The sequence below is a fragment of the Podarcis tiliguerta genome (assembly GCF_965153285.1).
Source record: "Podarcis tiliguerta genome assembly, chromosome: 8".
Taxonomy (NCBI): domain Eukaryota; kingdom Metazoa; phylum Chordata; class Lepidosauria; order Squamata; family Lacertidae; genus Podarcis; species Podarcis tiliguerta.
This window is the reverse complement of record NC_139541.1, coordinates 2,437,294-2,507,734: the sequence shown is the minus strand read 5'-3', so window position 1 is coordinate 2,507,734 and position 70,441 is coordinate 2,437,294. Positions and strand designations below refer to the sequence as shown.

Below are 70,441 nucleotides of genomic sequence, written 5' to 3'. Positions count from 1 at the left end.
TGGCGCCTAAAGGTGTACATTGGAGATGTCAGCCTGAACCTCCCAGTCCATGGATCAAAGTCAAGTGGACTAGCAGCTGAATCTTGCTTCAACCCTGGTGACAGGACAGCATTTTCCACCACAGCAGACCAGTCCGCCTGGCACATGCCGCTCTGTCTGCCAACGCCTCCGCTCCACACCCTGCTCCGCATCCTAACAGGGACCTAACAGAAGAGCTGGCCCTGTTGGTGGACACAAGGGAGATCCTATAGGCCTGAAGTCTGCCTGCACCTGGCCTGTGGGCACTGGGAGTGACTCTCCGGGGTTCTCTTTCACCTCCCTGGTGGTCCTGATGTTCTGTTTCCTATGAGCTTCAGCCCTTCCCAGAGATGACAGAGGCAGCTGCCTTACGCAAAGGCAAACCACTGAGTCCATCTAGCAGTGCATCGTCTATAATGGCTGATAGAAGGTCCACTGGATTTTGAGGAGGCTCTGCCTGGAGAAAATGGTGCAGACTGAAATGGAGGCGTTTTCTGTACAAGGCATGGGTCTTATCCAGGGGTCAGCAACCCTTTTCAGCCGTGGGCCGGTCCACTGTCCCTCAGACCATGTGGTGGGCCAGACTATATATTTTTTTTTTGGGGGGGGGGGGAATGAACAAATTCTTATGCCCCACAAATAACCCAGAGATGCATTTTAAATAAAAACACACATTCTACTCATGTAAAACCATGCTGATTCCCAGACCGTCTGCGGGCCAGATTGAGAAGGCGATTGGGGCCCACGGGCCTTGGGTTGCCTACCCCTGGTCTTGTCCCTGGGCCTCTGCTAGGTGTGCCCTCTTACACATTTGTGTGGGGCTGGCTGTGATGGGGAGCAGCAGCCACCAGCTCCTCCTCAAACAATATTTAAAAGGTAAAGATACCCTGACCGTTAGGTCCAGTCTGGGGTTGTGCACTCATCTTGCTCTATAGACCGAGGGAGCCGATGTTTGTCCGCAGACAGTTTTTCCAGGTCATGTGGCCAGCATGACTAAGCAGCTTCTGGCGAACCAGAGCAGCGCACGGAAACACCGTTTACCTCCCTGGCGGAGCGGTACCTATTTATCTACTTGCACTTGACGTGCTTTCCAACTGCTAGGTGAGCAACAGGAGCTTACCCCGTCGCGGGGATTTGAACTGCTGACCTTCCAATCAGCAAGCCCAAGTGGCACAGTGGTTTAACCCACAGCGCCACCTGCATCCAATATTTACCTCTTTTTAAAATACATTTGTTAGGAACAGCCCAAAGATGTAGCAAAGATGCTTTCTTTTTACATTAAAGCACTGTATACAGCTGCTTGGTTTTTTATACCTGTAAGTGAAGCAGCAGCAGCACAGGGGAGAGAGAGTTTCCTGCTTCCACATCTAAAATAATCATTCTCAATAGCTTTCAGCCTTGTAAAGCGGAGCGGATGGGGGGAGGATACAGATATACAGGTATCTGACCATTTGTACATATGCTGCAGGCTACCAACAGCTTTAGGAAGGGATTATTTGGGGAAATGATGTGGTTAAAACTCTGGGCTGGCCCTCACATTAGGCAGAGTGAGGCAGCCGCTTCATGTGGTGGATGTGAGGGGTGGGAAGAGTGGCAACAAAGTGCTTGATGGCAGAATTTTTGTGTGCCACACCGGCTCCCCTGTGCCCCCTAAGCTCGCCAAATGTCCTCAGGTTTTGTGAAGGAAACGATCCTAAAACAAGGTTGAGCTGTTGCTAGTCTGATCAGCTTCACTATATGGAAGCAGGAGAGGCCTGGATATGGATCCAGTCCGAATTTGATCCCTCTCTTCGGTGTGGCTGGGGAGGTTGGTCCTGAGGCAGAAAAGCCAAGTGTCTCCCTTCCCATCACCTCCACCACCTTGCCCATTGGTAGAAATATTATTGCACTTCAAGAAAAAAAGCTTGACACCATTTCCGACCCTTTCATGGCATTTCATATCTGCCCCTGTGTGTCAGCTGCCCTGGCAGTGTCAGGCTTGGCTGACAAGCACCTACAATTGCTTATTCTGCCCAAGACGCTGGAAGTGTTTATGAGCATAACAGGAAATAATGATAAACAGGAGTTTAATAACTTTCTCCTTTAACCTAAGCTAATCCTGGGTACTTGCATAGACTGAATTGCAGCGTCAGGTGTTAGACTGCAAAGCAGGCGCGATTAACCCAGGACAGGCTGTCCTGAGACAATTTGTTTGTCAGTCACCTCTGGGACGTTGGTGTTCTCAGCTGGAGTTAACTGGCCAGTTTCAGTCTAAAGGACAGGCTAATATACTAAGATTTTCACTGGCTCCTGTCCACTTCCTGCCTCTGTGAGGTGAGTGGCTACTCAGGAGAAGAGATCGGCAAATCTGACAGTTTCAGTTTCTCTCAAATTGAGTTCTTCACATTACCATATTAGTTTGAAGGGTTGTCTTTAAAAAAACAAAACACTCATGAAAATTAATCAGCATTTTTGAATTTCTACTGCACAGATTTTTGCACACAATCTTGCCTAGTAGACACATTTTTGCAAATGAATTTTCCCAGTTATACTGCACTTTTCAGTAATTTTCACTAATGTATGCATTTTTATGCACAGTTCACCTGAGTATATACATTTTTGCACATATTACTCGGCTGGAGAATTGCATTTCAAAATTAAGAGAAGTGTGAATTTTTAAAGGAATGGTTGTGTTTCAGTTCAGGGGTTGTTTCAGAAAGTGAGAATTAGGCGCTGAATCGAATTGCTCCCAATCCTTATTAGGGAGAGGGCCTTTCTCATCAGTGACACTCCAGGTACACGGGAGAGGCTCACCTGGCACCTTCAGTGCCAGCTGAAGACCTCTTTGTTCTCCCAAGATTTTAAAATCTGAATTTCTATCACACTGATTGTATATTTAAAAAGTGCTGCAATTGTTCTTATAGTTCCTTTCATATTGAAATTTATAGTTTTATCTTTGTGAGCCACTCAAATAATTATGTTATTGGTCAGCCTCTATAAATTCCTTAATAATTATTGTAATTGAAAGTACACTATATATTTTTCTATATCCCTGACTAACACAGCTCTCTAAAACACCTGCTCTGACTGAGTAGAACAAAGCCCTATCTTGTATGCCAATCTGGGTAATTTCTGAGAAGCTTGCAAGGAGGGCATGAAGACAACACCTATCCCCTCTTTCTTGTCTCAACACTTGGGACCCAGAGATACAGTGCTTCTGAACAGGGAGGTTCCACTTAGCTATCATGTTTAATAGCTTTCTTGTGAAAAAGTATATCCTGAATCTGTTGCCTGCCTGTCAACTTCAGTGGGTGACCCCATGCTCTGGAAGGAGAAAGGGACAGACCTTTAATTCCAGTCTGCCTTTTCACAGGAGGCATCATTTTTAAAAGCCTCTTCCATTGGCACAAAGGGGGGGACATGTGCAAGGCCTCTGTGAGCCAACAGCACCTGTGTTTTGGATGCTGTCAACATTTAAATTGTAAGTTGTTTGGGGCAAGGGCTTGGCATTCTTGCTAATATTACTTTGCCTCCCACCACATGCAGTACTGGAGTACGGAAGAGTATAAACTGTCTGAATTAGGTCAAATCTCTGCAGGGCATACTTGCCCTTTCTGCTTCCAATTACTCTTGCATGGCTTGAAGTTGAAGCAAATGAAGGATTAGAAAATATCTCAGATCAAGAGAGAATAAACAGAAAAACAATTATCTATTCATACTACTCCAGAAAGCATGCAGATCTGAAGGAAGATGGTCACACTAGCAACTGGGCCCAAATATAGATAAGATCTTAAGGATCTGTGGTGTTCCCACTGCCCATTTCAAAATATTGTCCTGATTTGCTGTTTTTCCCTCACTTAACTCTGTTTCTTTGCCACAATCCCACATATTTTCAGGATTTATTCTTGGCCTCCTGTTCTTGAATCCCAGATTACTTAATCCATAAAAGATCTGGCTCCCTGGTTCTTTAATTGCAGTTGCTAACACAATCTGGAATCTCTGTTCTAGACTCTCACCATGCATTGAGAAAGTGGAAACTAATTCCTCCCTTTGCTGTTTTGATTATGTGGGCAGGAGTTTGGGTGAGGCTGGAAAGAAATGCTACTTTTCTCAAGAGAACTGAAAGAGGGATCACCATTGCTATATGCATGTACACACTCACCCAGGTTTCACCACCGGCACCCAGGCTTTGCAGGGTTCCAGGTGGTATAAGAAACCTGCTGGATAGGTTGTGCAACCAGAAGTGGCAGTGGAACAAAATAAGTAGGTGTGCACACTATGGATACCTCTTTCTCATTCTTTTTTCAGTTCCCTTTACCTGCCTCCAGCCTGCTGCAAATTTATGCTGTTGCTCATCTGTGCTAACTAAAGGATTATTTTCAGAGGCACCACCACTCCCCGAACCAATGGCTTGGGAGCCCCCAAGAATGCAGGTCTCTTTGATTCCATGCCTTACCTCCACTCTCTGTGCTGGGTGTCCCAGCCAGAGCTCTCGGTGGTATCCCATCCGTGGCCCCATCTGCAGCTTGCAGCAATGTTGACATACTCCCAAAGGTGCAAAGACAGGTCCCTGTGTTCAAGCCCCACCGCTTGGAAGCAGAACCACGATGCCTCCTACTCCACAAAATCTCTCTGGCCGGCAGAGCCTGATGCGTCTGTTTTGCTGTGCTGATGGGAGGTGAGCATGGAAGAGGCCGTCCAGGCTAAGGAATCCCTTCCCAACTGGCTCTTTGAAATCAAAATCCTTACTGGTTGTGAACCTCTATCCAGGGATCTCCTTCATGGAGCCCCATTAGCTATATTCTAAAGGCTTAGTTTTCCTCCACCAGGACCACCTTAAGGTCTGACTCTTCCCTCCACCAAAGAGGTTTGCAACTTCTTAGGGGCTATTTTGCTCCCAGGGCGCTGCTGTTTTTCAACCAACCTCCCCTCTCTCACATGTTTATTTCTCTTTCCCAGGGCTGGCGTGTTCTTTAGCGCGGCAGGAAGGGTGTGTGTGTGTGTGTGTGTGTGTGTGTGTCAAATATCAGGGACAGCTGAGTGCAATCTAACCAGGTGCCAATCAGGCATGGTCTCCACAGCGGGCTGGGGAAGCTGGATGTGGGGATGGATGAGAAGATGGCAGCTGGGGAGGCCAGTGTTTTGTTCAGCTTGTGCTCATTGGAGGAGGAGACGCTGAATGTGCACCATTTCGGCACCAGTTGTCTCTCTGTTTACATTTCCCATTTGGAGTTTCATTCATCCTTGTGGCTTGCCTCTGACACCACTTAATGGGAGAACAGAAGAACTGTCCTGTGAGAGGAGATCAAAGGTCCATCGAGCCCAGGATTGTGTTTCCAACAGGGAGCAGTCAGCTGGCTCAGAATATAGGGATGGGGGAAAGGCATTCAGTTTGGTTCACATTTTTAATGCAAACTGACTTAGTTTAAGGATGGGAGAGAAATTCCGTTCAGTTTGTGTTGAAAGGCACTTTTTCAAAATGCTATGCAAACTGAAATGCAGCTATCCTTCAAAATTTTCACTTGTATAATTTCTGCAATGAAGAAATTCTCCAAGGGAAAAAAATGTGTACAAAAATTAGGGGAAAGTGTGCATAAGAATGCATGTATCAGTGAAAACATATAAAACTGCATTATATAATGAGATGCGGGTGGCGCTGTGATCTAAGCCACTGAGCCTCTTGGGCTTGCCGACCAGAAGGCCGGTGGTTCAAATCCACGCAACAGGGTGAGCTCCTGTTGCTCTGTCCCAGCTTCTGCCAACCTATCAGTTTGAAGCACACCAGTACAAGTAGGTAAATAGGTAAACAGTGTTTGTGGGCACTCTGGCTTTCATCACGGCTTCCGCCAGAAGCGGTTTAGTCATGCTGGCCACATGACCCAGAAAGCTGTCTGTGGACAAATGCTGGCTCCCTTGGCCTGAAAAGCAAGATGAGCACTGCACCCCATAGTCATCTTTGATTGGACTTAACCGTCTAGGAGTCCTTTACCTTTACCTTTTACACCTTTATATTACGAGAAATATACTGTATTGCAAAAATGTGTATAATAAGTAACGTTGCAAGAAAGGTATGAATTTGGATAAATATGCAGTAACATGCTATCAAATTTTCAAGAGGACCTAAAAAGAATATTTTGAAATGAAGTTCCATGGTCTCCCTCTCATTTGTCCTCAGACTTTGACACACAGAGATATAGTATCTCTAGGCACAGGAATTCCATTTAACTATTGTCACAAAAAAATGGTTCAACGTGGATGGTTTCTGTTCACTACATTCCATTCCCCATCCCCATTTCCCTCCTTCCAACCTCCTGAATAGTTAGTTAGCATTCGGTGCTCACGGAGTATGCTCAGTCTTCATTGGCCTATTTTGGAATTGCCCCTCCTGCATTTCTTTTTATTCTTTTTTTGGGGGGGGCATTTGGAGGGTGAGTGGGCCCACTTGTGCCCAACTGAAGCTACATAAATTCTTTGATTTTGCCATTGATGCTTATAGGCAGCTCCCACTTCTGTCGCAGAAGGCCCTTTAAAATAGCTTCTGTGAATTGGGAAGTTACCTAGCCAGACAATGATACTGTTCTTTCTACTTTTAAATATAGCTATGTGTCTCCTACCCCAACCCCCCAGCTCTTTCCATCCATTCCATTCAATTGCTGGACTTCATCACTCAGCATCCCAAACCATTGGCTATGTTGACTGAGGCTGATGGGAGCTGTAATCCAACAACATTGGGAGGGCTTCAGGTTCTCTGTCCCTGGCCTAAAGCATGGGTTCTGTGATACAACAACACCTTACGTTGCATTGTGCACTGCAGTGGAGTCAAGAATGGGAACCATGTAGGCCAAAGATGCTGGTGAGAGTAGAAGCTAAGTGGTTATTAGTTCTCTTCCAAACCATCAGGCAGATCTCCCCATGCCACCAGCTAACATGGAGGTGGGCAAGCAGGTAGCCTGGAAAGACTGTCTCTTTTGTCCAGGCTGGGCATCCTCTGCAAGGCTGACACAGGAGACGTATAAGATGCTGCCCCTACAGCATCTTATACGTCTCCTGAGTTGTGGTGTATCTTCGTCCATTCTAAGCATCTCCTTTCCAGACTTCCTAGGGCTCTAGCAAGGGTCTGTAGGAGATAATTGGCACTATCTTATCGGGAAAGCAGTTTTTGGAGAGTGTTGAAGGTGGCACAAGAGAGGAGGGGTCATATGCTCCTACCACCATTGTCTGTTAACAGCCTTTGTAGGGTTTTGTAGAGCTTTAAAACTCAGCAACAGCTTGTTTGACCAGAGATGATAGGGAGAGAAAGAACAAATGGGTACAACAACATGGGAAAGGATGCTTTAACCATACTACATATGATCCTGCCTTATTCTCATGCAGTAGTAGACTACTGGTCTACAGCTGAATATTCTTGACTGGCAGTGATCAAAGAGTTCAGGCACAGGCTTTCTCCAGCCATGGATGCCACCTGAGATCCTTTTGGCTGGAGATGCCAGCAATTTAACCTGGTTTCTTTATAAAGACAAAGCTCAGACTGGGAATCTTGGGGTCTCTGTGCAGATGCCCCATGCGGTAAACTGCAGAACTGTACACTGTAGCATCTGTCACCGTGTCCTTCCATTTTCTCCAAATTCCCAGTGCATTAAAAACATGCTGCCCCACTGGCTCTGAACAGCCTCAGCAGCTTCTCATCACACATCCTTCCTTCTTTTTCCTCCCAACAGCTGTGCTAAGCCAGAATTTGACAGACTGGAATCCATCGGCAGCTGTGACAGCTGAAAGGCCAGCCTGCTAGGAAACGTTTCACCCCTTGGCAAAAATGGCTCCAGCTCTGAAGTTTAAGAGAGGGGTTCTCTCCACCCATGTTCTGTATGAAGACAAGATGCAAAGGGAATCCTCTGCATGCAAGACTGGTGACCCATCTGCCAGTGCCCCCATACTGACTTCAAGAACCTTGGGGTGGGATACATGGTTCTAAGAACACAGGAAGAGCCAACTGGATCAGTCCAATCGCCCATCTAGTCCAGCATCCTTTTCTCTCAATGGCCATCGAGATGCAATGTTGGAAACTCAGATATATAACCAAATGGCACCTTAAATCTAGGGGGTTGGACTAGATGACCCTCAGGGTCTCTTCCATCACTACGATTATACGATTCTGTGACTACATTGCTTGACTATAGCCTGTTGTTACAACAATTAACTTGTCCCAGTATGCAAGAAGGAGAAACACACACAGTGGAAATGGAAATGGTATTAACTATGGACTAAGGCAGAGGTTTTTAAACTGTGGTTTGTGAGTTCCATTTGGGTGGCCTGTGGAGAGGCTGCAGCACAGTCAAATAGATCTGTATTCAGCCCTGCACTTACTTTCCTTGATGTGATGATGGAGGACTGCGCCCAAGTCAGTTGCCAATCTGGCGCCTGGAAATCTCCACATAGTCGCAACTGGACCCGCACCAGTAGCAAAACACACCTGGCACCTGGGGAATTTCGAACACTGTCTAGATGCCTATGAGAAACTCACAAGCAGGACACGAGCCCGCTCTCTCCAGCAAGTGGTATTCAGAGGCATTCAGGAGTGACTGATAGTTTTAGCTGCTTCTCCTTATTTTATTCTCACAACAGCCCTATGAGGTTGGTTAGGCTGAATGTGACAGAGTCCAAGATCACTCAACTCCTTTCATGGCAGATCAGGAATCTGAAGTTAGCTCTCCCTGGTCAAAGCCCACTACATGCTCGATCCAATACACCACCTGTGCACATTATTCTGGACAAGGCCAAGGTCAAAGGAGTGTGTCTATACAATTTTAGGGCCATTTTTGTCCTTTTTTCCACTTCTGGGTTTGGGCTGATGTGCGTATGTGTGGTTGTGCACATATTGAACACGTGTAAATGAGTTCCGTGTATATGCATTTTAGCCACATTCCCCTAATATATACATCTTTGTTCACATTATTCGGCTGGAGAATTGCATCACAAAATTCTGAGAATTGTGAATTTTCTGGATCACATATTTTTCTAGAAAGTGCAATTAAGGTAGGCTTGCCTTTCTTTCCCATCTGCTGGGACAGCAGCAGCAGCAGCAGCCTCTGAGTGTCAAGAGATTTGGGTCAACAATACAAAACAGTTAATAATAAAAAAGAAAGCCCTTCTTCATATAATACCTCTGGCAAAGGCTTGTTGATGACAGAGCCATCCCTCCTGTTAGGCCAACTTGTTTCTGGGCTCCACTGATTCAGACTGTGGGGAGAGATCTCACATGAGGGGATGCTCCTCAATATAAACAAAACAAAATAAAATATCCACCTGTGTCAGAAGTTAGTATGTCAGGGAGGGACTGACATGCTCAGTTTCTGTCTGTGAAAGTCCCACTCCATTCTGGCCATTGGTGGTGCTCACCTGATCTCTAAAGGGAACTCCTTTTCCAAAATGGGAGCCACCACAGAAATGCAGACTAAAGGGGAAAAGGTTACGAGCCACGATGGCTGTGGTTGGAGGCAATAATGCTTCTGAGTGCTAGGTGCTAGAAACCACCCGAGAGGCGATTGCTCTGGTGCTCAGGTCACGCTTGTGAGCTTCCCACAGGCCACTGTCAGAACAGGTTACAGGATTAGATCCAGCAGGACTTTTCTTATATTCTTATATCTTGGAGATAACCTTGTCTCAAGCTGTTTGGGGCTTCTTAAGGTCAAAACCAGCACTTTAAAACTTGGCCCGGTAGTGAATTGAAACGGAGCAGCCCAGAAGTCCCTTTAGGGTCCCCTCAGGGAGAACCTTGCGCTCCGTGTGCTCAAAGGGTGAGGGAAGGCAGAGAGCCCTGCGGGGCTTTTGCGCCTTCCTGCCCCTCTGCCCTCTTCCCACCTTTCAAGGCCCTCGCCTCTCTCCTCCTTTGGTCCTGAAACTCAAGCATGACAACCATTTTAATGGAGGGCTATTTGGAGCCAGACTGGGCTCCCTGCCACCCTGACCTTCTGGACAGGCTAAATTTGCTCTTCTGCAAACAAGTCACTTTATTTATAGCTGCGATGACAGGTCTTTGGGGCAGCAAGTGTCTCTTGCCCAGTGGACATGTGCTCTTCGTCCCGCCCCAGAGGATGAGGGGCGCTGATTGGGCCCCAAGGTAATGAACTATGATGGACAGTAATCCTAGCTAAGGAGGCCGGGATTAGCTGGCTGTCATTGCTGGGAGACCCTCGTAACTCAAGCCAGCCGCCAGCTTGATTTATGAGGGGAGCTGGAATTGCTGAATCCCCTGCGCTGCTTGGCCCAGCGGGGGGCCAGAGCCTTGGCCTCTGCATAAATAAACCTGTAAAAGGTTATTCAAGCGGCCCTTGATATTGCCCCGCTGCAGGCAGTAAATATACCAGCTGCTGTCGTGTTACAGCTTCCTTGCATGCCGTGGGCACCGCGTCCCCCCACGCGCCCCCGACTGGGATGTCCTCCCAAAGAAGGCGGCCAGCTGGGACGAAGGGGTACCTGGGTTAGACTCCGCTTGGCCTCCCAGGGTGGGAGGAGAGGGTCTTGTGGAAATGGTAGCCTGGGGAAGCAAAGCGTTGGTTGCAGTGGGGTTTTGGGGGGAAGGAGGTGAAGTTGGAGGTCCAATTCAGTCCAGGCCAGAGCAAGACAGAGGAGGAAATGTGCCATTCCTTGTCTTTTTTATTTATTTGAAAGATGCACCTATGACTTATCCCTGCCCAGTTAGGCAGCCCTGTTGTGAGGTGAGGCATAATTTTAATACGTAACTTGTTTCTTTATGGATGTGACCAGCATATTGTTTTCCTGAATGTGTCTGGTGTCAAATTGACAGACGTGCTATCCTTAGGAATGTGAAAAGCAGGCATCTGTCAGCCCTTGAAGAACAGCGTTGCAACAACAGGCATAGGGGTCAAATCGGGTTAATAGTTAATAAGTTAATAGGCAAGTGATTGGCCACTGTGAGAAAAAGATCCTGGGCTGGATGGACCACTAGCAGAGCTCTTCTTAGGTTCTCAACACATCCATCTTCGGAAATGAGCCTTTTCTTAGCCCTCAAACCACAACTCTCATTGGCCAGGGAAATGCCAATAGTTGCCGACTGCCTGTTTAGACATCCATTCCTCTTCACCAAAGTCAAGGTGAAAAGGTTCTCCAAGTCAGTTCGGGGGTGTGTGTGTGAAAACCACTCCCATGTTCAAGTGTAACAAGAGTGTCGCTTGTTCACATTGCAAATACCTCTAGTGACACAAAATCCATCATAAACAAGTCGGGGTGAAGGTGGTGGAATGGAGCAAAAAGGGATAAATTCTAGAAATGCAATGTGTCGGCTGTCACGTCTTGGGGCCCACAGATGAGCGAGACGTTAACGTAAAAAGGCTCATGTGGACAGAGCATGATGGCTGCTTGCAGGTCTTTCTTTAATAATATATTCTTTATTGAGTTTCAATATTTATACAGTTAATCCATACATTTTTCAATACATAATAAGCTACAGACCATGAAATCAAAATAATTCAGCATCAGATAATACTGCTACACTAAGTCTTAAACTGTTTAGTGACGACTTCCCTCCACCTCATTGCGGCTCCTTACTGCTTCCTTATCTTTTTTACTGTGTCCTTTTTTCCTTTTAATTCGTTGATCTTTCATAATATACTATATCTATCTATTGTTTACTTTGTGAAAATTAGTCAAGGCATATCAAGGGTTTTGTTGGGGGAAAATGTTTTTCCAAATACACTCTGTAACAATCCCACTCATTTTTGAATTTTTGGTTTGGTTGGTTCCTTATTGTCTGTCATTTTTGCTAGTTCTAGGTATTCACATAATTTAATTTGCCATTCTTCCTTTGTGGGGGCTTTCTCTCCTTTCTTACTGCTGCTGCAGCATATAAGAAAACCCTCCTCTTATTATTTGGTACATCAGATGTCAGAATGCCTAGAAGAAAGGCTTCCGGCTTTTTCGCAAGTATTGTCATAGACAATTTCCACCTCCCAAATTATTTTTTTCACAACGCCACCACATGTGGTACATTGTTCCCTCCATTTGCTTACACCTCCTGCATACATTTGAGTTTGTTTTATATATTTTGTCCAATTTGCTGGGGGTCATGTACCATCCGTAGAGCAAGTGTGTAGCAAGCCGTAAATTTTAAATCTCTTTTCCATAATTTCCCCCAATCGTCCATCTGAATGGAGTATCCAAAATTCTTTGCCCATTTAATCATTACAACCTTTACTTCTTCCTCCTTAACCTCCCAATCCAGTAGTAATCTGTACAATTTAGATAGTGTTTTCTTTTTGTTCTGTAAGATGTCTTTTTCCAACCTCGGTATCTCTGTTGCAAATCCATTTTTTCGATCTAATTTGAAAACATCATTTAGCTGATGATATTGTAGCCAATCCATAAGATGATTTTTGATTTCTTCAAATTTTCTCAATTTGAGCTGGTTTTGGTCTTCTTCTAAGACAGGGGTAGGCAACCTAAGGCCCAGGGGCCGGATCCAGCCCAATTGCCAAATCTGGCCTGCGGACGGTCCAGGAATCAGCATGTTTATTTGTAGGTTGTCCAATTTCCCCCCATGTTTTTCCTCTTTACTGAGATGGCCTCTACGGGGATAACCTCCAGGGTGTTTTGGGTTCCAGTAAATTTCTGTACCTATCCCACACCGTGTATAATGATTTCTGTATTATATGATTTAGAAAAACCCTGTGTACTTTTACTTTTCCATCACCCAAATAGACGTGCCAACCAAATCTGTTGTCCCATCCTTCCAGATCCAATAAATCAGTGTTCTGCAAGATCACCCACTCTTTCAGCCAGCAGAGGCAGGACATTTCAAAATAGAGCCTCAGGTCTGGTAACGCAAAGACCCCTCTATCTTTAATATCAATTGGTAATTTGTGTTTAATTTGGGGTTTCTTCCTTTGCCAAATGAATTTCAATAACTCCTCTGCCAATCCCTAAAGCATCCAGTCCCACCTACAATTGGAATAATCTGGAACAGAAACATCATTTTTGGAAGGAAATTCATTTTGATTGTTGAAACTCTCCCCCAAAACAAGAGGTTCTGCCTATTCCATATTTCCAAATTTTTTTTATCTCTTTCCAGGTCCTGCTATAATTACGTATCATTAAATAAATTGATGTTTTTTTGCTGCAATCCAAATTCCCAGGTCTTTAGCTTTTTTAGTTATTGTCAGACCAGATTTTTGTTTTTGTTTTTCTTGGTCTCTCATATTCTTTACCAACAATTTTGTTTTATCTTTGTTCAACTTAAATCCTGCCACCTGACCAAACTCCCTGCAGATCTTTCTTAGCATCCTGCTGGAGAAAAGCTGCAACATTTGAAGTCAGCTCACACTGTTCTTGCTAAGCTTAGTTTTCAGTGGCTCAGAGAATCTTGATGTCACAATCTTTCTATGCAACAATTGTGATGCCATCAAGGAGATCTCTCTTTCTAGATCAGCAACTCTTTTTCTTCAGTGCTTTTCAACAAGTTTCACTCTAGTAATATCAGGAAATATACACCAGGCACTTTAAGGCTGTGGCTATGTACTTTTTGGGTCCAGGGGTGCTTTTGGAATTTTGAGAAGGTGACAAGGGCACCACTCACAAAATGGCTGCCACCAGGGGCGTGGCCTGACCCAAAATGGCTGCAATCCCCAATAGAATAGAAATAGGAAAGAGAGAAGGAACGCAACATGCATCCCATGAAGAAAAAGCTATTCAATGATTATCGTTATTTTGTAACAAAAAATGTTCTAAAAAGTGTTCTTCTTTTCCAGATACTATCACATCGTGGTTGTTATCAAGGGGGCCCCTTGCCGTTTCACTGCATGATGCAAAGTGCAACGGGTCACTCCAGCGGTGTGGGCGGCAAGGGCAGGGGTGCTGCAGTGGGCTCTTGCACTCTCTGCACCCTGTCCCTGGGTGCGCCCACCTTCCCGACATGTGCACACACACACACCCCCCCGCGCTCGTGCCCGCCCTGGGTGCTGAGAACTCACGCTCCGCAGCTGGGAGGAAAGGTTGAAATCAGCACACAGAAACCCATTTGCAACAATTGGAAAAGGTGATCATAATGACAATGAAAATGCCTCTGCAATGTCCCCAACAACAACTCTGGAACACCCAGGAAAAGAGTAATCATTATGATTGCCATCCTCATTTTGATCCCTCTGCACTGGACTCCCCCAACCCAAACAACTAGGCAGAGCCGTCTTTCCCATAGGGCTTAGTGGTGCATCGCACCAGGGTGCCGGCCTCTCAGGGGCGCCCTAGCGAGTGGGGGAGCTGCGCAGCTTTGCCGGCGGCCTCCCCTTTCCCTGCCCACCCGCCAGCTCTGCCCCGCCAACTATATGGCTGGCGGGCGTGCAGCTTCCTTCCCAAGCCTCCGCAGTAGAGCGATCCCCACAGAAGCTTAGGATGGAAGCTACACGCAGCTTCCCTTCCCAGCCTCTGCTAAAAACGGCCCTGCTCCCGGTCGTTGTGCTCCTCCTGCTTCCTGACAAAAGGCGGCGTGCAACCTTCCCGGCCTGCCTTTTCGGGCGCCCTGACACCGGAGAGCATGTCCGCCAGCACGTTTTCCTGCTTGATCGCCGCCACCACGCCAGGGATCGGGGTGGTGGGGGAGGCAGAGGACATTTTCTACAGCCCCCTCCCTTGTTTTGGAGTTGCCGGGGGGATCTTTGCACCACGGTGCCGGATATGCTTAAGACGGCCCTGCAACTAGGAATAAACCTTGCTGTTAGGCATACAGCAGAAACAAGAAAGGCTCGCCATATCCCACCCACCCCAATATTCCTCTGAGGCCCCTTTCAAGCAGCTGCTGGCTCCATCTGCCTACAGGCAGCAAAGCAAACGGAGCATTAATTGGAGGATTCCACACCCACATTTTCAAAACGTTTCTCAAGCAACAGCCTGCTGGCTGTGCCATGTGGGTAGCTGGCAGCAAAACGAGTAATGGGCAATTCCCACACTTCTTGCCCTCCTCCATCACGTACATTTCAAAACTTCTCTCAAGGCTCATCCACAATTCCCTTTCCTCTACATTTCTAGACACAGCTCCAGGCTTCCCAGGTCATGTCTAAGCATTTTAATTTTCCCCCATTGCTTTCCCCGTGAAAACCTGCTCTTTACTGCTAAATCAGAGCAAATGGCAGTCCGTTGAAAACACAATTTATCATTAGTAGTAAAGATTGAGTTTTTCTGGAGAAAGCAGTGGGGCAAAAAAGGGGGGAAGCACTTGGACAGGGACCGGGAAAGCGCAGACCTGTGCCTGGAAAGTGTGGGGCAAACAGTTAGTCCTCAGTTAGCTACCTCCGTATGGCTGGCAGGCAGCAAAACAAAATAAATAGAACAACAGGTGGATCAAATGACAAGAAAATAAGGCAGAATGCAGGAAACGAGCAGTGCAGGGGAGAGGGAAACAGCAGCTCCTTAGGACCCCAGGGATTTCTATTGCCTGCTGCCCAGACACGGTGCCTAGCAGTCACAGCTCAATCTTCATACATTGTCCAGAAATACCGACAGGATGGGAGCAGCCCAGCCGGCTCATTGCAAATGTAAATTTTTATTAAGTTTCCAAAATTTCTCAAATTAGATAATTACATAACAACTTTGTTTCATAGATTAACTTCCTACCCACATGTCCACAGTGTTTTTCTTCAAACCCTTTTCTACTACATTATATGGCAAACTCTTATCTATTACAAAAAAAAAAACACCTTTAATACAATTGTTTTATCATTGTTCTTCCACCGCTCCTAGGTTTTTCAAATAGTCCAAAAAAAAAGCCTCCAGTCTACTCTAAAAAGTTCATCATTTTGGTCTCTTAATTTTCCTGTCTGCTTTGCCATTTCCACATAGTCCATTACTTCAAGACCATTTATCAAATCCTTCTTAAATAGCTTGTTTACTTGATGATACTGGTTGGCTCATTTCAACTAAATTGCTTAGAAGAGCATTTTCTAACAGTGATTCTTGGAGGACTAGAGACTTATTTATTAAAACAACAACTCAGAGGCACCAATGAGGGCCTTCACAGGTAGCATGGCATCACAGTCACAAGGTTGGTGACCCCACTTCAAGGGCATTGGGAGCAGAGTGTGTCTCTTCTGAACAGTATTGTTCAGCCGCGCTTCCAGACTGCAGCTATTTGTGGGGCATGATTCAATCTAGTTTCCAGTTCATAAGTTTCCTGTTCTAACTGTGACTCAGTTACATACAGGCAAATACAGGCTGTGCGCTTAAAGGTGGTCCGGAGCTCTTGAACAACAGCCAACCAGCTAAAGAAAAAGAGTCTGCATTTGACATCTTGTGGTTGGGCAAACTTTATTCATTTAATTAATTTATGAATTGCTTCCTATGCAGAAGGGATTTCACAATATAACAAAGACATGTCTAAAGCATTTGCATATACAGTATACAAATCATTAAAAACCATTACAGTGGTGCCCCGCAAGACGAAATTAATTCGTTCTGCGAGTTTTTTCGTTCTACGAGTTTTTCGTCTTGCGAAGCACCAATGTGTATTGGCGGTTTCCCATAAGAATGCATTGGCGGTTTAAAAAAAAAAGGCGCAAGATGTTTCGTCTTGCAAAGCAAGCCCATAGGGAAATCCGTCTTGCGAAGCAACTCAGAAAATGGAAAACTCTTTCGTCTTGCGAGTTTTTCGTCTTCCGAGGCATTCGTCTTGCGGGGCACCACTGTACCTATATAAAAACAGTGTATGTGAATATATACTAGATATTCAGTGTTGTTGAATGAGGAAAGTCTCCAACAGATGCTGAGAAGACCCTAGAGACGGTGTCTCTTCGATATGTAACAGAAGGGGTTCCAAAAAGTAGTCTCTGCCATACCAAAGGCACTATTCCAACAATGAGCAGAACAGACCTCCCAATAAAACAGTGTCTGCAGGGTGCCGTCTCCTGCAGAGAGCAGCGATCAGTTAGGTGTACAGTGGTACCTCAGGTTACATACACTTCAGGTTACATACGCTTCAGGTTACAGACTCCGCCTAACCCAGAAATAGTGCTTCAGGTTAAGAACTTTGCTTCAGGATGAGAACAGAAATTGTGCTCCAGCGGCGCGGCGGCAGCAAGAGGCCCCATTAGCTAAAGTGGTGCTTCAGGTTAAGAACAGTTTCAGGTTAAGAACGGACCTCCGGAATAAATTAAGTACTTAACCCGAGGTACCACTGTATAAGGGAAGAGACTATCTTTTTGGTATTCTGGTCCCATGCTGGTCCCCTGGTCCCAGGGCTTTTTACATCAGTAGCTACCTTTGCATATCCATCATAATAAAAACTGAATTAGAAGATGGCACTTGCTGCAACAGAACAGTGTCTGCTGGATATCTCTTAGAATAATACTACCTGATAAAGCACTGGTGGAAAATTCTGGCAAAAATAAAAAATCAAATAGAAATTGCTGCAGTTCACATGCTCATCTCTGGACAGGGGAAAGATTTATATGATCTGAGGTGAAACCAGAGCATCTCTGGTCAGAGCATCTCTGGTCAGGGACACAAACAAGTAAGCAAATCCTTTTTGTATTTGTTCCCATCATTGTTCTTGTTTTTCAAGTTTGCAAAAGAGGCATAATTAATGGATTTTTAAAAACCTTCTTTTGCTCTTTCCTTCATACTGAAATGACATACTATTTAGCAGAAACCAAACACGGGTCAGAATGGAGGTTGCTGCCTCATTGCATCCCTAACTCACATCAGCCCAGCCAGCCAGGGTGGCTCCTCTTGACTGCCAATAGCTCTCTGGGGTCTTAGGCAGAGGAGACAGGTCTTTCCCACTGAAGGTGAGAAGCATAACTCTATGACTGAGCTAGAATGTAGCCTGGCCTGGAATAAGGCAGCTTCACATCTAGCTCAGTGTTGTCTATTATTCTAACTCAGGGTTGCCATATTTAATAAAGTAAAAACCAGGACACCCCAAAATTATTGAGCTTCTTTTAAGGAAACCACCAAAATTGCTGAGCCCAATGTTGTTTCGATTGACTTGCCTAAGATCCAGGAGAAAGCGCTGCCTTTCGGAAATCCCCCCCGGAAGTCAATTCCGCCCTTGAAATCCCAGTTACATCCGGGAAGACCTATGGCAGCCCTGCCCTAACTGGCAGCAGCAGTCCAGGGCCTTCTGCTGAGGGCCTTTGTGCAACCTCTTACCTGATCCTTTTTTAAGCAGGAGATGCCAGAGACTGACCCTGGAACCCTTGCCTGGGCTCTGCTGCTGAGCTCTCAACCCTTCAGCTGTGGTCCCTCTGCTGCAGCTTGGTACATGCCTTTGGGCCTATCCCCCAGAGGCAGAGATGGCCATAGCTGTCAACGTTTCCCTTTTCTTGCAAAGAATCCTGTTTGGAATAAGGGAATTTCCCTTAAGAAAGGGAAACGTTGACAGCTATGGAGATGGCACAGAGATGGCCATACCAGCTGGGGCAGATAGGAGTTGTAGTCCAAAACAGGTGAAGGCCACCAGGCTGGCCTAAACTCTCACTGGTGCCTTCTCTTCTTGCCAGAGGTGAGCAGGAGCAGTCCTGGTGGCCAAGGGACCCATGCAGAGCAGTGCAAGGGAAGCTCCTTTTAAGGGCAGCTGTGACTGCTGGGGCAGATGTGACTTCACAGTCAGCCAAGTAATAATGGGGGTGAGCTACCAGTGCAGCAGGCGGCAGCCAACAGGGCTGCACAAAGGCAGCGGGAGAGCTGGGGAAGGCCCAGGCTTTAAAGAACAAGAGTGACTTGAGTATGTTGTGCTGTGCCTGCAGAGAGGAGGAGAGGCATGGAGCAGCCCTGGCTTAAGATGCTCTGCCCCTTTAAGAGCTGTGCGCCTCCAGAGGTAGGAATGGAAGTGATGGAGAGGGGTGGGATTGGCCTATCTTGACAGGCAGCTGGAGGCAAGCTACAAGGGTGGGCGGATGTGTAGAAACCTCTGGTGTTTGTGTAGCTGCAAGGCAGTCCGCTGTGCAAACGGGGTAAGAGCCACAACCATTGCTCCTTCCACTTTCGGTCTCTCCTGCCCAACCTACCAGCTGGCGTGCAGCCCCTGGACTGTTTACTACAGGCAGCTTTCTTCAACAAGAATCAAGATACATTATATAAAAAAGACAAATCCCACATTCAACACAGCTGTTAATGATAAAATCCTACACAATTAAGCAGCAAATCTCTAAAAACTAAAATAAAAACAAAAGTGAATTATTTGCAAAATGAAAATATATCAGAATGCAGCAGATAGATAGATAGATAGATAGATAGATAGATAGATATATGGACCACATGACTATTACAAAAAAGCGCCCCCAGATGTAATATTGCAAATCAGGAATTAAGTGCCACCCTCACTCCTCCGACAATTACACTCCCCTTGCTTCCATCACATAGTACCACCCACTCAATTCTCACTTTGGCAAAACACTCAAAACATTCAACAACCCATCATCATGTCCAAATCCAGGTGAAAAGACAAAAAAACCAACATCTCTCACTTGGGATAACACAAACACCTTTTCCCCATCTGTTATCAAGGGAGATTAAACCCTTCCCCACCAAGAGACCCTCACCCTGCCACCAACGCCCTTGAGTCTTGACCCTCACAGAACAATAATGGCAGAAGAACAATAAACTGAAAAGGACAAATCTTAGCAGGGATAGGAATGGCTAGCCCCTTATTAGATAGCAGTTACAGTGAGAACTTGGATGCACCACTGAGTTGGTTGGCTTTAAAACAGGACTGGACAAATTCATGGAGGAGAAGGTCACAGGGGCCACTAGCCAGGATGCCTCTGCTCTGCCTCCATGGCTGGAAGCAGAAATGCTGGAAACAGGAAGGGGAAATGCTCTTGTGCTCACGTCTGGCTGTGAAGGTTTCTCACAGGCAACTGACTGGCCACTATGAGAACGGGATGCTGGACTGAACCAGGCTCTTCTTGTGCCCTTAACTTGCTCTTTTACTTCTTTTGCTGACTTTCACCATTGCTATCACCAGTGCTTTTTTTCTGGGGGGATGCCAGGGCACGCATATCCCTAAGCATTTTGTGAATCTAAGTTTGGCCTCATTGAGCGGCAGTTTTTCAATATGAGTGGGAAAATGAGAGTACCCCTAAACATTTTTTTAAAGAAAAAAAGCACTGGCTGCCACGGGCAAAAAGGACAATGGGAAAGCTACCTATTGCCACATTCTGAGCTGATTGACATGTGTTCTGGTATTGTTTGGGGGGGGGCTGCTTGGCTCAGTGGTGGTCTGCTGGCTGAGCCCCTTTGGCTCACACCTCTGTGCAATCAGTTCTCAGGTAATAAGTACCCGAAGGGTGGGAAGAGCAGAAACATCCCAGATGTTTCCTATCCAGCTCCACCCCACCAACCCCAGTTCCTTCCCACTCCCCACAGTTACCAATACCAGGAGGGGAAAATGTACAAAATGGTAATCACTTAGCAAATAAGCTATGTTTACAATTTAATTGATATGATTTATACTGATTGCAGGATTCAGTCTTTTCTCCAGGGCAGAATTCATGCAGCCTTGCTGAGAAATCTTCCTTGTCAATAGTTTGGATCCTTGTCTCTCTCATGTTTTTCTCCAGGGACATCTGCTTTAGAGATGGCCTTGGGCCCCCTCATCTTCCTGGCTGTGCTAGCTCTAGTTCATCACCCTCTGATGGTCAGTGACCACACAGACTCGGCCACACTGGACCGGCTCCAGGAGCATGAAAAGCTGATGAAATCAGAAATGGGACGCCTGCAGACAGAATTTGACCAGAAGGGCTGGAGCTGGGACCCAAGGCAGAGCCAGGAGGATTGGGTGACAACCGATCCGGCAGCAGAGGATGGAACCTGGGATGGGTGGCACTACGTAGGGCTGGTCATTCTCATCCTGTTTGGGTGCTGCAGACACACCATTGAGAAGGAACCCAGTTATGACTCCAGCACAGACAGCTCCAGCACCACCACCAATGAAGAAGACTATGACGACACTGACATGGAACCCGAATGCGACGAATCCAAGCAAAAAATGCTGGAGACCTTCTATGACCAGCACGTTGACCTGGAAACCAGTGATCTGACCAGCATGTGTGCTTTTGTAGAGACCTTTGTGAATGACTTGCTGGAGGCTTGTCGCGGAGCCCTGCCCTACCAGAACACCCTCCCAGTGCTGGAGAATTGCATCGGGGTGGACAGTGCCTTTGAAGGATGGCACACACAGAAGCCTTCCAAAGCTTTCCGCGTTCTTGTGCCCGTACTGCCACCCAAGGGGCACTCTTTCCACATTGAAACTAGTGAATCTGAGGGTGCCCCAAGCACACATGGACACATCTTGGTGGAGACAGAATGTGTGTGCAAGAGAGAGAGGCTCCTGGGGGACGTGGTGTGTTTCCTTCACCATCCAGAGCAAGAACTGAGCAGTGACAAGCAAGGAATCTTCCTTACCCACGTTTTGTGTACCAGCTTCCACTTGGATGTGGAGAAAACCATCCACTGGTTCCAAGGCCTGGTGGGCAAGGCCTGGCCCAGTATCCAGCCCAAGTACAACCTTGACCTTGTGCCTCAGCCTTCTACTTCAACATGTCGACTGAAATTGGCATTCCGGTCAGGCAGGTCGATCTCTGTTGACATCATACTCGGGGTGCAGCAAGGAGACTCCTTGGTCTTCCTGGTCACCCAACCTGCCGAGATGGATCGTTTGACTGGCACTGTCTGGCAGAAGTCCTTTGCTGTCCAGGAGTTGCTCTTTTTTAAGTGGGTGAGCCAGCGAGTCCCAGAGGAGAGCTGCCACCTGAAATGTCTCCAGATCATAATCTATTTCAAAGAGTCCAGCCCTTCAGAGGGGAAGAACATGGTGCTCACCAACTATCACTACAAGACTTGCCTGATGCATCTCTTGCTCTTTCAGCCCCCGTTGGACTGGGGCCCTGAGAGCTCTGCACGAAGACTTCAGGACATCCTCTTGTATATGCACACTGCCCTGCAGGAGATATATCTTCAGCATTTCCTTATTGGTAACATCTCCTTGCCTATCCAGATCCCCATGCCGAAGGCCCTCCGGAGTGCGACACCCGTAAATCTTTTCAGGCACTTGGCAGAGGACCCAAACCTTCATGCCAAGGCAATGAAGGAGTTTGCAGAGGTTGTACAACCAGTGAGGGCTCTGCTGACAGGGTACCGACAATAGCAAAAGTCAGCTCTGTTAGAAAGACCAGCCTTTTGTGGCTCTTCATAGACCCACATACCCTAACAGGGTTGGAAAGGCAGAGGGCTGTGGCTAGCAATGAAACAAAGCTGACTTAGATGTGTAGGAGCATCACTGATCCTGGGATGGTGCCATGTGGGTATCGTCACAATGTTCCCATGCTCCACATTGATCTGGTAAAAGGCAGGTGAGGCTGCAAAAGGACCCATCAAAGCATGCTGGTTTACATTCTTAGTGCCAACTACTCTTCTGTATTTTTATATGCTCCAGTTCCAAAAGAATTTGCTATATTAAACTTGAAATAAAGGTTCCAACAAACTGTGTTCTTAAATGCCTGCCAGGCCTCCAATGAAGCCACTGTATTTCACTGCTTCTCTAGGTCTACTTTTAGAAAACCCATAAACCAACCACAGGCATCTGATGGCCACAGGGCTGCATTTGCAACTTCCCCAGCTGTTTCTTCAATGGAACATGAGATGGAAGGAGGGGTCACTAATCTGTCTTGGTCTGAAAACAAAAGAAGTGTGTCAATCCCTAACTGTGGCAGCACTGTCATACTGTGTGCAGGGACCGTATGCAACACACCTGGTGCCCGTGGCAGAAAATCCAAAGAAATTGATTAACATGGGGCACAGCACACCGTTTGAACAGGGGTGGGTAGCTTCTGACCATCGATATACTGCTGGGCTCCCATCAGCCCCAACCAGCATGGCCAAGGGCTGATGGGAATTGTAGTCCAGCTGCACCTGGGGGACCACAGGCTTCCTACCACTGAGTTAGAAAGCAGTCCTGCACATGCCTCGTTCAAATGAATGGGAACCACCAGAGCATTTTTTATTCTCTTCAAAATAAGAACTGCACAATGTATCCCTGCAAAGGTTTCTAAGGACAGCAGTCTACCATGGATTCAAGGCTGGTTATGCATGCAATTTTTGAACAGCAGCCACACAATGCCCTCTTCAGAATGCCATCTCATATTATTTTCCCTTTTAGTTTCTGTGGAAAATCTAGCAAAAAACAAAGAGCTGTGGAAATGGTAGATGTGGATTAAATTGGGGGTGTGGTGGATACGAGGTGGCATTTGGGTGAGGATGTGTAGAGGCAGTGAAAAGCTTGCATGCATGCAGGGATTCCTAAATAAACTGTGCAGGAGCATCCAGGCACTTGTCCAGGCTTCATGTTTCCTTCAGAATGAGGCACAGCCAGTGCTTTTTTCTGGGGGGACGCAGGGATATGCATACCCCCAAACATTTTGTGAAGCTAAGTATGGCTTCCTTGCGGGGCAGTATTTCAATATGAGTAGCCCAAAAAAATTATAGAAAAAAAGCACTGGGCCCAGCAAAGGCTGAGGTGTCTTTAGGATTTATGGTTTATTTACAAATATATACCACCTAAGCCTACAAGGTGGCACTGTGGGTAAAACCTCAGTGCCTAGGACTTGCCGATCGTATGGTTGGCGGTTCAAATCCCCGCGGCGGGGTGAGCTCCCGTCTTTCGGTCCCAGCTCCTGCCCACCTAGCAGTTCGAAAGCACCCCTAAGTGCAAGTAGATAAATAGGTACCGCTTTATAGCGGGAAGGTAAACGGCGTTTCCATGTGCTGCACGGGTGCTGGCTCGCCAGAGCAGCTTCATCACGCTGGCCACGTGACCTAGAAGTGTCTCCGGACAGCGCTGGCCCCCAGCCTCTTAAGAGTCGGACACGACTGGCCCGTACGGGCAGGGGTACCTTTACCTTTTTTAAGCCTACAATGGAGGAGTTCACAGCATTAGCACTCCAAGAGACCTTGCTTCTCCCATAGTTGCAATCTTCAAACAGAAATCAAGCATCGCTCTGTCTCTCTGGCTTCCCAGCCTGCCCCTTCCACTTCCAGCTTCTACCTCACATCACTCTACTTCACTCTCTGCTCTTGCCTTTGCCTTTCTAAGTACCAGCGAGTTTGAGGGAGGCCAAACTCATTTTCTGTCTGATCCACTTCCTTTGTTCCTTTGATGGCCCATTACCTAGGACAGAGTTTCAAAGGGTGTGGCAGGAGAGGATGTCAAGTGTGGTGGGAAGATTGAAGGACAACCAAAGAAACATTTACACATTTCAGTATGGATTAGTATAGTATAGTATAGTATAGTATCAAAATATATGCTTTTATTTGCAGAATATGGATAAATATCTTCTCTAAATGAGACCAAAAGCATCAAGTGTGTGCGAATGACTCATGTTTTTATGTAGCTGCTTTGTTTTATACTTGATGGATGTCACTTGATCATATTATAAAGTAGTTGTATTCTATTTTAGAAACCAAACACAGCTAGGAAAGGTTTCTTTTTGTTTTGCAATGTATTTCTTATCAATAAAAAATTCAGTGTGGTGCTAGCAAATTTTTATTCTCAAACTATGCCCCAGAGGAAGACTTAGGCTGTCATCTCACCAGGAAGCTAGTCTGGCTATTTGAAACCTCACTTATATTTTATAAGGGTTAGAAGGGTTTCGGCGCACATCCTACTCCCGTCCCCCCAAGTTATAACAATCTCAATAGGTGCAGAGGCCTTGCAAGCAGTTTGAGGGTGGGCTACCTAAGCCAGCCAAGAATTGTGGAGCCCTGTCTTTTTGTAAACTGCTTTGAGATTTATTATTATTATTATTTACAACCAAGCAGTGGATGTATTTTATGAAATAGATAAAAATACGTTAAAAGCGGCAACTCCATTTCAGATTAAAAGTGCAGCAGATTAAAAACAACACAATCCAAAACAAATTACTGTTAATTCTTTCCTTGTTATGAATGCACACAAGAAGGAATGCTACACATCCATCACCTTTCTGCTTCAGAACTATTGCGTCACTCAGATATGCCAAATTACCGTATTTATGCATTTATGTCCCATCTTTCCTCCAAGGAGCCGAAGGCGCTGCACCAAGTTCTCCCAACAAACCTGTCAGGGAGGTTATTAAGGCAGAGCCGTCTTTCCCATAGGGTTTAGTGGTTCGTAGCGCCAGGGCGCCGGCCTCTCAGGGGTGCCCCAGCGAGTGGGGGAGCTGCATGGATTTGCCGGCGGCCTCCCCTTTCCCTGCAAGTCTGCCAGCTACACCCTGCCAACCATATGGCTGCCGGACGTGCAGCTTCCCTCCCAAGCCTCTGTGGGGATTGCTCTCCCGCAGCGGCAAGGGGGAGAGTTGCGCCCCCTCCCCCAACAGCTGGCAGTGCACAGCTTTGCCCCCCCATCCGTGGTAATTTTGGGGTGCTGGGTGGATTTTTGGACCCCGGCGCCACATCTGCTAAAGACGGCCCTGACTCTGGCTTAACTGATTCATTAATGTCTTAATTGGCTATGACCCTAGAAGTGCAAAGAGCAAAAAGCATAGGGTAAGAAAAAGGAAATAATTTTTGATTCATTGTTTTTTCAACTACTCCCAACCTTTATCAAGGAAATCTACAATTTAAAAATATTTATAATTACAAAATGGAATATATTGTTGTTATAAGAATTCTAAGGTCTCAAATATAAATGTAATGTTCTTAAATGTACAAGGCAAACACATACATAAGTATATAAACCACGTCTCTGAAATAGTACGGGAGAGCAATCCTGAAACCATTTTGGCTCTCCCAAATTGACCTCTAATATTTCTCTGCAAGGAGGAAGGAAATGGGAAAGCCTCCCCACTGTCTTGCTTACCTGTCTTTTGGGCGTATTTGTGCATGAACAGGGTGAGCCTGTGACCTTGATTCAGGAACTAAAGTATTAACCATCACAAAAGAACGTCCAGGCTGCCCAGGTAATGCAATGTGACCACTGTCAGGCATCCTGGTAGGCGGGAGTTCTGCTGCAGACCGCCTCCTTCTGCGAAGCATGTATGATGTTTTAGGTGGGTGGTCTTGGGGGTGGGCCATTTCAAAAGTCTATTTAAGGGCTTGCGCACCATTGTCCAGGGTTCTCCTCCCTCCTGCGTGAGCACCCTGTTGCAACCGTTTAATAAAGATCAGGCTTACTAGCTGCTTTGCTTCTCAATATTCTCTGGTTGGCCTCTGTTATCTTCTCCTATCGATAGGGAATCCACCTAAGGACTCTACACGGGCTCTTGGAGACCCCAATAGGGAAAGGGAGCGGTTTTTTCTTATAACATTGTATAAAGCATTTACTCATAAACGATATATAAAAATCAGCTCTTATATATTATTATCATGAAAACAGGTATATACAACAACAACTATAGGTTGCTTATTCAGTTATCTCTTTAAAACTATGCATTAACAAATATTTGTTAAGATACCCCTGCTGGTACACTCTCTCTCTTCCCCATCCCAACATATTTTCCAACTTTTACCATCTTTCTGGTGCTATGCATTTTAATACGAATTTTTTGCTGGTGACTTCTCCTAAGAATCCTGGAAATTGTAGCTTTTTGGTCTCTGTGAGGGGTAAACTACAATTCCCATGATTTTTTGGGGAAAGTCAAATATTTAGATATTTGATGCGTATGCAGCCTACCTATTTGTTACACTTTTGCTATTTTTAATTATCTACAATGTATTTCATTTATCAAAAAAGGAATACCTACTGTAATCTGCATTTACTGTATTAAGAACAGTCCCATTTTTAAAATCACAATTGAGAGAAGTACGTATGAAACCCGGAAATTCCAGGAATAGACTCTCTATCCTTTTCATAACTCTGTTCTCTCTCGCTCCTCACACGTGGTACGCGCTTAGCCTCGCGTCGCCCGTTCACTGCGCGCTGACGTCACGCCCGCGCCGCGCCTGCGCACTGTGTCGGCGCGGGTAAATTAAAAGCGGTGAAGCGGCGCTTGTGAGGGGGAAATGGTTGCCGGCTGGGAAGTGTGAGTCGGTGGCTGACTCCGCGCGGCGGGGGGAAGGTGAGTTAAGGGCAGCTAGGCGGGTAATTAAAGGTCGGCGTAAGGCAAAGCAGGCCGCGGGCGCCTCAAGCCTTGCCCCACTTTCGGAGGCGCCTTCGCGGGGGGGGGGGCGGCGGGCGGGAAAGAGGCTCTGTAAGAAGCTGGTCGCTGATTGGCCGACACTGGAAAGGCTTGGCCAATAGGGAGCGGAGAAGTGCGCGACGGAGGACTTTTGAAAGGAGCGACGTTGATTGGCGGCGCAAGCGGCGCCCGAAGGCCGCTCATTGGTCGCCCCGCCGCGGGAGCGAGAGCCGGAGCGCGGGAGAAGAGATTCCCGGAGGCGCGGAGCTGCGCCTTCGTTGGCGGGGACGCGCACGGGCCTCGCGCAGGCGGAATCGTGGCTGCTGGGCGCGCAATGAAGGGAGGCTGCCTGCTGCCCGTCTTCGTGATTTAATGCTCTGACCTCGGCAGCTTCCAAGCAGCCTCTCTCCAACTTGGGTCTCCAAACGTTGCCGGGCTAGAACTCCCATCACCCCTTACCACTGGTCCTGGGAGTGATGGGAGTTGTAGTCCACCAACAGCCCGGACCCAAGTTTGAGAGAGGCTAGCTTGTGGTCACCTTTGTCTAGGGAAAATTGGGGGAGCGACTGGGAGCTCCCAGGTACTCCTGCTGATGGATGGAGCACATAGATAGAGGTGAGCGGTCGGAAGAGTGCACTTGGGCTTTTGAAAAAGCTTTTGGCAAAGTGCCAAAACCAAAGGCTGCTGAGAAATCTTGGTAGTCACAGAATAAGAGAGGTCCTGTTGTGGATCAGGAATTGGTTAAGTGCTGGAAGCAAATAGTCGGAATACATAGGCTGTTCTCCAAATAGAGGGATGTAGAAAGCGGAGATCCCCAAGGCTTGGTGCTGGGACCTGTGCTTCTTTACTTCATAAATGATGTAGAGTTTGGACTGATCAGTGAGGAGGCCAAGTTTCCTGATGACACTAAATTGTTTAGAGAGGTTAAATCAAAGAGATTGTAAAGACTTCCTGAAACGACCTCTAAGCTGAGGGCAGTAAAAATAGGAAATGCAGTTCATTATAAAAAAACACAAGCTGCTGCATGTTGAAGCAAAAAATTAATTTCATGTGCATGCTCATAGAGTCTGAAATGGAGGTGATGGACCAGGACTGAGACCTTCCATTGAGCTATCCACCATGACCCCAAGACGCTGGCCAGTGTGCAGCAGCAGTAGAAAAGGCAAATTCCATTATTTACATATTAAATTTGTCAGTCACTTTATCTTGCCTACAGAAACCTAAAGTAACCAAATAAAGATACAGTAATTCCCACATAGATACATTAAAACATTGCAACTGCCTGGCAGGCAAAAAGAGAAGAGTGTCTTCTTTTTTACGCCATCTGGTGAAAAGTCGGGGAGGGGGCTAAATTGGCTGTGCCAGGCAAGGAGTTCTAAGCCTGGGTGCAGCCAGGGAGGGACCCCCCCCCCAATTCCTACCAGCTATACCTCAAGTGCAGAACATGGAAAAGACCCTTTTCCCTGAATCTAATTCAGTTGTACTTTGGAAGTTGAACAAATCCGTTCTGGAAGTCAGTTCGACTTCCAAGATGTTTGAAGCCCCATCACACGTTCAGCTTCCAAAAATAGTTTGACAACCGGAACAGTCACTGGGTTTGTGGCATTCAGAAGCCAAAACGTTCGAGAACTAAGCTGTTCAAAAACCAAGGTACAACTGTATGTGATCCAAGTTTCATACTGGAGAAGATGGTATTTCAGGTATCCTGGCCCTAAAGTGTGAAAAAGAACCCTTTTCTTGCCCACATCATAGGCTCCAATGAGTTCCTTTAGGGAACCTATTTCAGCCCAAGGACTCCTTTCTCTCAAGGGCAGCCTTCCAGTGATGGGCACAGGTGGGAGTCAAGAAGTAGGTGAGTCCAGAGAGGGGAAAGTGAGTGTAGCAATGTGACTATATCCTGTGCAGTAGGCTACACTCCAGCTACATAAAATCCAGAGGTTTGCGCAGAAACACATTTCTAGGCAGGCAAAACCACTCAAAGAGGGCATAAAGCAGGAGTGCTGAGGCATGAAAGACATTAAACCAGTACTTTTAATTGTGGTAAGAAATGAACTGGAAGCCAATGCAACTGTTGTTACCAAGGAATTGTAGATCTCATTAGCTGTTGTTTCCCTCCTAGCAACAATGAGTGCCTCAACGCCGCAGTCTGCTGGCTCTAAAGGAAATGCCTCTTTCGACAGTGTGTTTGTGTCCCCTGGCACTAGGCGGCAGCCTCTTAGTGCCTCAGGCACCCCTGTGCTGGAAAACTGCCCTGGGAATGATGATGAGCGAGAGAGGAAGCAGCGCCGGCGCTCCAGGGTGGTTGACTTGCAGTTTAGCACCGAGTCGCCTCTGTTTATAAAGTCCCCGTCCAACAAGTAAGTGTGGTTTGCGCAAGCATTGATATTGTGTGTGTGTGTGTGTGTGTGTGTGAGAGAGAGAGAGAGAGAGAGAGAGATTTATTGCTATACTACACTGCTTTGCTTATTGCTTTGTTTTAGACAAGCAGAAACATCATTGCCAGCAATTCCACAACTGTCAAATGCCCAAATTGCAGATCATTATTCCACATGCATCAAACTTTCAACAGAAAATGTAAGTAAGTCTAGCATCTGTTCATTAACTTCAAAGATACACCCTTATCAAGAGCTGCTCTGGCTACTACAGGCACAGCTGCTTGCATTCCATGATTTCATATAAATGTAAAATGCCTCTGAATCTAGACTTATACCTTCAGAATACTGACCATCTTTCCTCCTGCATAGCTTATTGTACTTATACATGTTAACTAGAAGGACAATTAATGATACAAATAAAGCAAGTTTTCATAAATTTCGTATCATTCAAGTGGATTGTAGAATTAGACCTTTCTTGGCACAGGATTTAGATGAACTTGTTGCAGATTCTAAGATTATTGTTTACTGTAGATTCCAGGATGAAGAATGTAGCTGTCAGTAATGTCAACTTGCTGTTCCCTCTTCCAGAAAATCACCACGAAGAATGTATTTGGTTTGCACCTTATCGACTACATGACAGAAATACTCAGACAAAAGGACTCTGAACCCACCAACTTTAAGGTTAGAGGCCCTCCTCAGGTGTTTCCTGTGACAGAGAATGTGCACAGAAAAGGTTGGGCTTGATCTGCATATCCACTTCTGGTAACTTTTGGAGAGTCCTGGGTTTCTTCCTACACTCTGCTTCTTTGAGGGTCACGTGTGAATGTATATGTTGAAATACTGCTATTCTTCCTAGTGTGGTCCATGCAGCAAATTTTAAAAATGCCCCCTCTGGAAAAGCTGGCTTACTGATCTACTGCAGAAAGTGAAAACTGTCTGCCACCACATTCTACCTAGCAGTACCACACATTCATTTATGGAGGACTCGGGTTGGGTTTGCCAGACTTTGAAAGGCTATTTCCAGGTTGCCAAAAGCCATTGTGAGGGAAGATTGTTTTGACTGAGGAACAACCAGGCTGGAAAGGAATAGTTGCGTATATTTAAATAATGGCTACTATTCCTGACAATTGGGCTAATCTAACCAACCTTAGTTTGTCTTCGTACCCTTTTCAGCCTGAGACAGAAGCTCAGAGTAGGAGGAGGGCAGGTGGAAAGTCTGGGAAGCAAGGCAAAGAAAAGGAAGGCTTTTCTTATCTTGTTGACAAGTAGTCTGTAGGTTCATAGTAGCCCACTCAAAGCTTAGTTCCACTCTCTTAACTTCTTTCTTAACATTCCCCCTTACAGGTAGCAGCTGGTACCCTGGATGCCAGTGCAAAGATCTATGCAGCAAAAGTTGATGCTGTCCATGCAGATGTTTACAGAGTTCTTGGAGGGCTGGGAAAACAGTCTGCTACGGCAGAGCCTGTGGATGGTCAGGATACAGGTGTGTTGCTTAACACGATGAGCTGAGCATGGGATTTGGAATAGCACGTGTGGGGAAGGCCCATAGCACAGCTGTAGGCAGTGATGTGGGGTGGGAAAAAATCTGTTTCATTAGTACCTATGAATGGATGTCAAACAAGATAAGGCAAGCTTGGAAGTTGCAAGTTCTAATTAATATATTTCAGATGATTATGAGTCAACATATGCAAAGTTATTTGGGTAACTGAAATCTGTTACTAGTTTTTAGTGTTTAAAGACAAAGAATAGTATGCGCTGTCTTAATGCTGTTTACCTGAAACAGTATTAAGGCAGTACATACTATTTCCTGTCTTTGGACAGGATTATACATAATAAAATGTTAAAACACATTAAGTGTGCTTTAATTTCTCCCCTCAAATATATCTGGTCTAATACTTGTGCTGTGTTGAGACTAAAACATACCATTTTTTGTTGTTGCTTTACTAAAAAGAAGTAAACTAAACATGCTAAATTAGATTATACTAACTGGGGCATCAGAAACTCTTACAATGGAAGCTAAAAATAGAATATTCTCTGAGAAAATTTCAATTTAAAATTTCCCAGATCCACATCACTATTTGTGAGACACACAGTCCCAGATCAGTTCTCAGCATCTCTAGTTTTTGTTTTTAAACGAGTGGGATTTGTCTTCAACCACACAAATGTCAACCTTTTATTGGTATCCACCATATAAACTGACATTCACCCTGGATAATTAATTTGTATCCCTTATGGTGTCTCCTTCCTGGGAATGCCTTCACAGCCTTGTGTCTCCAATACATCGCCTCTGGTTTTTTGTTTTATTTTGAATGGGAGGTTGAATAACATCCAACCCACCAAAGACTTTGTATTTGCAAGCAGCTCAACTTACCTGTGTCAGAAAATCCTTTCATACTTGTGTTCTCTTCCCTGCATTTGTCAGTAGGTACAGGTATAAATCTGACGTCATGAAAGTGACTTGCAATATTTTTTTGAGAAAGTCAAAGCATAATTGAAGAGATGGGAAGATCCATTTGTGTAAAGGAACAGGAGAGATTATTTCTTTCTCACCTGTAAATGATGCAAGATAGCAGAACAGTTGGACTTTGTAACTGAGTAGCACTGGAAAGTACTTGCACCTGGATGATGATGATGATGATGATGATGATTACCTTGAGTTGTGACCATTCTTGTAGGTGGAGGGGTTGTGGATTCTGAGAGTTCCAAAACACGTCTGAGCAAGAGGAAGCACCAGTACAAAACTATTGAACGGAATCTGAATAACATTAATATCTCCGATGAAGATCATAGGTGTGAGGTGAGAGAACCTGCTCCGAAGGACATTTCTCAAACACCCCCTTCCTAAAGTAGTTGGTTGACTATCTGCCTACAGCATCTGCTGGGAGAATAGTTGGAGACATTAGAGCAGAAATCTGGGTGGTGGAGGAACAGCATTTTCATCTTTGTTGGTCAGTTCATTACAACTATACTGTGTTCCTGTTGGGATCCATCCTTTTCATAGAATCATAGAACTGTAGAGTTGGAAGGGGCCTAGAGGGTCATCTAGTCCAACCCCCTGCAATGCAGGAATTTTCGCCCCTTTAGGGAGTGAAATGTTGTTCCACTGTTCTAAGTCTGGCATACAGCTGCACACAATGTGTAGAGTATCTGACAGAGTGAGAAGTTAGTGCTTTCTTGTCCATGGGCAGAGCAAGTTCACAGTCTGGAGAGTGGAACTGGGTTGGTATCAAGGACCAGTAGCTTAAGCTCCCTTGACACACAGAAAGGAGCTGTGGGGCCAATGTCCGTGCATGAAGTCTGGATGTATGCAGGGGAAAGCCTGCCTATGGATATCTAAGCGCATAGACTTTCCACAGGAGCTGGAATCCTGCACCATTAGGTTCCAGCTAGTGTGGAAAGCATATAGAGTTTTATGTGTTCCCATGCAGCCTGTGATCTTAAGGTGACCGCAGACCATTTTCTACATGGGATGTGAAGGCTAGCATAACATGGTCAGCGGTGCCAACTTGAATAAAATATTTGGGGGGGGGGGGGCAAGGAAGCCCTGCCCTGTATAATGGATCACATTACATGGTGCGTGGACACCATTTGAATCACAGTGCCTGTCAAATTTGGGGTGTTCCGGCCCCCTCAGATATTTTATTGGGGGGTGAAGACTGCTCAGCTCCTAGGAGTTGGATCCTATGAATGTGGTTTTATGCTTTGTAAATTGTTGTAAACTGCCCTAAGACCTTAGGATGAAGGGCAAGTACCAAATTATTATTATTATTATTATTATTATTATTATTATTATTATTATCAATTAATTACCAATTGAAGCTATAGATGAGAAATCTATAGTTAAGGTGAGAAATCAGTTGAGTCCATTTTTAATGAGGCAAATCTTAATTTTTAGGGCTCAGCAAAGGATGCTTTTGTTTGTCCTTTGTTGTACTAGGAAGATAAAATATTTGAAGACCTAGTAAAGCATAGGGCCTTTTTGTCTATAATGGTAGGTTCTTGCACTTCCTATAATATTTCAAAATGTGTTGCTGCATATTGAGATATATATTTTTGATCACTTAGGCAGTCAGTTGTATTGCTTAATCACTGAAGAGGCTTGATGTAAAAAATATCTTATGAGTAAAACCATGTGCCTTTTTGCTGTGGTGGGTGGAAGAGGGATGAGAAGTGAGAAGGGAATATTTGGTGGCTTCTGTTTCCTTCCCTTGATGTGTTTAGCTTTACATGACATACTCCTGGGAACATGTTTGGGGACAGAGCCTGGAGCCTTTGCCACTGGTCCAAACAGTGAATGTTAAGCAGCATCTGCAAAGTTTCATTGAACTTGATATTTGAACCTGAGCTCCTGTTATTTCCCCCCACCTCCACCCAACCAGGTTGATCCCATGTTCCAGAGAACAGCAGCCTCCTTTGATGAGTGCAGTACGGCTGGTGTTTTCCTCACTATGCTTCATGTACACAACTTTCTCAGTGAAGTTCTGTTTGATTCCATGGTCATCCCCCTGCCTTCTTCTACGACTGCAGAGCTGCCGACATCTTCTCATGTGAAAGTGACAGGCTTAAAGTGTAGGTGCTAACAGTTGCTAACTCTCCATCTTCTTCTAGGTGCAGTAATGTTTCATTTTGAGTAGGCTGAGAACCAAGCCAGGGTAGGATAGGTGGGATCACACATACATTGAGACCTTTCCACTTTACAGTGATAGAGGAGTCATGCTGCTTTGCCTCTGGAGGCAGAGCCAGTCTGAGTGTTCACAGGAGCTAAGCTTTATAAAGAAAGAGATGCCTGCAGGCTTGATACCACCTCTTCTTTCTGCTTTGGTTTGGTAGGGAGTGGGGAATGTTTGCTTCACTTAATGCCCTGGAGAAGAGCTACCATGGGCCAGGCTCCAAAAATGAGCCTCAACAGAAGGCTCTCTTTTGTCCATCCCTTTGCAAGTATCAAAGAAGGAGCAGCTGTGGGTACAGCAGGCGCCTGTGTCCTTGAAGTCTGCAGGGAGTAGAAACTGAAGGAGTGGAGGGTTGGGGAGACATGGTACCAAGCCCCCTGACACCAGGGCCTCAGCCCAAGTTACCAGTAATCAAGGGTATAAATTACTATTAGTAGTCCAAGGATTAGGGGCCTATCAAGATCACTCATGAGTTCTCTTTGTCCAGAGTTCTCATCTATGGGGGAGCATGGTAGCATAAGGGGGGGTGGTGGTTATGGCTTGGAATCTCCAACTCCTCTCTTCTTGCCTTCCTTTCTAGCCATCCTTCTGCAGTGTGCTGAAAAGCGCCCCATCTGCCCTTCATTGGCTGGCTTCTTATTTACCCAGTGGGACAGTGAAACCCATAATGAGGTATGTCAAGCTGGCTGTGAATTAAGTGAACTGGTCACACAATGGGGGGATTCAAAGCTATTTCAGTTTCTAGCCCATAATTGCCTGCATTTCATGGTGGTTGTGTTTTTTTTAAAAAAATGTTTCTGAAGCTTCATTGCCAGCCACTTGATCTTGCAGACAGAGGTACCTAGTTTCACATTGCTATTACATTGAATAGGTGACATCTGGAATCTGATATTTACAGGATACCCTGAAAACATATATGTTTGGGTGCTTAGTATAAAAGCACCATATTTTAAAGTGTTCTTCATATCTTCATGTTCACCATGTGGGCATGGTAGCTTTATGAATGCGATTAGTCATTTGCCTTATCTATATAGCTGGCCTACATATCTATACAGGTCAACTAACTTTTGTGTCAAATTGTGACAAATTCCTAGGCCACTGTGGAAGATCTTTTGGAGACTGAAGCGAGTTTTGTTTCTATTTCAGATTGATGTATAGGCATCATTTTGGGTGGATGAGATGTATATTGTATTTTAGTAATCTTATTTTTGTTGCCTATTCTTGTTTGTGGGATTAAAATGCATTTTGTTCTTGTATACATTTTAGCAGCTATTCATATATTCCCCCCTTTCTCTGTTGAAGTCACACAAATTATACACTAATTCTGTTGTCAGTTTTCTCTCTGCCTCCAAAAGGATTTTCCTTTTACATTTTCTTTTCAGTCAGTGGCTGCTTTGTTGGATAAATTTAAGAAGAGTGACCAGGCATTTGACGTCAATGCAGAGATTGATAGTGACCCTGGAGACTATTCTGAGGACCCAGCAGAGAACGATTTTGATGCTGACATCCCGGCCGAGGCGGTTGAGAAGGACCTTAGCGAGTTCTCCGAAAAGTTGGAGTTATGTAGACAAACACCAGGAATGTTGAGGTATGTTGAGGAAGGTTTGTGTAGGAATCAGGCCTTTCGTGTGGTGGTGCCTACCCTCTGGAACCCCCCTAAAATAGACATGGTCACTATTGTGTTTTAGCACCTGTTGAAGATCTCGTTCTTTCAACAAACCTTCTAAATCCCCTTGAGTATTAGAATTGGATTTGAAGCTTTGGAGAATTGTTTTATAATCCATACCACTGCTCCTTCAATAAAATAATTCCCAGATTTATGCCTCCAGTATATGTCCTCTGCTTTACTGGATGGAACATTTCAGAAATCTCAACTTATCCAGTGAGGTTGAGAATGTCTCCCATTACCTGTTAAGTGATCCCTTATACAAGGCACACAAGTCTTGTAGCCTCCAATCTCTGTCAGGCAGACCCATTGTGATCCATGTATTGCTTGCAGGCAAAGATGTAGTCATTGCCATCCAAATAGCCAGATTTACTCTGGCAACAAAGAAAATGAGCCAGGTTCCAAAAATGGGGGGGGGGCAGGGAGTGGGATTTGCTTTTGTCTTATTATATTTTAACACTTTTATAGTTCATTGTAGAGGGGTAATGTGGAATTTACATTGGGTGTGTGTTGTTCTGTTGTATATATCTGTCTGCTGAACTGAAATGCCTGTTTTGTTTGTATTGTGTTGGCCTATGGCTTTCTTGTTTACATTCAGTTAAGAGCGGATTTCAAAGGTTTATAAAACTATGTATTATATGTTTTACTCTGAATGTTTTTCTTCATTGTGAAATCACTTCAGGATGCTTCACAGGCAACAATTCATAAAAATAATTAAAATGGTGGGGAGAATTTTTTAAAAAAACCTTTGAGGAAGCTTTACAAATAGAATAAAATCCTGGTGAGAATGAATAAAACTGGTGACTTTTATAACCAGGCGTGTGTATGTACTTCTTCCAGAAAAGAAGTGGTTCCCCTGGGGGAAGGAGATGTCAGGTCCATGTCGCTTCATTTGTCCCTGAAGCCCAGCGAATATTCTTACTTCAGCCCCCGAACCATGTCCATGTGGGCAGGCCCAGAGCACTGGCGGTTCAAGCCTCACCATAAAGGTAAGGCTGGGAAGGGAGTCGTGGGAGTTCATTCCCTGGCTTTCTGCTTGCATATTGACCTACAGCTTTATAGGTCCTGTGTAGAATTTGGAAATGCGAGTCTTCCCAGAACATGAAATCCACAGTTCATGCCTCTTCGGATGTGACTCAGTCAAAGCAAAGCATTGTCAAAGCTTATCCTGACCCTCGCATTAGGTTTGAGAGTTCCAAGGCGAGGTGGTATGTAGTAGAGATTGCCGAAAGACAACTGAGGCGATATTCAACATTTTAGGAAGTGCACTCTGAAACAAGCAGCAGCACCAAATAATAAACTCTTGTTAACCTTCTGTAGCAGATCCAGCAACATCTTCCACTCAGTTGCTTCTACTCTTCACAGGTGATGCCAACCCTGAGAAGGCAAACAAAAGAAAGGCTGCAAAAAAAGTATTTGAGATAAACTTTGAAGATGAGATTGATTTTGAGCCTTACTTCTGCAAAACAAGGGTATGTTTTTAACTCTTGATAGGGGCGTATATGTGGGTGGTTGTTACACAAGATATTACTAGCTTTAAAAACAGTTTTAAAAATATTTTATACAATAAAGGATAGGTCTTGTCAACTGCTGTTACCCATTACAACTTTGGAGAAGTCCCATGTTAGGAGAAGACAAGCCTTTGAATACAACATGTTGAGGACAGTCAGCAGTAGGAGACGGCAACTAGAGCAATGTTGGTGGAAAACTATATATGAGTCTGACAGAACACGGGATAGAACCTCTTTGAAGACCTACTCTGTGGCAGTGCAGGCAGTGAAAAAGTATTTTTCTCTCTCTTCCTCCATTGCATCAGCAAGGAACTGTTCAGTGGAGCTGTTTCAAGTGGTCAGGGGTCTTTTACAAAGGCCCATGTCATAATTTAGACCACTTGACAGCTCTCTGTGAGCAAGTTGCTCAGCACTTTGCTGACTAAATCGCTCAAATCTGTTCTGACTTGGACACTATAGTTGATACAGGTCCAGTGGGTGTAACTTTGGCCTCTGCTTATCCAGTGTTAATGGATACTTTTCAGTTTATGTAGCCTGAGGATGTAGACAAGGATCCTTGAAAATGTGAGAGCTACTGCATCTATTCTGGATTCTTGCCCTTCCTGACTCATCAAAAGGGCCAGTGGGGGACTGTGGCTGGAAGGTTAGAAGGAGTGGCCAATGCCTCCAAGGCTGCGTTCCAGCACACCTAAAGGAGACAGTTATAAGACCTCTGTTGAAAAAGCTCTCCCTGAATCCCACCGTATTGGATAATCATTGGCCAGTCTCCAAAATACCATTTAATACCATTTGGGGGGAAAGGTACTGAAGTGTCTGATGGCTTCTCAGCTCTAGGGGTTTCTGGGAAAGACTATCTAGATCCATTTTAGTTTGGGTTCAGGCCTGGTTATGGGACAGAGACTGCTTTGGTCTCCTTGGTGACTGCTTTATGCCAGGAACTGGACCGGAGGAGTTCTGGACCTCTTGGTAGTTCTTGTACCATCAACCATGATATCCTTCTGGACCACCTTGCTGGGATAGAACTTGCAGGCACTGTTTTACAGTGACTCTGTTCCTTCCTGGAGGGGGTGAACCCAGAAGGTGTGCTGGGGAACTTCTGCTTGACACCTTGGCCATTGCCCTGTAGAGCCCCTGAGAATCCTGTTCTGTCCTCTGTGCTATTTAACACTTGGGTGAAACCTCTGGGAAAGTTTGTCCAGAGTTTTGGGGTTTGGTGCTGAAGTGTGTATTGACAAACGAAAGCATATTCAAATCAGATTTGATTCCAGTGAAGTATAAACTTCAGGTTTAGAAAGGTGATATTTGGAGGGGAGTGCTTGATTTTTCTGTGGGCTTCTGCTTTTCTCAAACAGGCAGCTACTACTCTGTCCAAGTCAACCCTTGAAAGTCAAAACAAGAAAAGCAAAACTCTTCCTGCAGATTTCCGCTATGATCCAGACAACCTCACCCGCCTCTTCCTCAAGCCAGCCAATAGGGTAAGCTTTCTCAGTTCCATGCAGCACTCCTGCCTTGCCTCCCTGTGTCATTACAGTGGTACCTCTGGTTACGTACTTAATTCGTTCCGGAGGTCCGTTCTTAACCTGAAACTGTTCTTAACCTGAAGCACCACTTTAGCAAATGGGGCCTCCAGCTGCTGCCGTGCTGCTGCTGCACGATTTCTGTTCTCATCCTGAAGCAAAGTTCTTAATCTGAGGTAATATTTCTGGGTTAACGGAGTCTGTAATTTGAAGCGTATGTAACCTGAAGCGTATGTAACTCGAGGTACCACTGTACTGCAGTTTCAGCTTGGTTTGGTTATCAGTCGGCTGCTCTGGGCAGAAGGCCGTGCTGAAGCAATTTCTGGAGTGAGTGTGTTTTAGTTTAATGATCTTTCCCATTAGTGACTGATGTCCTAAGTCACCCAAGTCTTTGGTTTCTGCAGCTGTCGAAGGTGCCACTGCAGGGTGACTTGTCCAGTCACGACAGTGAGGTTGAAGAGTATGATTACAACAACCCCAATGACACCTCCAATTTCTGTCCTGCATTGCAGGTAAGTGCAAAGATCAGAGAAACACTACTGTGGGTTGCATCCTTTCTTATGTGAAGGTTTTTGGTGAGTCTTATAGAAGCTGGCTGCCAATCTGGGCAGAGAGGTTTGGCAGCCTTCCTATTGGTTAACAACCTCGGTGGCTTTTGTCAGTTCTGCCTCAGTGCAACATTATCTGAAGGACCTCAGAAGGCGCTCTAACAACTGAGGGACCCTAACTAGAATAAGGAATAATCCCACATTGTCTGGATCTCAGAAGGAGGATAATATTTTGCAACCATGGCACAGGCAGCTTCTCTAAGAGGTGTGCAAAAAAGAAGCAACAACAGACAACTTAAATATTAAAAAAATACACAGCTACATAAAAATGTTACATTAAACATTTACCCCCCCCCCCCAATATCATTTTTCTTCTGACACACCCTCCCTCTCAGCCTCTGGGTTCTCTCCCAGGGTCCAAACAAACTCTCAGCTCACTCACAAAAGTCTTAAACAAAAGAAATTCCTGGAAACCGTGGTCATTACCTTACTTTGAACAGCCTTGGCTTCCCCCAATAATCCTGGGGACTTCAGCTTAAGTGTGTTGAGAGTTATTAGCAGACCCTGTTCGCCTCACAGAGATACAATTTCTAGATTGGTTTAACAATTAGTCCCTTTTCCCAGGAAACTTTGGGAATTGTAGCTCTCTGAGGGGACTATGGGTGTTCTATCAGTTCCTGGTACCTTTAAACTACAGTTCCCAGTATTCTTTGGGAGAAGCCATAACTATTAAAGTGATATAAGATTTTATTTAACTAAATCGAACTCGAAGGGACGTGGGTGGTGCTGTGGTCTAAACCACAGATCCTAGGGCTTGCCGATCAGAAGGTCGGCAGTTCGAATCCCTGTGACAGGGTGAGCTTCTGTTGTCCGGTCACAGCCCCTGCCCATCTAGCAGTTCGAAAGCACGTCAAGTGCAAGTAGATAAATAGGTACGGCTCTGGTGGGAAGGTGAACGGTGTTTCCGTGCACTGCTCTGGTTCACCAGAAGCGGCTTAGTCATGCTGGCCACATGACCCAGAAGCTGTCGGCGGACAAAGTCGGTTCCCTCGACCTATAGAGCAAGATGAGCGCTGCAACCCCAGAGTCGTCCATGACTGGACCTAATGGTCAGAGATACCTTTACCTTTTAAAATCCAACTCAGAGTAGACACATGGAGATGAACAGGCTGGAATTAGTCGTTGTCATGAACTTCAGTGAGTCTGCTCTGAGTTGGACTAGGATTGAAATTGAATACCATCTCTTGTGCTTTAAATGTTTGGGGTTGTGTTAAACTGACTTAGGTCTATTAATTTCACTGGGCAAATGTTACTAGAATACAATTAGTAACTGTATTCTGTATGTGACCTGAATGGCATAACTAATAATATTGTATGTGAAGACTTACAGCATCACTGAAACAATGGATGAAGAAGAGGGAAATATAGAAACATGAGTAAATCTGGATGCTATTATTGTTATGGTCATACGTAGTTTGGCTTACAGTGCAATCTAACCATTTTTACTTGGAAGTACGTACTTTGGGATTCACTGGGGATTTCTCCTGGGTAAGTGGGGTTAGGATTGCAGCCAATGAAATTTGGCTCTGTGGACTACTTATTTTGGGAAATTCATTCCCCAATCGGTATTCCCTGTGCAACTTACAAAAGAGTAAAAACCACAAATCTGACTAAAAGAACAGCACACGATAAAATGCCAACCAAAAACATAACACCAGCTTAAGAGTTTAAAACTTCAGATATCTGAAAGCCTGGGATGGTGATGGGCACTTTGCTATAATTTGGGTACTAGGCAAAATGGGTGCCTTCCTGGGGAGGGCATTGCACAGGTGCAGCACCACCATTTACGAAGGCTGTCTCCTGGGTACACTTACTACTGAGAAAAGCCTCATATGTACATCTTAGCATGGGCCAGGGGGGGGGGGAGCTCCAATAGATACTTGGCTCCAAAGACATGGCTTTAAAACATGAATTAAAGTAATTTGAATTGAGCCTGGAAGCAAACAGGAAGCCAATGAAGCTGGGACTAAAACGGGAGAGATCCTACCTTCTGGTCTCCGTTAGCTCAGAGTGCAGACAGATGCTAGACAGTTAACAGAAGCTTTTTAGCTATCCTTGGCCTCACATAGAGCAGCAACACAACCTTGACATTATCAGAGCATGGGTAATGGAGGCTAAGCTATCTGTCTGGAAGAGCCTATGAGCCTGGATTGTCTAAAGGCACTCTGCCCCCTGAATCCACTTGAGTCTCCAGTGACAATGATGGGGCTATAAACCTTCCCCAATCTGTGTGCCTGACTATTGTGGCAGAGTCCAACCCCTTCCACAACAGGCTGAACACTATCCTCCTGAACAGATGAACCACCCACCAACAGCACCTCTGCCCTGTTTGAACTGAGCTTCATTAGCTGTCATTCAGTCCATTAGTGCCTCCAGGCACCAGTCCAGAACCACCTCCACTTCACCTGGATGAGATGTAAAAGAGAGAAAGCTGAGCATTGTCAACATATTGATGACTCCTCACTGCAGTCCCCTGGATGACCTCATTCAGATCTCACTGGAGGGCTTTGCAAGAGCTCAGTAGAATATGTCAGTGGTTAAGCTTGCTTAAGGATTATTCCATTAGCTGGCTGTGGAGTCTTTAGCAAGTGGAATGGATGACCTCATTTGTGTTCATCCACGGGAAACCTTAGAAGGCCCTTATGGAGTTGCAAACCAATATGTCTCAAGTGGCTAAAATCTTGAGGCAGCAAAACCATCCCTTTTATGTAGTTTTATCTCTAGTTTACACAGTTATTGCTGCCTTGTAGCTGATGCATTGTCTCTGGTGGAGGAGGATACAGGAGAACTTATGGGACCTTTTGGGACATCTAACTCTCCAGTGTCTGAAGGCGTTTGGAAATCTTCCTGCCTTCCAAAAGCTTTCATATCCTCAATATCCACTTGGCTCGATCCAAGAGTTCCTTTTATGCCTTAGCATAAAGATGAAATCCTTGAAGATAGATTAGTTTTAGAGAGGGGTGGGGAATCTGAGTTCAGAAAGTTGGAGCAACTCTGCAGGAAAAGTTGGGGAGAGAGGGAATGTTGCTTGAATGTGTGGGTGAGGGGCGTTGCGTGTTTCCTGGCTCTCTGACCCTGTTTGGCTTCCCTCCCTGTCCTTTTTTTCTACTCAGGATGGTGACAGCGATGATGACGATGACGTTCCTGTGGACTTCATGGGCCAGAATGGGATGTTTGAAATGACAGCCTATCCTGCAGGAGAGGCAGGCCAGGAGAGAGAGCTCAATGGAGGCATCAATGGGAACAACATCACCACCTACGGGGAATTGAACCTGGTGGCTGAGCCACAGAAGGCAAGTACTGGTGTGGGATGCATGGCCTGCAAAGCAGCTCCTTTCTTTAAGGCTTATGTCTGTTGTGCGCTACCAGGGGGGCTGGTGCACATTTCACAGGTGGCACTGGAACCTGTGGCTCATGCTATGCTACAGTTCCATTCTTCTGCTCCAGGCTTTTGTCACACTTGCTGTGTAGGCCAAGGCAGCTCTCTTTCTCTGCCACCCATTGCATAAGGCAGGGCTGGGGAGCCTCATGCTTGGGACCTGGCTGCAGCCCTCCAGGGATCTAGCTGGCCCTCAGGACTCTTCCCAGGCCACAGCCCTCGCAGGGCTTGCTTTACACCCACCTTGGTTGTCTTTGCCCGCCTGGAATGTGTCCTTGACCTGTGATAATCCTTCTTGTCTGCCTGGTTGGAGGATAGAGGGTGTGTGGACGTGGGTGGGTGGTTGTTTAGAAATTAGGCTACTGCCCAAAGATAAAACTTACATTCATTGCTCCACCATCTTTTACTCTGCCTACACCTACCACCAAATGTGGCCTCTGGAAGGGAGTGTGGCCCTCTGGATTGAAACACCTCCCCACCCCTGGCATATAAGGTAGTCTTGTGCCCAGATGGATCTGTCTTCTGCACGGTTCAGAGTCCTTGTGTTATGGTGGGGGTGAGGGTATATGCTTGCCAATTCCTGGTGAAACTAGGAGGATGGAAATTTAGTTCTTTCTCCTATTGGCTGGGCTAAGAGGTAGTTGGTATTTTCGGTGCCAAGAAGATCTACGTGTTTATTCAAAATAAAAATGACGGTCACTAGCTTCCTCTGCTTCTGTGCTTTTTCTTATTGAACTCTTGGGTTTATTTAGTTTAAATAGCAAGCCCAAGGGCATAGGGAGTAGCTTGTGCCTTGATGCCATAAGGGGCAGGGTTGAAGATTTGTCTTTCTGTTTACTGATGCCTTCTAACTGGATGGTCTTTGTCTAGCTCTGTTTCCCTTTCTCTGCTCTTCTAGGTGAACAAGATTGATATTCAGTATGCAAAGACTGCCAAAAAGATGGACATGAAGAGGCTAAAGCAGGGCATGTGGCTGCTCCTGACTGATGCCCAGACAAATCAAACTGAGCAAGAGGTATGCAGCCCCAGGAAACCCAGAATGCCTCTGGTGTTCATACCCAGTGATGCCTTGGCCCACTCACCATCCCAGACAGACAGGCTCTCATTCTGTTTTTACCTCAACCAGCTTTGGTGGCACTCTTAATGTCACCTGGAGCCATTTGCTTCCTTGGTTCAGCAGTACCAGCAGAAAACTGGAATTCAGGGCTGTGTGAACTCTGGACTTAAAGGCTGAATTCTGTAATCTATTTTAAAAATATCTAATTGGCTTCGCTAATCACAGGGAGGACCACAGTACTATGCAGGGTACTAGAAATCTTACTCACCCCTCCTCCCACCCCCTAGTTCTGGCTCAGGCATGTCTTTGTAAACATAAGGATTAGAGACTTGCTGTTTTACAAAGCCAAAATTCTCATAAAGCTGAATTCTGAACTGTATGTAACTGCAGTACACCCAGGATTGCACACCTATGGCTGTATTTCATTTAATGCTGCTTTCTGCCTTTGCATTTTCCTGCAGTTGGCACACACCCTGATTTTAGGCAGAGAATCTGTCATAGCAGTACTATAATGCTTAATATTTACATAGTACTTGCAGATGTTCAAGTTGTAATCCTTCAAGCAACCTTCTGAGGTAGGTAATATTAAAAGCACTGGACACATGGTACAGAAGTTTAAAACATGACAGGATCTGCTTCGCAGGCTTTCAGTTTGTTTCCTAGGTGACCTTTTAAGATTTCAAACTTACTTACACAGAATGAAGTCATGGAGAAAGATGCTAACTCTTCAGTCGTATCTGGTCAGAAGGTCTTCAGCAGCGTTATCAAGGATCTGTGTCACAGGTACTTCAGGTCCCCAGGACTTTGTCTAGGATGCCAGGAAAAGAGACACATTTACACCCCAATCCTTTGGCTGAAGCATTGGAGCCACCCACCACAGGGGTCCATTTAAAGTGTGCTTCATATGTTGGCATTGGCCCCCAGGTTGCTGAATGTTTCTTCAATTAGTCATCAAATTTTCCTGTTTGCTAAAATAAAATAAAAATCAACCTTGAGTCACTGACATGATTGTGCTCTGCAAGTGGAATGTTGGTTGTAGAATCTAAAATCTTTTTAGAACCATGCTGTACATTCTTGCTGTGTAGCTGAGAGGATGAATTCAAAAGAAGGCATAGACTGGGATGCAGCAGGTCTTCCTGTTTTATCCCATTGCAAAATAACCCAGCTGTGAGTAGCTGTCTTGCTGACAACCTGCTAAGGTAGTCAAGTCATAACTAGTACTGACCTAGCCTTCCACCAGAACACTAGAAGTGCAAAATACTCTTAAGAGTATGCATGTTTACCAGTTGTATTCCTAGAAGGTATGTTTAAGATTGCAGCCCAAGGCTGGAGTTGGATAATAGTTCATAAGAGAACAAAAGTGGCAAGCTTGTCTGGGTGCCAAGCTTTTGTTTCCAGGGGTGCACACATTTCTTTTGCTCCACTGTTGCTACTGGTCAAACAGGTTTGGTAGGTTTCTGAACAAATAGCTGCCAGATCGGTTTAGTAGGGGGAAAGTGAGTTTGTGCAATGTAAGATGTGAGCTCTCTTATTAACAAAAGCCACATTCACTCAACCCTATAAGTCATAAACCACGGTTTACTGTAAATGTTTTGGATGTGCTCCTAATTTGTTCCTATTTTGATCCTCAGGCCACAGCCTGAGCATCAGTTTACATGTCATGCTTAGCCAAGGCTCATGGTTTGTTGCTGCTGGCCTGACAAAGAGGGAAAAGCAGGGAGTGTTATTTAGCAGCATGTAATGCTTGTTCAATGGTAGTCCATGGCTTGTGGCTTAATGTGATCATGCCCAAAGTATTTGATCTACTTCTCAGCTTGATTTTTGTCTTTCACAGACTGCCTTCCACGATGGCAAAGAACTTGTCTGCGCCACTGGCATTTGCTTGCCTCCTGCATCTGGCGAATGAAAAGGTACGTGATAAAGGCAGGAACTTGAATAACATCAAGGACGGGTTGGAGAGAAGGGGCTCTTTCTCGCCTACACAGGCAATGCAGTGATACACATCTTGGCCTTGGCAAACAAGTCCATGACATCTTCTTTTCCGCGCTGGCTGCATATGTGGAAATTTCAAAGCTTGATATGTATTTTGATCCCTGTTTCCCCTTTGTCTCCAGAACCTGAAGCTAGAAGGTGTGGAAGACTTGTCTGAAGTCTTAGTGCTGCAAGGAGATTAATGTGTGCCACTGGGGCAGAATAAGAAAATCTTGGATAACCTAGGATGGAATTTATCTAACACACACACACACAATCCTCATAGACTGAGGAGGCCAAAAGCAGCATCAGTACATGTTCTTGATTAAACAGTTTGTGATTCCAAGACTTGAAACCATGGGAAGTCAGGAAAAGAGTGCCATTAGTGTTTTAATTCTCTTCTGAATTCTGCAAATTCCCTCTCCCACTGTCTGATTGTGATCACAGCTAAGAATTGCTAGATGTATTCAGTTTGCTTTATTTTAACATGAGTATTTAATTCCTGTACATATAAAAACTCTCCTGTATGTCTTTTTGCTCTCTTCTTATAACCTCCTGTATCATTGAATATGAATGTACTGACATATTTGTACAAATGTGTGTTTTTTGTAAGTAATAAACAATGTGACTCTCCACATCATTTTGGAATTTTATTTGTGTGTGAGAAAACTGTGTAACTGGTGAACAGGCTAACACGAGTATCTGGACTCAATAGCACCAGGCCTATGCAGGAAAGTAAAAGTACATTCTCCACAATGGTCTATTGATGTTTGTTGTTAATTTCTTTTTTCTTCTAACTTGTTTTTAAAATCTTTTTCATAATAATAATAACAATAACAACAACAATAACATTTTGTTTATACCAGGGCAGCTAACACCAATAAAAATTACAATAAAACATAATGGGAGGGGGACAAACAAAAAACCAGTTTATTAAAATACGGGTTAAAATACAATTTAAAATGCAGCCTCATTTTAATAGTAGTCCATAAATCAAAACCACAAGGCGAGGGAAACAAAAGGGTCAGACTGAGTCCAAACCAAAGGCCAGGCAGAACAGCTCCGTCTTGCAGGCCCTACAGAAAGAAGTCAAGTCCCGCAGGGTCCTAGTCTCTTGTGACAGAGCGTTCCACCAAGTCGGGGCCAGTGCTGAAAAGGCCCTGGCCCTAGTTGAGACCAATCTAACCACCTTGCAACTTGGGACCTCCAAAGTGTTGTCATTTGTGGACCTTAAGGTCCTTCGTGGGGCATACCAGAACAGGCGGTCCACCTATACACATTGCAGTGAATCTCAAGCATTATCTGGTTCTTTTGAAGAACTTGGCAAGACCTTATTTCATCCGTGACTCGTCTTGGCAAATTGCTAACATAGCTATGCCTTATCCTTTTAACCCTTTGAGAATTTGTCGAGGGAGGGCAGATATCCAAGTTTTCTTCTACGTTAACTATTTTAGCAAGAATTTCATTCAGTCTTTGGAGAACTAAGACCATAGTTTCTGCTGACATCATGCAAATTTCTTGGTAAGGGTGCATGTTTGGAATCTGCTGACCATAAGCTCTTTTACTGTCTTGTTCCAAAGACATGGGGGGGGGTCAGCGTTTGGAATAGGGGAAGCCCCTCCTGCTCCTGTCCTCTGGGTCAGATCATCTCCTTCACTCCTTGAGAGGAGTCAGGTCTTCTCCTTCCTTTTGTGAAGGGGGGGGGGGTTTCTCCCGACATCATTACTCACAATTTGCTCTCTTTTCGAGCTAGGAGTGGTGGTATTAGCTTTCCACCGCTTCTCTGGTTTAGAGGATTTATGAGTCCCAATTATGCTGTTTTGGCTCTTCTTACCTCATTTTTTCCCTTCTGATAGGCATTCTGATAACTTAGCAGAGTTCTATCAAGCCAAAACCAGATCTTTTTAGCCAGTAGATGAAGCAATGGACTACAATCAATCTTCACTGGGCGTTCATTGTTACACTAAGTCCAATAGAGCCAATAAAACAGTACCCATAAACTAAAAACAAAGGAAGACAAAAAGATAAGGCAACTATAAGGCAGCTAATAAAACAATTAAAATGTGAACTTAGGATCAAAAGGTGACTAAAAACAACTTAAAAGCTTAATGGAAGGCGGGAGGCTCTGACTAGGCTGCTACCTCCGCTGCTGTTTTGGAAAGTTTTGTTTTTAACCTTTTATGGTGTTATTGATTGGCTTTGTTTTTCTATCATTGTAAACCATTGCGATCTATTTCTTTGATAGAGTGGTATATAACTATTTTTATAACTCAATAGATAAATGGACTTCTCTGTTTCACTAGGACCTTATTTTTCTAGTGTGCAGTTTCACTTTTGCTCTGGCTAATGCCCTTCTGTTTCACAGGAATGCCTATCTAATCCCATTATGCCTGTTCACACACTCTTGCTTCGTTACCCAATCGGCAAAGCACGCTTCTGCTTTATCTGGATGTTTCATGTTATGTCAACGTGGTTTGTGCCGGCCTCTATATATGTAGAAACAAGGGCGGAAATGGACCAAAGCATGTGAGTTTAAGGAAATTTTCCACTCATCTTGGCACCAGGCTACATTTCTAATGCAATACTGAGAACTGAGAAGGTTCATGTGATCATAGTTCATGTGATTGTTCTACTGTCCCCATAGATCTCAATGATCTCATTTTAATGGCTTTCTCATTATTGCTCTATTTAACTTGGCACGGCACCTTATAAACTTTTTACAATCTTGGATGACTCATGTTGCTTCAGAGTTGGAAGCATGCATGGCAAATTCCACTGACTTCCAAAACGCATTACTGTGATTACCACAATCACTGCATTTATTAGGCAGGGAAATTTAAGTGGCAACAGAAGGTGAGGGGAGATTTCTTTTAAATAAAGGTGCACATATTCTTTGGAGAGTATGGGACCATCAACCCTTTGCATTTTATGCTCTTAAGTAAAATTGCTGCCTGTGAAGAATGTTATGCTGTTGGGTTTTTCCAGATTCCTCCTTGCCCTTGGGTACCCAAGATGGTGAAACCAAATATGTCCCTTTCCCACTAATTACATTCTTTACTGTTCTGACTGTATTTTAGTGTGCTGTAACCTGTGCTGGGATGATCCGTTTTATGAAGGGAGGGAGGGAGGGACAGAAGTGAAATAAATGGGGCCCAATCTCCAGGCTGGTTTATTGTGAGCCAATCCCACTAAAATGAATAGAAGATATGCAAGAGCTTATTAGCATATCTCCAGTTAATTTCAGTGGGGCTGGCTCACAAAAACATACCCTTGGCACCAAATGAGTCTGTGTTCTCAAAGCCCCTAGCTGACCCTCAAAGTAGAGCTTTCTGGATTTGGCCAGAAGATCCTCAACCCAACCAACATGCCTTGTGAATGGGCTAATGAGGAGGCCTTGTTTATTCCAATTTAATCTTATTCCTCACAGTCTGGCTTGCTTTGCTCAGGCTTTTTGTGTGTTCAAGTTTATGTAAGTGTTATGAAATGTCCACTTCCTGTTTTGTGACTACAGCTGCCTGCCAAGCATTATGCCAGTTTATGGTTCCACACCCTTTCACCCAGTTGCTTTGATGAAAAGCCTCCCACTTCTCTTCCCAACCCCCTCCCAAGACTATAATCAGGATGGGTTTAATGGACAACCCAACAGGAGGTGATACTTGGTGTAAGTGTAATGCCCCCAACAGTCCCTTATTTTATATAGGTGCCAGTGTCACCTGGCATGCCTAGAGTGCTTGAGACAGATTGCAGGTGAAGTAGAACTGGCCCTGTCAGCACTGTGTTGTAAATTCAGTGGTGGAAATAACCAGAGGAGGGGGCTGAAAGCCTAACAGGAACAGAACAATAAACTCTGTGGGTGGCAGCATTTTGAAACAATTGCATGGAGCTTTTCTCTGCCTTCTCAAAAAGGTTTGGGTAGGTCAGGGGTCTGCAACCTTTAAGACAAAAAGAGCCACTTGGACCCGTTTCCGAAGAAAAAAAAACTGGGAGCCGCAAAACTCGTCATTATAAAAATAACTTTTTTGTCACTTTTTTTTATTATTTCTTTGTTTGACCCCTCAGAATTACTCCTCCTCATAGAGATAAATGTTAAATTAACAAGTTACCTTTGTGTGTGTGTTCTTCACTCCCCTTCAAAACAGTGACCAGCGTACATGCCCCTTACAATGTACCGGGCGGGCGGGAAGGTGACGTCGGGACGGTGCGTGACTAACGCACGCACCGCCCCCATGCGACGTCACAGCCAGTACAGCGCCCGCCACAGTGGGGAGTGTCGGGGCGCACAATGCGCCTCCTCCCCTCGCTAGTATCCGCCCCGGAGCCGCGGCAAAGGTGTAAAAGAGCCACATGCGGCTCCGGAGCCGTGGGTTGCAGACCCCTGGGGTAGGTGATGCTGAAAAGGGCAGCTCAAATGTTGGAGATTTTCCTATTAGGGAAAACTAATGGATTTATGGGGGGGGACAAGATGGGGGTGGTGGTAGTAACAACAACAACAACAACAACATGCTGCCCATCTGAGAGGTTTGCCTCAGCCACTCTAGGCAGCTTCCAACAATTAAAACACAGAGAAAGGGGGTGTGGATTAATACCCCCCCCCTCTCACACATACACACACTTCTCTGGTTCACTTAACATTGATGAACAGGATGTTAAGCCAGTTACTACATTCTTTCCACAAGGCGTAAGTTAATTACTACAAATGTGTCTTTATGCCCAGCTTAGGGGCTTCCCCAAAACCTCTGGGCATAAGTGGAAAAGAATGCTGGATGACAGGGACCTTTTGCTTGTGTTGCAGGAGACTCTTCTTTCTGTTAGTCTCTTTAAATCAGTACAGTACAGAATGTATTTTTGAATTGGATTGGCACAAAACCCCTGTGCCTATAAATATGAGACTATTCCCCACACAGTTGAACCAACCTACAACAAAAGAAATGCACATAATTTTATAGAAAATGTTTTTATTATATAAAGGAAAATAGTTTACAAAGGCATAGAAAAATATATAAAAACAAATACATAAATTGGAATGATGAAAACCAGTAGTACCTGCGGAATAATAGCAGCTAACAGATGCAGATAGCCCTGGATGTGAAGCACTTCTTGTATTTTCAGACAGGTAATCAAGCATTGTTCGTTATTGTCTGATACCTGCATGATCACTCAAACTGCCTCACTGGAGTGTGTTACCTTTCCCTGCTTTGCAGGCTTCACAGCCTCACCGTTGGCCAACAAAGTATTCTCTCTTCAGCCTCTCGGGACTCTCCCCTCCACCACTCCCATCTAGCCTGATGAAGAGTTCCTGTGCAAGCTTCTGGGTTTTCAGGATTTAGTGACCTTTCGGTTGGCCTAATGTATTGTCTCAAGGACAGAGTTGGATGACAAAACTAATAGTTTAAAAAGATGGCACCTTGGCTTGTCACTGAACGTAAGGCTTAAAACAACAAGAAAGAACAAGGTGGTGAGGTGACTTTGTTCTATACCTGTCTATAAAAGTAGTAAAGGTAAAGGGACCCCTGACCATTAGGTCCAGTCGTGACCGACTCTGGGGTTGCGGTGCTCATCTCGCTTTACTGGCGGAGGGAGCCGGCGTACAGCATGACTACAGCATGTGGCCAGCATGACTAAGCCACTTCTGGTGAACTAGAGCAGTGCACGGAAACACCGTTTACCTTCCCGCCGGAGCGGTACCTATTTATCTACTTGCACTTGATGTACTTTCCAACTGCTAGGTGAGCAACAGGAGCTCACCCCGTCGCGGGGATTCGAACCGCCGACCTTCTGATCAGCAAGCCCTAGGCTTAGTGGTTTAGACCACAGTGCCACCCGTGTCCCCGCCTATAAAAGTAGGCTGACAGAAATTTAGCAAATAATAATAATATAATAATAATTTTTATTTATATCCCGCCCTCCCCAGCCGAAGCTGGGCTCAGGGCGGCTAACAACAATAAACGTTTGGCCCATCATTTCTTTTATCAATAAGAAAAAGCTTAACCTGCTGGTTTTCTGCATTTCAAACATGTTAAAGGCACAAGAGCAGAAAAAACCTGGAAACCTGTAGCCACAGTCATTGTCCACGTGGTTCTCTCATCCCTGCTCCTCTCGACAAGGTGAATTAACCTTGCTATTTCCATGGTCTCTCCTGGGGCAAAATGGGTAGACTAATCTCAAATGAACAAAGCACAACCGAATCACCCCTGTCTTTCCTACTCGGATGATGAGGTCTTGGGCCTCTTTCTGGAAAGGGAATTTCCCATTCCACGAAACAGCAGGAAAGACAGCAGGCTTCTCAGGCCTCCTGGGGAATTCAGGGCTTCCTGTTCCTCTGCTGATATAATGGATTCTGCAAGGCATCTCCAACCTGGTGCCCTCTACAGCCCTCACCTGCCCCAGCCACCCCTTGGCTTGATGGGCATTGCACTACAAAACACCTGGAGGGCAGAAGGCTGCTTTATGCTCCTCCTACTGCCCATGTGACCCTGCCCCTTGTGGAATCTCCTAACCAGCTTCCCAACACTTTTGACTCCTATCATTTGTTCAGTTCATGACAGAGCTGTGTTTCTCCTTGAAGACTCCATCCATTTTGCCCTGTTTGGAGAGTCTCTCTCTCCATGGACATAAACTTTGCACCTGCCTTGGCTTACCTGCCATCTGCTTGTTCCTCTCTAACAGCCTAAAAGACAAACACTTTTTGCATGGCCGTGAGATAAGATTAAGGTCTGCATGAAAAGCAGTTTACAATGGCTTTGGTTAAACTGTAACACTGATACTGCTTGGGAGAGAAAATTACTGCTGAAATGGGTGGTTAATAAAGGGTATTCTTCACTTTGCTCCCAGCGCAGTCTTCACTCCCCGCTTGGATATTTTCAACATCTGCTTGATCCCTCACTTTCTCCTTAACATGTTTCAGTCCTACTGTTGAATTTAGATGTCACTGTTCTAAATCTAGCACCATGGTTCTCTGCTTTTTAAAGTGTCTTATTACGGAGTCCTTTTTATACACCTCCCTCTCAGGCCATGGAGAGAGTGAGAAAGATCTCAGCAGCCCATCTTTTCTGCCACAGTGATCTCTTCGTTGTGCATCTCTCTTTAAAGTCAGCCTTTGTCTTCTCCACCTCAGCGGGTTCCCATCAAGATTTGAAACATTTCAGGAGCTTTGATAGTACATACTTTTGTCACCACAGGGGCTGGCTATTCTTTGCTTATTCCGGCCAGGCTTCTGGGCTCTCTCCTTCTGCCAAAACAGAGATGGGAATAATTTTCTTCACTTCCTGCCGGCACAATGGGCAGCGACTGGTGGTATGGAAAATTTTCAGTGAGCAGTGGGAGCAGAAGTTGGCATGAGAGCAAGGAAGCATCATCGTGTTGGCTTTTTGCCCGAAGCATACAGCACATTCCTCAGGAAAGGCATGGAAATCCCCACAGGTGGACTCTGGAGATGCACAAATATTTCATACAAGAGACACGGAATAAGAAACATAGAAATACTTCTTCAGCACTCTCTTCTTCCTACTTACGCTATTTAACCACAAGGGTGAGCAGGCTTTAATATGGACAAGTCTGTCAATTTTGGTTTCGCAAGCTTAGCTTCAGTTTGACATGTTTCCACATCAGTTTGCAATGTTTTAAAAAAAACAATGAGTCCCGAGAACTCACCAACTTTTCTCTCTGTACTAGATGAGCAACAGCAGGGGGTGATCAGAATGACAGCAGCCAGAAATGAGCAGAAGAACAAGCTCTGCCTGAACCTCGGCTCTCCCGCCACTGACTACCCAATGGGGGAGGTAATGGCACTCTGCACATGTCCATGGGAGCCTCTTTTTGTGCACAAGAAGCCTAGCCACAAACAAAACCCTTCCCGGCTTAATAACTAACAGTTCCTTAGTTTTACACAGAGGGCTTGAGAAATGCAAGAAAATAGCAAAGTAGCTTGATGGTTTGTGTTCCTGGATGCGTGTGGGCTCTGTAAGGAGGGATTCAAAAATAACCCTGAAAGTGAGGAGTGTCTTCTGTGTTTCCCTGTCCTGCTACCCCCAACATCCCGCCCCCCTCTTCTTCTCCACATCCCCCCCCAGCCAACCCCCCTGATCTTTAACAGTCACCCAGCTTTATGGGGACAGGGAGAATGTGTCAGGGAAGGACCATGTCTGCATGTGTGTTATTCCTTCCCTGCAATAACATAGTATTTCTACTTCAGATTTTAATCTCATTTTCCCATCTCCACTCGGCCCCCCCCCCATCATGTGCACGTTGATTTGGGGAAAGGCAGGCTGCGGCTGCCATATGGAGTGCGTCAGCTTGGCCCTGCGGAGCAGTGCGCTCCCACTTACAAGGACGACAAAGAGGGTGCTGACAAGGGGCAGGGCGGAATGGGCAAATTCCCACTTATGCACACCCTGTAACGGAACCCCCGTGTAAGCGGCTTCCACAGCAGAGCCACAGAAAGAATGTGGTTGGTTAAGGGAGCCGTGGACTCAAAAAGGTTGAGAACCACTGTGATAGGGAATTCTAAAGGTGGCCTCTGCAAGGTCTGTGCCCTTGTGAGAAAAAACCAAAAATGTATGGTGTCTTTTTGTAGTATCTATTTTGTCAGTTAGATGTTTATTATGGTCAATGGACCAATAAGACAAAATACAAAGTATAAAATACAAAATCACAGCTCCATTGAAGCCAATTTTTTTCAAAACAAAAAAACAAAACAAGAAAAGTGAAATTTGCACTGGGCAGCAAAGTGCCCTGGGATGATTTCCTGGGCTAAAAGAAAATAATGAGAGGAAATTGAGGGCAACTCACAGCTTTTCCAGATACTCACCACTCTGTTGAAGAAGGCTGAGCCCATCAGCATTTGTTGGTAGACTGGAGGGATCTGAAAGGGAACGAGAGGGACTTTAGGATGCTGCATCTCAAGTGCAGCCTTCACCCATCAACAGCCCAGGCCTTCTTGCCAGGCCACACCACACACCCTGCTCAAGGGCTTTCCCCAGCTGGAAAACATATTTCAACAGCGATAATGTACCTGGGTGGAGAGAAGGGTGGGTAGAGAAATCTTGATCTTTTGTATGGCTGAGATGTAGGCTGCTGCACGGAAACAGTCACAACTATTACCCCACCCACTCTTTGCTTCTGGTCCAACTCATTAGCAGCCTGTGGTCCCCAGAAGGCTGCCTATGAGGGAATGTGGCCCTCATGCTGAACAAGATTCCCCCACGACTGAGTTTAGATGCTTCAGTTGCTTACCCAAAAGCTGGACTGCCTTGGTCCTTCCATAGATGTCCACAACAGCCCAGAGAGGCCTTGTGACCAAGACGCCATCGACCACCAGGAAACCTTCTGACTTCTCATTGGTGCTGCAGAAAACAGAACCTTGGTTGTCCACCCAGAAGCTGACAATGGTGCCTTCCGCTTCATATTCTTCCGGTAAGACAGCAGCACGACACTTCCCTTGCTTTACCAGGTCTGGGCAAGAATACGGAGGCAGCACACTGGGCTCAACGAGGGACGGATCCTCCCAAGTGAAGCCCACCCTTAGGCCTCCACACCACCTGCTCTCTTCCTTTAAGATTTTCAAAGTCACCTTCTCATAAAGTTCAATCGGCCGGCTGGAGAAGACAATGCCGTTGCAGAACGAGGCTGCTCTGCTCGCTATGCAGTGGGACTCGTCCATAGTGACCTGGGAGCCTTTGAGGTAAGGGTGGAAAAAGAGGGGATCACTGGGAGGCTGGCTTGCGACATCTGGACCTGTGGGAGACATAAGTGTTATGTACTGAAGTTCTCACCCTGGGTCAGCAGGGGGATACTGTAGATAGTTCAGGTCCACATATGCAAATAAGGGATTGAAAATGACGTTCAGTGATTGGATAGTTACAGAAAATGGTTACTGTTGCATTCTAGTGGAGCTCTATATAAGCAGGCTGGCTGAACCCTTCAGTTCTGTTCTGGCCTGTGAATAAACAAGAGCTGTTTGAAGAATCGCTGTGTCGTCTGATTTGTTCACCCACAACTTAACAATAAGAGACCCCATGATTATAATTAATAAAATTATAAGGGTGCATGCTACAGTTTAGCATGCACTTTCCTTGCAAAAGGTCTCATGGCGTCATTAACAGGAATTCTGAGAAGCGCCACTCATCTCCGCAGTCATCATGGCAGGATTCTCAGGAAGCGGAATTCTGTGCCTACTGCTACGTAGACACTGTGCTTTTAATAATGACATCCATGTTCTGCTCGGACTTTCTCTACTGCAAAGAAGCACGCTTAGCATGTTGCTCAAGATCCCGCAAAATATGAGACCACCACTAGCAGGACAAGATGTGCTGAGGCCACAAACAGATCCTGGTTGGGTTTGCTTTCCATTTATCATACGGTAGTAACATCTCCTGCATAGGAAACTGAAACCCCTCAGGCTACAAGAGGCAACAGTTCTTCTAATGACTGAACCATATGCAGGTTTGTGGTTTTTTGTTTAAGCAACTAGAAATATCATTTGCAAAAATAACTTCCCTATAGACGCTGATGTTTTACATCAGGTATATATAGAACATAAATATTCCAGTTTATTAAACTGGATTCAGCTATGCCAAAATATATCAAGTACAAAAAGTTGATCAATTATATGCTACTATAGGACAACTGGACTCCAAATGTTTCAGGTTAATGTTAATGCATTTAATTCACAGGCATTGGTAAACTGTGTGCAGTGGCGCAGCTGGGGGGCGGTGGCCCTGGGTGCAAAACCCCCACAACTGGCTCCCAGCTGAACTTCTGCCGCCTATCGTGGTACAGAAATATTTTGTATAGATAAATAAGCTCCAAGCTTAGATATCAACTTTGTCAGTGCTATTTTTTTTTTAAGAAAAAGAGGTGCTGGAACTCACTATGAACACCTCCCTTGTTCCCTTATAATGGCAATGGCGCCCACCTGAGAGGTGCCGAAACTGAGTTCTGGCACGTTCCGGCTGAAAAAAGCCCCTGAACTTTGTATACCCCTAAAATCACGTAGGCATAAATTTCATGATCATCTAGCCTCATCTGATGAGCCTGTGCTTGCCTCCTCACACATAAAACCCATCCAACCAATTTAGAGTGAAGTTTCATTGGTCCTGCGCCACTATTGCTCTGCCTAACCACCTTCATGAGGGTGGTTTGCTTTTGAGCTAAACTGTATGTGAAAATGGGCTATAGTTTATGAAGAAAACAGCTTCTTTTTCATTCCCTGACCCCGGATGTCATTTGAGCAGTTGGCGGTTACTGTTATCAGAACATCATCGCCACAATCCTTTATTGTTCTGATAGGGGTAGGGTCACTGGGTGCACTGAAATGCACCCAGTTATGTTTTATTGACATGTGCGGTAAATTCACTTGTTATCATCTTGGAGAGCCAGAGTGGATCTGGTAAAAATATTTCTTTAAAAGAAAACTAAAAGTTGAGCAGGGTTCAAATTCCCGCTTAATCATGAAGCAAGCTGCATGAATGTGGCTCAGGCACTATCTCTCAGGCCAGTCCGCCTCATGGAGTGTTCGGAGGGCGAGTGTGAGCCACCTTGGGCTCTCTGAGGAAATGCTGCGTGTATGTCACTCTGTCTATGCTTTGTGATTTGGAAAAGATTTCTGGGGCGTTACTTTGTCTGGGTGAAAATGTAAAAGTTTGAGACCTTGTGCTATTACTGGGTTGCAGGCCTGTTTCACAGGTGGGGAGAGGAGATTATTGCTTTTTTAATATTTATAGGAGACTGGGTTAAGAAAATTCATCTTTATTGGTCTGTGAAACAATAGACTCTGCTTGGCTGCCAGTTGGAAATGTCAGTTGGGAGTTAACTGTTGGGAGACCACAGAAAACTGGGGTGAAAATCGATAGATGAGACCTGAGTATTAAGCAAATTCATCCTTAGTGGTGAAGATCAGAAGGGAGCCAGTGGCTCCCTATCGAAGGAGGGCTTGCCAGAACAGCCTGTGCAAGCAGGTTTCTAAAATCAACTCAACTGTCCAAGCAGCCAGAAGTATAACCCGAGGAGCTTTGGGAGTCAGAGGCAGATTAGACCCAGGAGTTGGGCTGGGTTGTGAGTGAATTTGGCTGAGGTGGACACTTAGCGACTTTGGCCAGAGGTTAAAGATTCTTAGAGGCTGCTGTCAGCTATGGTGTCTCTTGCAACCTCAGAAATTGACAGCAAGCACATATAAAAGCCCAAAGTAGATATCAGTATCCTCTTCATGTACAAAACATCCCTTTACCAACAATCTTAAACAACAGCTCATTCTGTATCCAACTCATGCATAAAATCTCTCATATAGCACACTACCAGGAGGTTTTTAAAGCCCAAAGCACCCATTTATTCATCTTTTCCTTAAATCACCGTGCCCCGTAAAAATTAGCAAAGTCAACACTACAATTAGTTAACCAAAACGAACCATAAATTGGTGGTGAATAAGAAACAGCCAAACACGTGCCATAAAATGCCTGGGGAAAGGCTGTGGTGCTGGTGCCCAGTGGTGGGTCGCATCCTGCTGGGGCCACCAAGAACCCCCTTGATGCCTAAAGTAAGGTCCAAACAAGAGGCTTCCCAGCAGCTCAAAGCCCCTGCTCTCCATTACAAGAACACTCTGCTACACTAGACTCAAAGAACATGATTCATGATTAAGTTCTTATCGCGAGTTTCAATGAGAAAATAAATGTGGTCTTGGAGACCATTCAAAGCAGAAATTTTGGCAGAGGAGCAATGAATGGCATGCTTTGTTCACTGCTGACTTTTGGAGAATTTTTATCATACAACAACCTCCAAAACCACCCACACACCATCCCCATAAACATTTAATAGATGTTGATTGAGAGAGGAAAAATGATGTATAAAAGATTTCCCTGGATGCCAAGATTCAGGTTTCAGGGTGAGAGAGCCCCAGTAGACACAAAACCTGCAGCAAAGCAAAGCGTGGAAATATAAGCTGTTAGAGCTTTAAAACATTTCTTCCCAAGTCCCCTCTTTGACTTAACATAGAAAAAGACCAGACATTTGGTAAGTTTAAAATGGCTTATTTACAAACTCTTCAAAGGTCAGTTTCATGTGCTTTTCCATGCAGCATTCAGAAATCACAGGCAGCAAAACTTAGGTTAGTTTCAAAGTGGTGAAAATTTGCAAAAAGGGCATGCAGCCTGAGCTTGGAGCAGCCAGCTCAGATGTCTTTACATAAAGGAGTACACATGATTGATTGATTATTTAATTCCTTTACCACTTAATAAATTTAAATTATCTCTAAGCAGTATACAGAAAACTGAAACAACAACACACAATTTAAACAAAATATTACAAAAACCCAGTTACATATTAAAATGTTACATTAAGGCATAGTTGCTAATACTGTATATATAAACCAACATCATTTTTTAAAAAAGCACTGTGGTTCAGTGGCTGCCACCACATCTTGTGGCAGTGAATTCCATACATTAATTCCTCAGTGCTGAGGGAGATGCACACAGTGATGTGTACATTCAGAGGCACACTTGTTCTTTTGAACATTTTCCTTCAGAACTGCAGCCTGGAAAGGAGAACATTTTCCAGAGCTTTTCCCTGACACAGATCCTGACCTCAGCCATAGCCTTTGAGCATAATGAGCAGCAAGGGCTGCGGGAGAGTTCTTCAGTTATGCTCCCTGTGAAACCAGCCCCAGAGCTGATGGGTCCTCCATCACCTGACTCTGCAGCGCAGGGGACCTTGACCCACCAGAAGCACCTTTGCATTTTCACCCAGGGCCCTTCCAGTTCTTACCCTCCAAGGGGCGAAGGCAGGCACCCATCACTGCCAGGAAGCAGCTGCTGTTCCTCAGGCTGAAGACTCAGGTGCTGCTCGCTGGGTTTATGTTGCCATGCCAGGGACGCGAGCTGTTCTTACTGAGTTGCCTGGGCACTCCCGGGAGTTAAACATTAATCATGGAAGTGTGGGGCTTGTGTGCGGTTTCCCTTCACATTATCACAAGATGCACTTTGCTTTGTGCTAGGGGGATTTCCAGTATATTGTGTGTGCGGACGTAACTTGAGCCAGGGCCACACCCCCAGGACCACATCCCCGACTTCTGAGCCCTGGCTTCCAGCCCAAGCTAGCAGGACTCCACCCTTTCCTCTTTCCTGTTGACCCAATCAATTTACTTTGCACTGTTTCAGTGTACTTGCTAGCTTCCATTGTCAAATCTTAATATTACTTAGCATTCGTATAAAGCTGTGGGCAAATATGACAATTTCGGTTTCTCTTAGTTTCTCGTTTTTCCAGTATTAAATTCAGTTCTCCAAATTTCCACATAATATATATTTTTTAAAAGTCTTTATGACAGTTCACCAGCATTTTAGTGCAAATTTCTCTAAATATGCTTCTGTGCAGAACATTTCACAAATACACACATTTTTGAAATCAATTTCCCCATATAAAATGCACTTATGCATGTTATCTCTTCTTAATACGGGATACAGGATGCGTGTGGCGCTGTGGGTTAAACCACAGAGTCTAGGACTTGCCGATCAGAAAGTTGGAGGTTCGAATCCCCGCAAAGGGGTGAGCTCCTGTTGCTCGGCCCCAGCTCCTGCCAACCTAGCAGTTCGAAAGCACATCAAAGTGCAAGTAGACAAATAGGTACCGCTCCGTTGGGAAGGTAAACGGCGTTTCTGTGTGCTGCTCTGGTTCGCCAGAAGTGGCTTAGTCCTGCTGGCCACATGACCCGGAAGCTGTACGCCGGCTCCCTCGGCCAATAAAGCGAGATGAGCGCCGCAACCCCAGAGTCGGTCTTGACTGGACCTAACGGTCAGTGGTCCCTTTACCTTTACCTACACATTACTTGGCTGTGGAACTGCATTGAAAAAATTGAAGACATGTGAATTTGAAAAGATGGCTTTGTTTTGATACCTGTTGGCCCATGCAGAGCTTGCCTGAGACCTCTGGCAGGAGTCCCTGGTCAGCTGGGAGGCATGGGGCCCCCTGGCCAGCTTCGCACTCCGAGGTCTGGGGCAAGTGTATCCGGCTGCCCTCCCTGACCAGGTCTGGCTGGGCTCATGTACTAAAGGGATAAGGACATCAGAAGAGCCCTCTGGATCAGAACAGGGACCCCTCTAGGGAGATACAAAATAAATAATTTAATACAGTGGTGCCCCACAAGACAAATGCCTCGCAAGACGGAAAACCCGCTAGACGAAAGGGTTTTCCGTTTTGGAGGTGCTTCGCAGGACGAATTTGCTATGGGCTTGCTTCGCAAGACGAAAATGCCTTGAGATTCCTGGGGTTTTTTTTCCCCTCCCCCCCTTTTTCCCAAGCTCCTAAGCCGCTTAACAGCTGTTCGCTAAGCCGCTTAACAGCTGATCTAAGCCGCTTATCAGCTGATCTAAGCCGCTAATAGCCTTTTAGCAGCTAATCCGCTAATCCCTTAAGCCTTTAATAGCCGCTAATAGCCGCTAAACCGCTAATAGCGCTAATAGCGCTAATCCGCTAATGGGCTTGCTTCGCAAGACGAAAAAAACCGCAAGACGAAGAGACTCGCGGAACGGATTCTTTTCGTCTTGAGAGGCACCACTGTAATTTGTGTGTCCTAGTTTCTCAATTTCATCCTTTTATATGGTTTTGCATATTTTTTGGTATTTTATGCATTGTGATTTGCTGTTATTTTTATTGTTTATAGATTAGTAATTCTTTATTGTAATTGATAAGTGTAAACTGTTTCATTATTATGACATTTCATTTTACTCTTTACTATTAGATTCTAATGGATTATTGAATATTCCTTTAAGTTGTTTATTTTAAAGTTATTGTGATTTTTTTATATTGGATCAGATTCTTGCTATTAATGTTTTATTATGTTTTTATCTGTTTTGGAAGCCACCCAGAGTGGCTAGAGGAACCCAGCCAGATGGGTGGGGTATAAATAAATTATTATATTATACATTGGTACCTTGGTTGAAGAACAGCTTAGTTTATGAACAACTTGGAATAAGAACGCTGCAAACCCGGTAGTAGGTGTTTTGGTTTGTGAACTTTGCCTTGGAAGCTTCCTGTTGAGTGTGTTCCATTCGTAAATTGAATCCCCTGCTGCTAATCAGAGGCTTCCTGTTGAGTCTGTCGGCTGTTGAGTCCCGAGCACCCATGCAACACTTCTTGTTGTTGTTTAGTCGTGTTCAACTCTTCGTGACCCCATGGACCCAGTTCAGCTACTGGTTGATTGATTGTGTGACTGCAGAAATGGATAAAAGCCCCCCATCCAAACAATGACTAGCATCAGTGCATGTAAGAAAAAATAATAATTTTAATTTGTGTCATCTACAATACTGTATTTTTTATTTTATAGTGCAGTACATTGATTATTGCCTTCATTTTATGGATCAATGGTCTCATTAGATGGTAAAATTCATATTAAATTGCCGTTTTAGGGGTTGTTTTTCATCGTCTGGAACAGATTAATCCATTTTCCATTACTTTCTACGGGAAAGCACGACTTGGTTTAAGAATGCTTTGGTTTAAGAATGGACTTCCGGAACGAATTAAGTTCGTAAACCGAGGTACCACTATATTATATTTTGTATTGTATTGTATTGTATTGTATTGCATTGTATTAGTCCAGCATTCTGTTCTTGCAGTGGCCAACCAGAAGCCCATGAGAACCAGCAAGCAGAACCTGAGCACAGGAGCCCCTGTGGTGTCCAGCAACTGGAATTCAGAGTCTTTGGAGACCCTCCAATAAATCTGATGGGGAGATGGATCTGTTGGACACTGTGAGCCTTCCATCTTATTCTCAGCCTGTACATCTGTGTAAATAAACCTTGTATCTCCTATGATAAGCTATCACAGTTAGCATACCAACAACTATCTGACTTTTAGAAGACATCTGAAGGCAGCCCTGTTTAGGGAAGTTTTTGATGTTTGATCGTGTCTTTACTATTCTCCTGGGAGCCTCCCAGAGTGGCTGGGAAAACCCAGCCAGATGGGCAGGGTATAAATAATAAAATTACTGTTGTTGTTGCTGTTACCAGGGCTAAATCAGCTTTCCCCCAAGCTGTTGCCTTCTGGATGGTTTGGTCTATGACTCCCATCATCCCTGACCACTGGATATATAGCTGGGGTTGTCAGGAGTTGTTGTCCAAAACCAGCTTGACAAAAGCAGGTGCACACACGTGTTTTTTTATAGCTCAAACATACATAGGTCCCTTTGCGCCCGTGGCAAGGGACTCTGTTGCCGTCCCCTCCCCTGAAAAAAATTGCCATGTGCGAGAAGGAAAGGGGCTGGTTTTACCAATCCCTCCGAACGCCTCTGCTCTCAAACAAGACTTCTTCCATGGGTTTTGCTAGTGGGATTAGGATTACAGCCTAAATTGATTTTCTGTCTCCCAACTGCAGTTAGATTTAGAGCTTGAAAACCTCCCTGGAAAACAGGCACGATTGCAGCAGGCACAGCACAAGATTTGGCAATATATTGCCAGTGATTCTGGTTATTAATATATTTCATTCCCCAGGCAGTGATGCCATTTTGAAGTTTTGTTTTGGAAACTGACCTGACTCAGTTGGCTCATGCCATATCTGCTGGATTGGATCCGTCCACCTCTAACTGCATTTCCAGGAATACAGCTGGTTTCTCCTGAGTGAATCAGTCAGCATTCTTTAGTTAGAAAATGAAACTGATAATAGTCATTTGCTCTCAGTGACCAGAGTTCTCATTGGAAACTGGAAACTGAACCTGCACTTAGCAGAAATAAATGGCTTTTGAGAAAGGCAGCCCCACTGACCCCCCCCCCAAATTTTCACAGATTGCAACAAAAATTGCTGTTGCGTCCACCTCCTCCTCTGACAGTTACTGCGATTCTTCATCAGGTGTCAACCCAGAGCCCGGGGGGGGGGGGGTCCCTCAACATTGGATTCAGAGGGGCCTCCCTGATGCACCAGACAATAGAAATACCACTAAAGAGCAGCACATTATTAGATTAGTATGATTATGGTCCCCCCCCCCCATACAAGGCAATTGATCCCTTTTGGATTTCACCCCAAAACTGCAGGAATGCAGTTGGTGGCACATCATTTAGGTCTGAAAGTGACTGTTCTCTCCCCCAGCAGCATCCCAAACTAAACTGCGTTGCTCTTGAGAGAATCCAGGAAGATGGATTCTGGTTCTCCATGTCTTGCACAAATAAAAGCAGCTACATCTCCCCCTGGTTCTGACTGACTGCAGCTACAAGCAGCTGATGTGCCCTTTCCCTCATGCTCCAAATCCAGGATGAGCTTGATTTAGAACAGCAGTGGGGGGCCCTTTCCAGCCCAAGGGCCACATTCCTTTCTGAGCAACCTTTGGGGGGCCACATGTCAGTGGTGAGTGGAGCCAGATGCAACCTTGGACAATGCAACCATCCCTCTCTATTCTAGGGATTCTATCTCCAAAAGTGAAAATCAGGACAGAGTTGTTGAGCTTTTATGGGGGGAATCAAAGTTATTAAGTTTTTTATAGTAAAAGCTACAATACTTTTTTAGTTTTGGAGCTTTTAAAGGCATTTTCGGCACAATTTAACCTTGGTTGCTGCTTCAAAAATTCAGGATGCCATTTTCAAAGGTGAATTCCAGGACATGTCGTGGAAAATCTGGGTGTATAGCAGCCCTACTTTATTTTTCATCCAGGCATCATCATCATAATTTATTATTTATACCCCGCCCATCAGGCTGGGTTTAAAAATACATTAAGGCAAGCAAGAGTCATAGAATTCTAAGACATTCAGGGGTTCGGTCTGCTACTAGTCTTAATGGCAGGTTAGTCCTAAGTCTCTACATGTAAATAGGGAGCAAGATTTCAAAGGATTTACTTTAAAATTATATTTTTGAGTTGGGGATACAGCCCAGACACAGGGAAGTGCAGCTGAAAACCCTAGACCAGGCATGGCCAAACTTGGCCCTCCAGCTTTTTGGGACTACAACTCCCATCATCCCTAGCTAACAGGAGCAGTGGTCAGGGATGATGGGAACTGCAGTCCCCAAAGAGCTGGAGGGCCATGTTTGGCCATGCCTGCCTTAGACTATCAGGAGACAAAGCAACTAATGGGAGTGCAACTGAGCTGTCAGGTGGAGAACCTAAGATGGATACTGGGTGAGGTAAAGGCCACATAAGCAAAGGCACAAAACTGACTAGCTGCAGGGAGACACTTCATAAGCCAAGTTTGAGAAAGTTGATTCACAACTTAACAATGTGGCCAACACCTTGAATGAAACTCTGATGCTGGTTCTAGGCAATCTGGCAGAAATAGACCTGTTGAAATTGGAAGTGGGAAATCTAGAGCAAAGAGCAGGGGAGAAATCCAATATAGAGAGCAGAAGGAACATTCATATACATGGGACCCCAGTAAAAGAAGAGGGGAGACACCCCCAAATGTATGGCAGAATGGCTGGGCTCCCTGAACTTAGGAATAGCTGTGGTTGAAAATGATACAAAGGGTGCCAGGCCCAGGCTCATGTTTATGGCAATCCTGCTGACGTTTTAAATGGTTTACAATTTGTTTTCATATACAGTGGTACCTCTGGATGCGAACGGGATCTGTTCTGGAGCCCCGTTCGCATCCTGAGAAGAACGTTACACGTCTCGCCGCTTCCACGCATGTGTGTGACGTCATTTTGAGCGTCTGCGCATGCGCGAGTGGCGAAACCCGGAAGTAACGGGTTCCGTTACTTCCTGGTCGCCACAGAGTGTAACCTGAGCGTTTTTACCCCCCCCCCCAGATGATCTTTATTAAATTTTTAGTTACATACTGTACATACGCATACATTATATTTCACATTTGTTCTTGCTCTCCTGAGCTGACTTCCCTCCTTCCTTCTGGCTTTTTTATGTCCTCTTTGACTTTTCACATTGTCTTTGTCCATTTTCAATAAGATTGTTCTTCTTCTTCTTTTCCATTAAATGTCCATAAACAAATAAATCTTTCTATATATACAAGTTCTTGTTGTCTGTCTATATTCATTTACAAATATTGTTCAATAATAGTCCTGATATACATTTTTAATTCATTTTGATATTATTATCCAGTAAATTTCTTGTATTTTCACGTTATGAGATATTACTTTAATTATACTGGTTCCCTATTTCACATCATCTTCTCTATATATAACATAAATTTTCCCCATTTTTTTTATATGTTTCATCCCCCTGATGTCGAATTTTTACTGTTAATTTGGCTATTTCTGCAAACTCCATAACCTTGTACTGCCATTCTTCTATTGCAGGCAATTTTTGCTTTTTCCATACCTGAGCCAGCAATAACCTCGCCGCCATTGTTGCGTATAAGAACAGTTTCTGATCATTCTTGTCAATGTCTTCTCCCACCATTCCCAACAGGAATGACTCTGGTTTTTTCAAAAACGTATACCTAAAAATCTTCTTTAATTCGTTATATATATTTTCCCAATACGTTTTCACTATATCACAAGTCCACCACATGTGGAAGAAACTGTCTTCTTTCACACCACACTTCCAACAATTTTTATTTCCTGTTTTATACATCTTTGACAATTTAATTGGCGTGAGGTACCATCTGTACATCATTTTTAACAGATTTTCTTTTAACAATGTACATGCTGTAAATTTTAGGCCGGTATTCCATAATTTTATCCACTTTTCATACTCAATGTTGTGGCCTACATCTATTGCCCACTTAATCATGACACTTTTGATTTCTTCATCTTTTGTGTGCCATTCTAATAAATACTCATAGACCTTAGACAGTGCTTTTTTGTTATTTTGTAGTACTGCAGTTTCTAATATTGATTTTGTTTGTTCAAACCCTCTTGTTTTCTTATCCTTTGAGAAGATATCACCCATTTGATGGTACTCCATCCAACTTTGCAGTTTATCTTTCGATTCCTCATATGGTTTGATCTTAATTACATTGTTCTCTTCCAATAACATGTCTCTATAGGTCAACCATTTTCCTTTCATATTTAGTTTTTTCAGTGAAAAAGCTTCTTGGGGTGACAGCCACCATGGCGTCTTTCTTTCGAACCACTCTTTATATCTTTTCCAGACTTCAAAAAGTGGTCTTTTTATGATGTGATTTAAAAAAGTCCCGATGTACTCTGACCTTATCATACCAAAGGTATGCGTGCCACCCATATCTGTTTCCGAAACCTTCTAGATCTAATATATCTGTATTTTCCAAACTAAACCACTCTTTTAACCATATTATAGATGCAGCTTCGTAATATATTTTGAGGTCCGGTAGTGAAAAGCCAACCTGAGCATTTTCAAGTTACGCTCCACGGCAACCCGGAAGTAACGGAGCATGTTACTTCCGGGTTTCACCGTTCGCGCGCACAGACTCTCAAAATGATGTCATGAGCATGCGCGGAAGTGGCAAAACGCAACCCGGGCACGTGCAGTCGCATCTTACGTTCTATTCAGGATGCGAACGGGGCTCCGGAACAGATCCCGTTCACATCCAGAGGTACCACTGTATAAGGGCTTGCGCACATGGTTCGGGGTCCCTCCCCCCTCCTGCGTGTGTGTGGGGGGAGCACCCTGTTTAGTAAAGATCAGGCTTACTAGCTGCTTTGATTCTCAATATTCTCTGGTTGGTCTCTGTTATTTTCTCCTACCGATAGAGAACCTACAAAAGGACTCTGTATGGGCTCTTGGGTACCCCATCAGGGAAAAGGAGCAGGTTTTCCCCCTCAGAACACAGTGTACCCCTCCCCGTGCAGATCTGTGGGCCAGGAGGGGGCAATTTATGCCTTCCCTACTGTTGGGATCCAATAATGCGCCCATGACCCAAGGCTACTATTTGCATTGGGAGGAAAACTCTCACTGGGATCAATTGAAACAAAGCAAAAGCAACACCCTACATCATCATTTACAATTAACTGAATGTTGCAGTCCTACCATCAATATTTCCAATTTTCTCTTTATTCCTCCTGCTTAAATAAATTGTAAATATTTGGGAAATATTTTCAGTTATGGAATTTGGGAAATATTTACAAATTCCAAAACTGCAAATATTTCCCAAATTGCAAATCTTTGGTAAGACTGCTCCTGGAAGTGGCCAGGGTGGGGGAGGGAGCAAAGGAATTATTTCTGATGACACTGGCACTGAGCAATAGCCACTGATAACAGTGGACTTTTCCCTGGCATGCAGAACTGTGTCTTTGTTTTGGTGCTTACTCCAGGATATTAAAATATAGGTGTAATATTCCAGAACAGCAAAGACGCTTTCAGACTTTTACCAGAAGCACCAGTACACACACCAATATGTAAAAAATGCTACGCTGATCTTCTTCACCTTCAGCTGCTATTTTTTGCCCTCAGCCTGTGTGTGAGTTTCATTTCTGTCAACCAAGTTATTGAGCTCTTTGCCACCAGAGGGAGGCAGAGTCCGCAAGCAAAGCAGTTGCCCAAGGAATTCAGCCCAGCTTTCCAGGAGCACATTATGGAGAAATGTAATCTGCATTGGAGGAAGCGAGCAGTGTAGCCGGGCCCAAGATTTTGGAGCTTGGTGGTGTTGATGCTTAATATCCTGCTTATTCTGGGCTCTGGAACTTCCCCTTTGCTATCTTTATAGAAACAAGGATTGAAAATAGTACAAGAAAAACTCAACAGCAGGGCTGTTCTGCGCTCTCTCTCTCTCTCTCTCTCTCTCTCTAGCATTGCATATTATTATGAGATTATTATTAGTTTAAGTTTCATGTTTGTGGTCTTGGCCAGCACAGTGAGAGACCAAAATGTGCTTTTCGGTTGTCATTAATAGTTTCAGGTTTAAAACACAGTTCGTGTGACCGCTTCCTCTGAGGGAAACAGCTATAGTTGTCTAAGCTCAAAATGAAACATAACCACTTATAGGAGAAGAGTCAGCTCTGGAATGTTTCAGGGTCTGAAAATCCAGACGGGACACACACAACAACACCCCCCCCCCAGGCTAATTAACCTGGAGCACAATCTAGCAGGAAACTCCCCAGCGTGAGGTGGATTCAAATTTATGAGCACGCCTGCTTGTCTTATAGCGATCATTGGTGGCTGTTTCTTTGAGTGTGAGATCTGCCGCACATTCTGAATGCATGAATGCAAAATGTGTGCATCTTCATCTCCTTTTCCTTATTGCAAAAACTCTGGTCTTTTGGGGAAGTGGGTTTGCTGCTCAAGAGCTATAATTACACAACCTGAATTTGCTGGGATGTGATCAAATCCCACCCCAAAATAGTAACAGCCTGTAAATGCCGTAATCCACCCTTTATTGTTGTGATTTCTTTGTGGTGTGGTTATATAATCATGAGCATTCATCCTGATTCACTTGCAAGATGTTTACACATTTCCCTATTAATTTCTTTTGAAGTTTGTTTTTAAAATTAATGTAAAATCAAAAATACAAACAAACAAAAACATAATCAAAGTTGCAAAACATGGGAGCAGTGCAGAGGTTGTATTTTCCAAATAAAAAGAGAGCAGATAATGTAGGGGATGGAAGCAGAAAGTACGTCATGAAAGCCAAATTTCACAGAGATCAGCTGGTGAATAATTTCCCCATGTTTGATCACCACTTGTTATGGCTGGCCCACTGGCTGCTAAAGGTGCAGCTTCAGGGCTGACTTCAGAATCTGGCAGACTCAGCCATGGGAACCAGGGAGTCCTGGGTTCAAATTTCACTTCTGCTCTGAATTCGCTGGACAACTTTAGGCAAACTGCTTTCTCTCAGCCTCAGTCTTTCCGTCTGCAAAATGTGTGGGTGATGCTGTGCTTTCAGAATGTTATTTAACAGAAAAGTGATTCATGAGTCAGTGAGATATGTAGATAAAACATGCAAGCCCTTAATGCAATTTTTTAATTTTTATTTATTTTTTTCATTGTTTTTGAAGTAGAAGACCAAGGCACTTTTCAAACCAAAGCAAATAGCAGCACTGCAATGGTGAGGCATCGGTGTTGGAGGAGTAGGCCAGGTTGCCAGCTGACCAGAAACCTTCACCACTCAGCTCTTGTGCCTTTAACTGCAGCTTGATATGTCAAAACTAGCCAGGTAAGCTTTTCACAGCATTCTGATAAACCAGTGGTTCCCAAACCTTTTCAGTCCATCGCCCCCTTGGTTCTATAAACTCATCCCAGATGCCCCTACCCTATAAAAAGCATTCAGAATAGCAGTTTGCATGACCCACTAAGGAAGATAATAACACAATACAGTGGTACCTCAGGTTAAGAACTTAATTCGTTCTGGAGGTCCGTTCTTAACCTGAAACTGTTCTTAACCTAACTTTAGCTAATGGGGCCTCCCGCTGCCACCACGCGATTTCTGTTCTTAACCTGAGGTAATATTTCTGGGTTAGCGGAGTCTGTAACCTGAAGTGTCTGTAACCTGAGGTACCACTGTAAAATTCAGAACAGCAACAATTAATTGCATTTATTCAAACTCAACAGAATTGATGAACTTGATCTACTGATGCCAGCTTTTTAAAGCATAGCAAATCACAGCGCCGCCTCCTCTGCTGCCCCCTTGCCTCAGTGCCCCCCAAGTAATCCCATAACTCCTCAGGGGAAAATATCGCCCATTTTGGGACCCACTGAGATAAATACTCTCTATTGCTATTGTCTGCAAATCAAGGCTCTGCTAAAGATGCAAAAATGGGCTGTTTG

At 44.8% G+C, this 70,441-nt stretch overlaps 4 protein-coding genes across 6 annotated transcripts in view; 2 read left to right on the top strand and 2 right to left on the bottom strand.

Annotated features, from left to right (window-relative positions):
• Nucleotides 1-5,012, bottom strand: part of LOC310683854 (pituitary homeobox 3-like) — a 14,345-nt gene extending 9,333 nt beyond the window's left edge. The window contains exon 1 of the mRNA XM_083454293.1: nt 4,454-5,012. Within this exon, the coding sequence (XP_083310419.1) occupies nt 4,454-4,541 (88 nt within the window). The 5' untranslated portion in view covers nt 4,542-5,012. The remainder of the gene's footprint in view (nt 1-4,453) is intronic.
• Nucleotides 5,013-18,614: 13,602 nt separating this feature from the next.
• ITPRIPL1 (ITPRIP like 1) lies at nt 18,615-22,497 on the top strand. Its single transcript, XM_083454046.1, has 2 exons — nt 18,615-18,814; nt 20,559-22,497. The coding sequence occupies exon 2, from the start codon at nt 20,576-20,578 to the stop codon at nt 22,142-22,144; it is 1,569 nt and encodes a 522-aa protein (XP_083310172.1). The 5' UTR covers nt 18,615-18,814; nt 20,559-20,575; the 3' UTR covers nt 22,145-22,497.
• Nucleotides 22,498-26,886: 4,389 nt separating this feature from the next.
• Nucleotides 26,887-46,481, top strand: NCAPH (non-SMC condensin I complex subunit H). Of its 3 annotated transcripts, none has more exons than XM_083453920.1 (18): nt 26,887-27,032; nt 29,212-29,449; nt 29,573-29,666; nt 30,056-30,148; nt 30,812-30,950; nt 32,143-32,264; nt 33,847-34,036; nt 34,718-34,809; nt 35,520-35,725; nt 36,644-36,792; nt 37,169-37,275; nt 38,667-38,789; nt 39,236-39,343; nt 42,553-42,732; nt 43,717-43,833; nt 44,573-44,658; nt 45,710-45,785; nt 45,990-46,481. In XM_083453920.1, the coding sequence occupies exons 2-18, from the start codon at nt 29,217-29,219 to the stop codon at nt 46,047-46,049; spliced, it is 2,175 nt and encodes a 724-aa protein (XP_083310046.1). In that variant the 5' UTR covers nt 26,887-27,032; nt 29,212-29,216; the 3' UTR covers nt 46,050-46,481. The 3 variants fall into 3 exon arrangements, with proteins under 3 accessions (XP_083310046.1, XP_083310045.1, XP_083310044.1); XM_083453919.1 differs by lacking the exon at nt 26,887-27,032 and adding an exon at nt 27,302-27,707; XM_083453918.1 differs by lacking the exon at nt 26,887-27,032 and adding an exon at nt 28,225-28,245.
• Nucleotides 46,482-50,784: 4,303 nt separating this feature from the next.
• Nucleotides 50,785-59,884, bottom strand: NEURL3 (neuralized E3 ubiquitin protein ligase 3). The gene is made up of 4 exons (XM_083454291.1): nt 59,599-59,884; nt 55,078-55,578; nt 54,653-54,706; nt 50,785-53,272 (listed from the first exon to the last, which is right to left on the bottom strand). The coding sequence occupies exons 1-4, from the start codon at nt 59,624-59,626 to the stop codon at nt 53,043-53,045; spliced, it is 813 nt and encodes a 270-aa protein (XP_083310417.1). The 5' UTR covers nt 59,627-59,884; the 3' UTR covers nt 50,785-53,042.
• Nucleotides 59,885-70,441: the final 10,557 nt, after the last annotated feature.

What these genes read in the sequence shown, in the direction of transcription:
- ITPRIPL1 (XM_083454046.1), top strand. Translation starts at nt 20,576, where the DNA reads ATGGCCTTGGGCCCCCTCATCTTCCTGGCTGTGCTAGCTCTAGTTCAT.
- NCAPH (XM_083453919.1), top strand. An exon ending in GTTCAAGCCTCACCATAAAG is followed by an intron (nt 36,793 to 37,168) that starts GTAAGGCTGGGA and finishes TACTCTTCACAG; the next exon opens with GTGATGCCAACCCTGAGAAG. An exon ending in CTTACTTCTGCAAAACAAGG is followed by an intron (nt 37,276 to 38,666) that starts GTATGTTTTTAA and finishes TTTCTCAAACAG; the next exon opens with GCAGCTACTACTCTGTCCAA.
- NEURL3 (XM_083454291.1), bottom strand. Translation starts at nt 59,626, where the DNA reads ATGGGTGCCTGCCTTCGCCCCTTGGAGG. An exon ending in CAAGGCAGTCCAGCTTTTGG is followed by an intron (nt 54,707 to 55,077) that starts GTAAGCAACTGA and finishes GTTCCCTTTCAG; the next exon opens with ATCCCTCCAGTCTACCAACA. An exon ending in CAGCCTTCTTCAACAGAGTG is followed by an intron (nt 53,273 to 54,652) that starts GTGAGTATCTGG and finishes GTGCATCTCCAG; the next exon opens with AGTCCACCTGTGGGGATTTC.